At 34.8% G+C, this 70,416-nt stretch overlaps 6 protein-coding genes and 1 long non-coding RNA gene across 14 annotated transcripts; 2 read left to right on the top strand and 5 right to left on the bottom strand.

Moving 5' to 3' along the window:
- Positions 1–8: 8 nt before the first annotated feature.
- LOC111015936 (potassium transporter) lies at positions 9–1,919 on the bottom strand. The gene is made up of 3 exons (XM_022291134.2): positions 1,474–1,919; positions 790–853; positions 9–310 (listed from the first exon to the last, which is right to left on the bottom strand). Exons 1-3 carry the CDS (start codon positions 1,756–1,758, stop codon positions 135–137), a joined length of 525 nt encoding a protein of 174 aa, XP_022146826.1. The 5' UTR covers positions 1,759–1,919; the 3' UTR covers positions 9–134.
- A 558-nt stretch (positions 1,920–2,477) lies between these two features.
- On the bottom strand, positions 2,478–8,655 carry KT2 (potassium transporter 2). The gene is made up of 10 exons (XM_022291104.2): positions 8,492–8,655; positions 8,325–8,394; positions 7,983–8,217; positions 7,651–7,896; positions 7,196–7,249; positions 4,897–5,157; positions 4,558–4,610; positions 4,323–4,440; positions 3,920–4,174; positions 2,478–3,679 (listed from the first exon to the last, which is right to left on the bottom strand). The coding sequence occupies exons 2-10, from the start codon at positions 8,361–8,363 to the stop codon at positions 2,568–2,570; spliced, it is 2,373 nt and encodes a 790-aa protein (XP_022146796.1). The 5' UTR covers positions 8,364–8,394; positions 8,492–8,655; the 3' UTR covers positions 2,478–2,567.
- Positions 8,656–25,464: 16,809 nt separating this feature from the next.
- On the bottom strand, positions 25,465–26,196 carry LOC148209241 (uncharacterized). The gene is made up of 2 exons (XR_015787348.1): positions 25,793–26,196; positions 25,465–25,645 (listed from the first exon to the last, which is right to left on the bottom strand). It is a non-coding gene; the product is annotated as an uncharacterized LOC148209241 (long non-coding RNA).
- Positions 26,197–34,144: 7,948 nt separating this feature from the next.
- Positions 34,145–34,935, bottom strand: LOC148209240 (uncharacterized). Its single transcript, XM_088117468.1, has 2 exons — positions 34,536–34,935; positions 34,145–34,239 (listed from the first exon to the last, which is right to left on the bottom strand). The coding sequence occupies exons 1-2, from the start codon at positions 34,933–34,935 to the stop codon at positions 34,145–34,147; spliced, it is 495 nt and encodes a 164-aa protein (XP_087973594.1).
- Positions 34,936–41,817: 6,882 nt separating this feature from the next.
- On the top strand, positions 41,818–50,792 carry LOC111015913 (Melibiase family protein). Of its 4 annotated transcripts, none has more exons than XM_022291102.2 (15): positions 41,823–42,266; positions 42,523–42,581; positions 43,120–43,176; positions 43,261–43,295; positions 43,591–43,694; positions 43,800–43,872; positions 44,668–44,726; positions 44,811–44,876; positions 44,962–45,045; positions 45,599–45,663; positions 45,747–45,829; positions 48,039–48,129; positions 49,240–49,298; positions 49,497–49,637; positions 50,379–50,792. In XM_022291102.2, exons 1-15 carry the CDS (start codon positions 42,061–42,063, stop codon positions 50,487–50,489), a joined length of 1,293 nt encoding a protein of 430 aa, XP_022146794.1. In that variant the 5' UTR covers positions 41,823–42,060; the 3' UTR covers positions 50,490–50,792. The 4 variants fall into 4 exon arrangements, with proteins under 4 accessions (XP_087973632.1, XP_087973633.1, XP_022146794.1 ...); XM_022291103.2 differs by having other exon boundaries at positions 41,824–42,077; XM_088117506.1 differs by lacking the exon at positions 43,120–43,176 and having other exon boundaries at positions 41,818–42,266.
- Positions 50,793–52,151: 1,359 nt separating this feature from the next.
- LOC111015931 (N2,N2-dimethylguanosine tRNA methyltransferase) lies at positions 52,152–55,656 on the top strand. Of its 3 annotated transcripts, none has more exons than XM_022291126.2 (6): positions 52,152–52,799; positions 53,625–53,825; positions 53,917–54,016; positions 54,354–54,554; positions 54,659–54,721; positions 55,311–55,656. In XM_022291126.2, exons 1-6 carry the CDS (start codon positions 52,165–52,167, stop codon positions 55,428–55,430), a joined length of 1,320 nt encoding a protein of 439 aa, XP_022146818.1. In that variant the 5' UTR covers positions 52,152–52,164; the 3' UTR covers positions 55,431–55,656. The 3 variants fall into 3 exon arrangements, with proteins under 3 accessions (XP_022146818.1, XP_087973256.1, XP_087973257.1); XM_088117130.1 differs by having other exon boundaries at positions 55,294–55,656; XM_088117131.1 differs by having other exon boundaries at positions 52,662–52,799; positions 53,699–53,825; positions 55,294–55,656.
- Positions 55,657–56,094: 438 nt separating this feature from the next.
- Positions 56,095–69,629, bottom strand: LOC111015929 (alpha-galactosidase 3). 3 transcript variants are annotated; one of them, XM_022291122.2, is made up of 15 exons: positions 69,295–69,627; positions 69,145–69,203; positions 68,779–68,835; positions 68,653–68,684; positions 67,499–67,602; positions 67,339–67,411; positions 67,053–67,111; positions 66,874–66,939; positions 66,176–66,259; positions 64,851–64,915; positions 64,686–64,768; positions 63,901–63,991; positions 62,785–62,843; positions 61,718–61,873; positions 56,095–56,493 (listed from the first exon to the last, which is right to left on the bottom strand). In XM_022291122.2, the coding sequence occupies exons 1-15, from the start codon at positions 69,576–69,578 to the stop codon at positions 56,371–56,373; spliced, it is 1,395 nt and encodes a 464-aa protein (XP_022146814.1). In that variant the 5' UTR covers positions 69,579–69,627; the 3' UTR covers positions 56,095–56,370. The 3 variants fall into 3 exon arrangements, 2 of the variants coding, with proteins under 2 accessions (XP_022146814.1, XP_087973258.1); XM_088117132.1 differs by lacking the exon at positions 56,095–56,493 and adding an exon at positions 56,582–56,607 and having other exon boundaries at positions 61,692–61,873; positions 69,295–69,629; XR_015787108.1 differs by lacking the exon at positions 56,095–56,493 and adding an exon at positions 56,767–58,077 and having other exon boundaries at positions 58,188–61,873; positions 69,295–69,629.
- Positions 69,630–70,416: the final 787 nt, after the last annotated feature.

Below are 70,416 nucleotides of genomic sequence, written 5' to 3'. Positions count from 1 at the left end.
GGCAAAAAGAAGAAGGAAAATGATTGATATTTTATGCTATATACTAACTATTACAAATTATAAACTTATGAACTAGATATATGTTACACAAGCTCGAGTTTCTATAATGGGGTTGGGATGTAAATCAATTATTTTCATTTGGAGAAGAACTTGGAGAAGAAATTGCCAGAGGAAGAGTTGGAATTCTCCAAACAAGCAACATGGACATATGTTCCAAGTTTGTCAACTTGTCTTGCCTCTCCCCTTGTGTCCTTCTTGCAAACCTTGCATGTCTTGTCCACCCACCCTTCTTCAACATATTGCCCATCCACTGAGAGAAAGGGGGAAAAAAATTAATTCAAACAACCCAAAATTAGATCTTCTTATTTATTTTTATTTTTTTTTGTTTAAAAACTACGTTTGTCTCGTACTTTCGGTTTGATTCATTTTGGTCTTTATACTTGTTACTTTTGATCATTTCAGTACTATACACTTCCAAAATGTCTGTTTTGGTCTTGTACTTTTTAAAAGAGATCATTGGTCCTTTCATTTTCATTTTTATCTAACGCACAAAATTTCTTGAAATTTAGTCATTAATTATGAAAGGATTTTCATTATGTATGACGTTTATGTCAAAATTTTGAAAATAGAAACCAAAATAGTCACTTGTTAGAAGTACCCAGACTAAAACACAAAAGGTATAGGACTACAATGCAGTACAGGAATTAAAAATAATGAAAGTTTTAAAACTACGTATTAAAATGAACCTAAAAAATCAAAATATGTAAAATTATGGATTGGGAAACATACCTTCTATGTAAGATTTGAAAAAGTCTTTGTATGTTCCTCCTATCTTCCTTCTAAGAGCTCCATACTGCATTCAATTTCAGACCATACATAATGATAATGTAAGCCTCATTTAGAGTGAAACTAGTTTTAACAACATTACTTTTAATTATAATTAGTACTCAAGTAAAAAGCTTCAATCACAATTAATTTTGATGTACATTTAAGTTAATTACTTCTCATCTCTCCCCCAATTTAGACATGATCAATTACCATTGTTTTGTTAGTTTTTTTAAGTATTTACAAAATAATTTAATTTTTTTAATTTTTTATTGTGAAATAATATTTGTTAATTTCGTTCAGTATTTTTTTCTTTTTTATATATTACATCTGAAATAAAGGGGTGGGATTTAAATTTGAAAAATACATACCATAAATTAAGATAGAAGTAATAAAATAATTATAAATACAACTTTTAAAAAGTACTTTTTTTTTAGAAGCGACTTCTAATCGATTTTATATCTATTTATTTTCATGTGTTAACAGTATCTAAATATTAATAAACTATAGCTACATTTATTATTAATGAATTAAGATATTAAGATTTTTTTTTTTTACTATATTTTTGTAATATTTATTTCCAATTCCAAATATGCTAGATACTATCTAAACGGTTGATCCAGTCGGGTAAACGGGTCGACCCATTACCTGTTCCCGGGTCATTCTGCCGCCGGATCTGGTGGCCTGCCGGGCGTCTTCCAATAACTCGGCGTCGCGGCTCGATCGGACCTGAGAGAAATCCAGCGCCTCCGTCACGCTGCTGAACAGCGATTTCTTCCTCTCTTTTCCGCCGCCGTCTTCTCTCTCCTCGCCGCTCGCCGCCGCTTTCGCCGAAACTCTGTAATTGGACCTCCGGCCAAGCCTCGACGCGTTCCATCCCTGCGGCGGAAACCCACCGTGGGACGGCGAAATCGCCACCGCTCTGACGGCCATCGATGGAGGCTGATACTCGAATCAATCGACTGCGGCGGGCTGGATGATTCCGCCGTGAAGAAGCCGTCGCTCTGTTTTATAAGGCAGGGAGCAGCCATTCGTGGAGGTCAAGAATCGAGATTCTTGGCTGGAAGAGATTTAGGGCTGTGGTTGCTGAGGAACTACGTGGCCATGTTCAATACTCTCAAATTAATTGTCTGTGTTTTCTAGGGCCACTTGATTTTTCCTATGAAAACGCCACTCTTTTTTTTTGCCTGAGTATGAGTCTTGGGAATTCGTTTGGTAGTTAATTTATGGCTATTAATGAGATGATATGGGAGCTTTGATGTAACATCCACATGTTTGATTAGCAGCGAAAGTCGGTTTTGGTGATTCAGTGGTGTGAGACTATCCGGTGAAAAATAGTCTCTAATACACCCTATGAATATTTTATTCTCATCAATCCAAACATAGTTCAATAAGTCAAAACATCAAAGTTAAGAGTTGAAATCTCTAAACGTGGTTCGTTTTTCCTCTTTTTTAATTCGATTATAAATAGATATAGAATCGAACCATCAATCTTTAAGATGATATTAATCTCAAATGCCTTGTACACCTGAGGTCGAATCTCTTGTGGATGGGTTTTTTCAAGGGTTGATCTTAAATCATGGGTCAATCTTTAAAGCCTCAACCTTTATAGGTTTGAGTGAAGATAATTCTTCTTTTGGTTTGTAGGAAAGTTACAGTGTGGAATATTTTAGCTTCATTGAAGGCAGCAGCATTCTTTACATAATGAGCAGACACAAAGAAGGGAATTAATCAGTAGAGGCTCATACAACATAAACCATTCCAACTTCAAGAAGAGACACTGGTGGCACCTTAAGAGCAACGTCTGCGCCTCTGCAATTCCTTCTCAGGAAGTTGTACCCATAGTTAATGGCTAGCCTCTTCAACAAAGACGATCCTTGCTTTGCCCGGACGTGCGAGTGCCCGAGAATGAACGCCGTTCCAGATTGTTGGGCTGCTACTAGATCTTCCAGTTCTTCGTGCAGAAGGGCTTCTGTTTCAGCTTGTGAGTCGCCTTCAAAATCATCGTCTATGGCAAACCTGACTCGTCTTTCTTCTCCGAGTGGCTCCATTTCGATCACGTCACCAATGCTGTCGACGGTCTGGAAGCCAACTGATACGCTCGCTGGCTGCACAGTCTCCTCGTAAGCGGTTGCGCCTGCAAATACCACTGTTCCAATCACAGCCAACCTGCGCTCACTCGTTGATTCATTTGATCGCGATGCATCATCCTCACTGCAAGAGTTGCCTCGTTGCTTCCTGTACCAGTCATAGCGGATGAAATCTGCCAGTTTCTTAACTAATTCAGACTCGAATGAATCCACATCCTGGTGAACATCACGGTAGCCATATCGAACAATGCACCGGTACGACCGATGCGTGGCTGGGCCAACTCGTCCTACGAGATACCGCTCAGCCGGAGGTACAAAAGGAACCGGTACCGACTTTATACACACAAAGACGATGATGCGATGGAATGCTGGGAGGTTGGTGACGAAGCGGGAGAAGTTGGCAGGGATGCCAGAGGTGAGATCAGTAAAAACTAAACCAATGCCGGGGACACGGGCGATCCCAAGGCTCGGCCCCAATGCTAGCAACCACTCTAATGAAACCTTGTTGTGAAGATCAAATTCATACTTCTTAATGGTTGCATAGTGCCAAACAAACATGATGGTCATGAGGAAGAGAGCTAGGAGAATTGGGAGCCAAGCACCTTCCCTGAACTTGGTTAGTGAAGCTGAGAAGTAGAGCAATTCAACAGACCCAAAGAAGACCAAAAAGGAGAGCGCAAAAAGAGGAGATTTGTTCCAACAGAGGACAATCACCAAAGAAGTAAGGCAGGTTGTCACAAGCATCACAGTCATAACAGCTAGACCTGCAAAGTAAAATGAAGTGGGCAACTATTATCAGTACTTCTTTATAGGGCAGAGGACTCCGGGCAATAATTACTACGTCGGTATAAGAATGGAAATTTTGCAAATAAGATTGTCGAGAATGGGATGTTTGTTTTCGAGTTGCACAGAAAAGAGGTTTCAGAAGTCTGGAAATGGAGATGAATGACGTATTTTAAAAGCCAGACTTCTGTCTTGAACATTCAAGATTGCGACCAACTCACCTGATGCATTTCCAAGGTGTTTTATGTCTCTGAATCCAATGGTCACGGCAACGCAGAGAATCATTAGTACCCAATTGATCTCTGGGATGTAGATCTGGCCATGGATCTTATCAGAGGTGTGAACAACCTTCACTCTAGGAAAGCACCCAAGGGACTGGCTCTGATTAATAATGGAGAATGTTCCACTGATGATCGCTTGGCTTCCCACAACCGAAGCAAGTATAGCGATCGTAAGCACCGGCCATCTCACACTCTCTGTTACCAAAAACCACTGATATAAGATTAGAAATAGCTTGCAATGAATCAAAACAGTCGAAGAATGTCACACAAAACAGCATGCTGTGTTAGTGAATCGAAATCTATACATCTCGAGCAACCCAAGAATTTTATCTGTGATTGGTACCTGGAACAGAAACATAGAAGCCAATGTTGTTGGTGGTATTATGATGTTGTGATAAGTAAGCAGCTTGGCCCATGTATGCCAATATAAGCGCTGGATACACCAGAAAGGTGAAAGCAATCTGAAGGGAGGCAGGGGGGGATTATCAGTTCATTTGTACATGGCAAGGATCTTCTTCATGTTATTGAATAAACAGAAAGGGGAAGCTACAACTTAAAGGGACTGAAAGATGAATCACCTGTATTGCAGTGTATGAGAAGTGGCCAAGATCAGCAAACATTGCTTCTGAGCCTGAAATTCAGTCAAATAGTCAATAAGCCACACATTATAGTTTTCCTGAACAACTCCCCTAAAGAATGAAGAACAGAATCAACCTCAAGATTCAATTTTCATATATGACTACTTGAGAAGGTTTCGTTACGAAAAACCAACTTCTATGATGTTTCATAGCTATTGATTTGTAACAGACTCAAAATGGATTAGTTCCTAAATAAATTTCGGATATTGTAAATGAGAGAAGGAAAGGAAAAGAAGAAACCTACAAAAGATGCATAAGCATGCTATGTTTCAGTTTTACCTGTTATGCACAACAATATACCGCCCAACGACATCCAACCACTCTTCCTCGTCTTCTCCAGAAACTTGAACATGTAATACGGAGAAAGAGCCTGATAAACATGTGGATTCCAGCGTATAATATTGTATATGCCAAGAGTACTGATGCAGAGTAACCATGTCAATACAACAGGAGCAAAGACGAAGCCGACTCGATGTGTGCCGTAGTGTTGAAGTGCAAATAGACAAACCAGGATAAAGCAAGTGATCGGAACCACGGCATCTGCACAGAGAGTTTTCTGGGGTTAGCTATAGGAACACGATGTTAAAACGTGTAGATAAGAGGTCAGTAAAATTAGTTTACACTAAAAGCACTCAGAAAAAAGTGAAGAACCAAACTAGATTTGTCAAGTTTAGTTAATCAATATATATGCATAGTTTAAAATATAAATTCTTTTAGTTAGAAGATTTATATTCTGGAAGGACACCTTTGGAAAAGGAGAAGGAAAGAAAATAATGAGCTTGCAAAGATTAAACAATATAAGGTAGTGATAAGTCAAACCCATCATCAAAATTTTAAATCCAAATTATTTGTCAATTATGAAGTATAATATCAAGAAAGTAGAGTTTATGTAATCTGAAGTTGAATTATGCAAAAAAATGAATAATAATAACTTGGGTTTGCACAACCGATCTCAAAACGAGTTTCATAAGTCTGGATCTCTGTAACCCATTACTTGAAGACTTAACTACATGACTAAGTTTTTTTGTGTATAAAATTAGATCGCAAAGATCGTATGATACGATATTAGAGATAATGGACCCTTCAAATTTCTAAAATGATATAATATTTTCCTTTTTTAACATAAGCCTTTATGATTTTGTTTTTAGTTTCACCCAAATGCCTCATATCAATAGAAATGTTGTCTATCACTTATATATCTATAATTTTCCCCTTATCTAGCCAATGTGAGAAGCATTCCTAACGATCTTTCTTTCGGATAAAGTACCGCTGAGTCCCTCCATAAATAATCATTCTTCATCCGTCCAACTCCTATTCAGGTCAACTTTTATTCTCCAAAGCACATTGCACGTTCAATAGAACTACCATGGATTATACCATGACTACATCTACTGAGGCTTGTCACTTCTTTTTTGACACTCAAAGATTTTACCAACACAACTAATTCAAGGAAATGTCTCTAACACCAAGGACAACTGATCTCCCCACATTTCTTAAATGGTATGATATCTACTTTTGCATAAGCTCTCGCTGGTATCTTTGCTTTAAGTTTTTAACCAATTGGTGCGCAGTTTTTAACCAAAAGGCTTCGCACCAAAGAAGATGTCATCTTTCACCTATGTACCCATAGTCCTCCCCTTATCTAACCAATCTCTAGAACTTTTGTCACGTTACCAAAATACACTAACTTAATTCGTGAATCAAACAAACTCTGAAGTTACCGATTTATATTAATTTGAACAAATAAACAGGTTTCCCAGTACGCATTTAAGTAAACTTTAAAAAGAAATAGATAGAAAATAAAAATTTTAACTACAACATGATCATGAAAGGATGTGACCAATGAACACGGCAAGTTGACAGACTTGTGGGTCCCTCTCTTGCACTACAGGCCAAAAAACTACACTTCTCCAATCTTATCAAAATTACAAAGTGGAACACCATCTGTCTTATCATCGTCAGTTTGGAAAAAGAAAAGTTTTAATGGATACTCATTTACATAATTTAATTTGCATTGCTTCTCCTAAACTTGCTCTCCATTAATGCTCAGACAAAAATTTCAGAAAGAATCTCCCAAATTTGATGATACAAATATCAGACAATTTCAAATCTCAATTTCCCTTTTAGGCTCTGTTATTTAAACAACTTCTTTTTTCTCATTTATTTTCATTTTTGGAGAAAGGGTCTGTTAACTAAACAACTTGTCTTGACTACCCTCAGTAATATAAAACAATAATTAATTATATTTTTAATCCCTATGTTTTTGGTTAAATCTCAGTTTAGTAATTATACTTTTAAAATTTTTACTTTTGTTCCTATTTTTCTAATTAAAAGCTGATAATAAACTATTTGGGGTCGCAAATAATAGTCCTAGACCTATTCTAATTTAAAATTAGAATATTGTTTTAAAATTGAATCTAAATTCATATTTTTCAACTACTTTCCAAACTTCTATATCACTAAAATAAAATGTCCCATCCTAGAATTTATTTGTCAAATTATAGTTAATGAATATGGAGAAAAATTGTAGTTCAACCTAAAGAAACTTAATAGAAATGTATAGAAGTGAAGTGCTTACACTGATGGTGAGCTTTGGTCATGGATAACTCAAGGCCAGAAACTGCTGAGAAAACTGCACCCAAAAAACAGGATCAAATCAATAAGTTCCTGAAGAGGCAAAAGAAAAATTGGAGGGGAAAAAGGGTTAATTTACTAATTTGATCCTCATCCGGCAGATTTTCAACTTATTCCCTGAAATTTTAAAAATTTTAAAAATTTTAATTTGGTCTCTATGAATTAGCCAAGACTCTAGGAGAAGTGAGTGGATTTCCAAATACAATTTTAAGGACAATGGGTAAGATTTAATCAAATTATAGTAACCAATTGAAATTTTATGAATCATAGGAATCAAATTGAAACTTATAAACTCTGGACCAAATCGAGACTAAGCATAAATCATACTTAACCAAATTTGTAATTTAACAAAAAGAAAGAGATACCCAGATGGAAGAAGAAGAAGAAGAAGAAGTGTACCAGAAATGGCAGGAGTAAGCAGCCCATCTCCAATGACCATACAAGTCCCAAGAAGAACCAGAATCAACAAGGCAGTGTGCAGAGCCCTGTGCTTCTCGAGCAGCAATTTAACCCTCGATTGCTTCTTCTTCTCCGGCGGATGTTCCAGCAAGTAAGTGGACAGAGCTTCGTCTGCAACTTGCCTGTTCGGTAGAAGGCTTACTTTGGCATGTCTGCAAATTAACGAGTACAGAGCAAAAGTCCCACCTACAATGACAATTTCGAACGAATTTAGAAACTGGGTTTTGAAACTTTCTCGATTCTAAGCATATACTTCTTCTTCTTCTTCTTACCTTCACCATTGTCATCAGCTCTAAGGACCACGAAGACGTATTTGAAAAGGGGGACTATAGTGAGAGTCCAGAAGACGAAGGAAAGAACCCCATAGATTTCTTCGTTGGTTTCCGAATGCTGGATGTCTTCGGCGAAAGTGCTTCTGTAGACGTAGAGGGGGGAGATGCTCAAATCGCCATAGACGACGCCGAGGCTTTGATATGCCAAGATTAGAACCGTTTTCCAAGAATCCTTCTGAAGGAAACCCAAATTTCCGGCCGATTCAGTAACTGGGTGTTTTTTGAAAATGTAGAGAAAGAAAAACGGTAGAAGCTGAAGCTCGGAATTGAATGAACACAAACCTTGGAAGTATCCCAACACTTCCCGTGCTCAAGATCCATGGCTTCTCTGTCTCAATCTTCAAGCCAAATCCTGATTTGGGGATCAATTAGTTGTAGATCTAAATGAAACTCGGAGAAAAAAACAAAAAACAAAAAAAGAAGAAAGAAGAGAGGAAGAAGGAGCTTACAGAAAACCCCATTTGCATCAGCTCTGCTGCAAATGGAGGCGATAAGAGAAGTAAGTCATCAGTTATCACTCACTTCTCAGTAAACCCACATGAAATCTCCATAAAAAAAAAAAACGGGAAATAAGAGATTTGTTAGGCAGAAAATTCAGTTACAACAGACGAAGCGTCCACGAAGACGGCTGATTGATGGACAGTGGAGGAGTGGAGGTGGACCATTTTCTCTTTGCCTTTCTAACTCTCTCTCTCTCTTCCCTTCTCTATCCCCTCTCTTTTTTTTAGGTGAAAATTTTGGGAAAGATTTGAATCATGTCTTAAAATGTTATCTTGGTCCCTCTATTACTAATTTTGATACATTTTAACTATAGTCTCTGCATTTCGTAAGGATGAAAATGAATATTTTAAAAATATACAGATCATAATAAACTGAAGCTACATTAATCAAAATAGTTTTTTAATATTTTAATATTTTTTTATGTTGGGATTTGAATTCATGATCTATTGATCAGACACGTGTGTCAACCACTACTAAGCTAAACTTACGTTGTCAGTTTTAATAATTTTTTTTTCTTAATAAGTTATGCATATCCACTAAGTTACGTTTGAATTGATTTTTCTTCTCTCTTTATACGGACTCTAGAGAAGAAAATTAAGAGTCTCGTAGTTGAATTAAGTGTCAACCACTACTAAGCTAAACTTACGTTGTCAGTTTTAATAATTTTTTTTTCTTAATAAGTTATGCATATCCACTAAGTTACGTTTGAATTGATTTTTCTTCTCTCTTTATACGGACTCTAGAGAAGAAAATTAAGAGTCTCGTAGTTGAATTAAGTCATGATTGAACTCCGTTAGTTAATTAAAATAATTTTTATCGATTTATATGTTTTCTCATAATTATTTTTTGAAAAAATTAGTAATACTATAATACATACTCTCCTCATTTATATTTGACAAATCATCTAGAGACTTATTTTTTATTTCATTGACCTCGTACCAATCTTGGATACTATAAATTTTTGCGTACATAGAACACATATTACCATCCAACTAAAAGTCATGAATTATAACTCGAGTCTCATTTAATAAACAAAATAATTTACATCAATTATATGATATTTTTTTCTTGAGATTTAAAACTTGATTAAGATCACCTACCAATGTAAAGATGGTGCAAGATTTGGTTAATAAGCTAATCAAAACGGGTGAAACTTAAATTATACGTGTTGGTTGGGGTCACATGAAAGGGATTGAAAGGAAATTGGTGGTTAATCTAGGGAATTATGGTTGTTGATTTGATGATGAAGAAGAATTTTGATTATGATTTTTTTAGAAAACAAAAAAAAAAAAAGAAAAAAAAGAGAAAAAAAAAAAAAAAGGAAATGTTGTTTTTTTCATATTCTTTGGAATTGAGTAAAAGGCAAAAGCATGTGACTCATAATGGGACTGCCTTCCAAAACCCATGATGGCCCAACCTGCCCTTTATGATCTAAAAAGAGAAATTTAAAACAAAGATCAAAAAAGATGTATTATTTGTTATCAATGTATTTAATAAATATTTGTCATTTAAAAATTGAATCTCAATTTTAAAAACGGTATTTAGTAATATGTGTGTAAATTAAGGGTAGTTAATTACCGACTAAATATTTAGTTAATATTAAGTAATTTATTAACATTTTTGTTATTAATTTGGTAGGAATATTATTTACAATATTATCTAGTTTATAATATATTATATTTGACCTATTTTAATTTTAATGAATTTATAACATGACAAACATATTTATCAAAGTTGTTTTTTAATATAATTCTGCATTTTAAAATTTCAAATTTCAAATTTCAAATTTAAAAATTTTTAAAATATAAAAATGTTGTTTCCATAATTTCTACTATTTATATTAAACCAAACGATATCTAAATTACCAACCGGTTATCATTTTTGTATTACCCTTCTTTTTATCTTTACATTTCTATTCTTTTTTCGGTTTCATGTCCTCTCCCTAGACATATTTGATAATTAGTTCTCTAAAATTTAAATTAAAAAAATTAAATTTGTATATGAAATTAAATATTTAAATTTGGTATAATAATATTTTTTTTAATATTTATTATACATCTTACATGTCAAGCAAATTGTAAATAGAAACAGGAAAAAACAAAACAAAAACTTACCGCCTATTTGACAACATTCGTTTTTCATTCTAATTTCTAATTCTATTATAGAACAATTATTTGACAACTATTTAGATTTATTATTTCTAATCAATTTCAAAATTGTGGAGACATTTTAGAAACAACCTAAACAAATCTTGAGTTCACATTTTCAATTAAAAAAAAGTTTAACTAAAAATATTATTTTATCTTTCTTGAATCTATTTATAAGTTTCGGGACCATGTAATTTTATTCTTTAGAATATGAAACGAAAAACTGGAAACACATTACCAAAGGGTGGTACATTCAACCTAAATAATTACTAACGATCCATTTGATTACTGAACAAACTTTCTTTGATAATCAATTCAATTTTCTGTTTTTAGTGTCTATTTTAAAAAATATATATAATTTTCTAAAACTGATTTATTTTTTCAAAATCTAATTTTTTCGATCTAATACCCAACTTTCTTTCTTTCTCGTATTTATCTCTAATAAGTAACTTTTTTCTTCATAAACTTATCTCTACAAAATTTATTTTTCTCTCTCTAAATTTTCATATTTTAAATATTTATTATTATTTCTCCCTCTTTAAAATTTTTCATCTTTACATCTTTTTAATTTTTTTTCTAACGGATCACTCTCATTTCTATCTCTAAAAATTTAATATTTTCTCGAATTCTTTTTCTCTCTATAATTTCATTTTTTAAAACTTTTCTCTCTTTTTAATTTATTTTTCTCTTAAAATTATATCTTATTTTATCATTCAATTATCTTTTTTTATAACTTTTATTTATTTCTATAAAAAATTTAAATTTTTCGCACTATAATTTTTCTTTTTCTTTTTAATTTCTTTTTTTTCTTTAATGTATATTTTCCTTACACTTTACTTTTTTTTCTTCTAAAATTTGTCTATTTTTGTCTTTAATTTTTCTTTCACTAATTTTCTTTTTCTAATTCTTTCTCTCTCCAAAATTTCTGCTTCGCCCAACTCCTATGCTTACCACGAACATCAAATCATCACGTGGCTGCTAAAGCAAGCTAAGCTTCACACGGCTGCCAAAAGACCCTCTCACGGCCGAAGGATCCGCAACACGTTGGAGAGCTTTTAGATCCAGCCCTAAAACAGTTATAGCAGCACTGAGCAACATCCAACAGCTCCAGTCCTACAGGTTTCCACTAAAGTGCCTTAAGTAGCCCTCGAAGAGTCCGTTTATTCTCTCCATCTTCGCTTTCAAAGATATACCAACCGTTTGAGACAAAGATGGACTGTCAAGAACGTAGAGGAGGTAGGATGGACAGTTGGTCAGATCTAGTATGGATCGTACATGGACGGTAGTTGATAAAAAAATCTAAATTTATATTTTTGTGTCTCTACATTAGAGATGATAAAGAATAGGAAATGCATATCTCAACCCCGTCTGGATTTTCATTTTTTTTAATAGTTAGTATATATTTTATTAACATATTTACTAAATTGTGAATAAAAAACGAAAAATATTTTTTAAAAGTAATTATTTATAGTAAATAATAATTCTAAAAATAATTAATATATATTTATTACACTTTTTTTAATTTTAAAAATAATTAAAATTAATTACAAAACTATAAATTTTTCCCACTAATATTGATGTCCTCAAATAAACATTATTTAACCTGGTTCTCCATTCTCGAATCGAAAAACAAAGTGAAAATGATGGACTAAAAAATTTTAGGAGCACGAAAATGGGAGACCAAACCATGTTAAATTAAATAGAAAAACAGAAGATGGAAAAACCAAAATCCAAAACGTTATCAAATCGGCTTAAACGTTTATGTTTATTAAAAATGGACAAGAAATAAGAACCAACGTCAGAAAAGGGATTCCGCCATTTTTAAGTTCCTGCCGACCTTTTCTAACTTTTTCTGCTATGGTTTTTGTCGTTTTTCATGGCGCTGACCCACTGACCAAAAACCTCCATTTCTGAACTTCGGAAAGAGAGACGAAAAGGGGTTATTAAAAAAAAAAAAAACTTACTTGTGGGTTGTTCTTCAATGGCGGTGTCAAGATTTGAAGAGCATTGGGAATGGTGAATTGGCCCAGGCAAGAGAAGAGGTTTCGGAAAATGGAAATTGAGAAGATCCATGAGAGAACTGCCACAGAATTTTATTTTTTTATTGTTATTTTAATTTGACGCCGGAGGATAAAGAATTGTGTAAGAATTTTCTAATGGATATTCCTCAACTTTCATGTTTCGATTCGTTCTCTCGTCTTTAAATTACAATACTGTTCACGATGAATTTCGGGGAAGATATGTAAGGTGCTTGCTTACCGATGATCGAATGAAACTACAACCAGAAAAATAAACGACGGCGTCTGGCATAATGCACTTCAGTAATCAAGTCAGTAATCGGAGTAGAAATATATGAATAGGAATAGGCACCAAAGGTTTAGTAACAGGTTTTCACTTAAACGAGATTCTTCCCTATTATAGGTGCGGTGGGCCAACTATGTTGGTTAGAGGTATAAGGAGACGTCGAGCTGTACAAGGCCCTGACGAGGGAGGTGAGCGTCCCTAACAGTTAGTGGGTGACGTCTCTACCTACTGGTTTGTCCCCGTGCAGCTGCAGGTCGCAAGCTGGAGTTCTCAACGTCTCATCCGTACAGCTGTGGTGGCGACATGTCTGTATACATGTGCAACGTACAATGCTAACTGTCTGCGGTCTCGTGCCTCGCTGTTGCTCCCCTGCTCGACGCATGTCCGGCTCGAATTTCCCCCTCAACAAATACTAATCGATGTAGTTTTAATTTTGATTCATTTTAGTTTTTACTATAGTCCATATATGTTTTTCTAATCTTTGTACACTAAATTTTAATTTGTGTACTTTCAAAATATCTATTTTTAAAAATAGATCATTTTAGTTCATTTATTATTATTTTTTTATCTCGTTTTTTCAATTATAACTTTAGTATGATACTTCACTTTCTAAATTTTTTGAAATGTAGTAATAAGTTTGTATTAATGAGTTTTCATTGTATATAAATTTTTATGTTAAAATTTTGTAATTAGGGAACAAATTTGTCATTTTTCAAAGTCATAGGGATAAGACATAACTTTTGAGAGTACCGAAGTTAAAAATTTGAGCGTAAAGAACCAAAATGAATTAAAGTCAAAATTATATTACTAAAATAGTATTTAAACCTAAAAATTAAATTTATAAACACCACGTTCATCAATCTATACACTTCTTTGATTTGTTATCTACTTTTTAAAAACGCCTATCAAATATGACTTAAATAGTCACTGCATTTTCAACTTTATATCAAATAAGTTCTTGAATAAACTCAACTAGTTAATGTCCAAACCTCACCTTAAATTACATCGTGACATAGTCTTCAAAGCATTCAGCCTACCACGAAAATAAATGCAACATGTAGTCAAATGATCATTTGATCTAACATAGAAAATCTCCACCGACGTAAGGTGTCTAGATGTCCAAACACCCTCGTCTCAAGTCTACTTGGTGTTTCGATTTAGTCTTTGATTTATCCATTAAACATAAAGTGGAAGCTTTAGAAGCTAACCGTAGAGGTAAGCTAGTTTAGCAGGCCAAGGTCTCATCCGTAAACAAAATAAATCAGACAAATATCATGTACCACTACCCGAAGTATCGACCAGAGAAAAAGTTATCTATCAATCTAATGGAAATTTTTCCCTTTTTTGCCCTCAGCTACATAAATTTTAACAAGAATTAAATAAAATTTAAGGAGAATTAAATAAACAAGATGTATTAGAAATGTTTTTAGATATAATATTTAAATTTTTTAACCAGAAATTCAAAAGAAAAATAAAATAATAATAATAAAGGATGAGCTGGGAATGTTGATTGTGGATCATATTACGATGAAGATGAACCGAATTCGACAAGAACAAAACATTATACGAGCGGGAATATTGCTCTTTCAGCTCATTTCTGCTGCACTTTCTTTATTGGTTTCCATTTTATAATATAAATCTTTTGATTTCTCAATTAAAAATTCTCATAAATTGCAGCGCCCACCGGCTAAGCTCGTTGTTTCACAAAGGATATGTGTTCCATTATTTTATCTAAAATTACAAATTTAGTCTATTAAATAGATTTTTCATTTTAAGAACCGTATCTGAATTTTTAATTTTATGTTCAATTAGGTATCTAACTTATTAAGATGCATGATTTTATTTGACACAAAATTTAATCGTGCATCTGAATTTTTAAAAATATCGAAAAGATTGGAGACCTGTCAAACACAAAATTGAAATTTTAGAAACTTATTAGACACAATCGAAAGTTATTGGATCTATTAGACATTTTTTAAATTCAAAGACCTATTAGGCGCAAAATTATAAAGTTTAAAGAACCTATTATACATTTTTTATATATTGGGACACATTGTAAAACTCAACTTATCCATTCGTAAGATTTGACTCGTCACCATTATCAAAAAAGTTTATGTCTTCCAAGTACACTTGTCCACGTGTAAAAATATATTAAAACAATAATTTAATGATACATCGATTTACAATTAATAGAAAAGAAAGGTAAAGATGAAGGATCGAACATTTCAACTTTGACAAAAATAATTAGTGATTTATCCACTAAATTATGTTCAAATAGACTATATCTAATGCTATTAAATTAATTAAGACGTAGAATATATTAATATACTTAATTGTGAAGGTGCCCATCTTGATCTCCACCATGAAATGTGATAAATGGAACTTGATTCTGTCCCCCCTAATGGAATAATTTTTTTAAAACAAAGTTTTGTAGCATGATTATTTGATCCAATTGGTGGAAAATAATCCTCCCTTAAAATAAGCTAAAAAAATATATACGTATGCATCACTACACATGAGAAAAAAATAATCAACAACTAGAAATAATCAAATACTTCATAATGTGAAAATTGAAATGTTGTTTGACCAAAAAGTGGAATAATTTGAACTAACGTGTGGCTCAAGTACTCGTGATAGAGAGATACATGTATTTAATTTATGTATGTTAGGATAATTTATGTATGTTAACACAAAAAAAGTATATTATTAAATTATTATTTAATTTACGTATTCAGACATGTCGGACACATCGATTAAAAAAATAGATTTTATTGATGAACAGGTTAAATTTCGTGTGTTAAATGTGTCATGTCCATATGTTCAAATATGCTAATAAAATGATAATGCAAATCACGTTTGTTTACATTCCTGTTTCTTATTTATTGTTTCTAGTTTGTAATTTTTGAGAAGGGATAAGTATTTAGTACTTGTTCATGTTTACCATTTTTATTTATAAAAGACGTTTCAAAAATTGTGTAAAAATTTTAAAAACAACAAAATCAAAAACTTTTTAAAGAAAATTTAAAATCAAATTTCTCGTCTCTATTTTTAAGTTTTTCATAATATATAAAAATATTATTTTATCATTTTTTACATACAAAATGCACAATAATACTAAAGATTACATAAATTTTTTTTGAATATTTAATTACAAAATTAGTTTCCATATAATTTTTTTTATTTGAAATGTCAGAGAACATGAAATAAAAAATAGTTGTTAGACATATTTCTATTTTTTTTTCAATAGAAAAAAAGAAGCAAGAAACATTTACCAACACAATTTTATTTTTTTTATGGTAAAAGAGAAAACAAAAAGTAAAAAGATAAAAAAACGACAAGAACGTTGCAAATGAGCCTTCAATGATCTGCGGACTTTTTGTTAATGAATTTTTTTGTTGTGGAATTACTTAATTAATTTTTTTAAATACGTTAAGAATTGAGAATTTAAAAGATTAAGTATCCAATTAAAAACTACGTTAAAAAATAAAAGTCAGAGACTATTTGATATATTTTACTTTAAAATCGTTGAAAAAACATTATGTTTGTAATTATGAAATGATAGCGCAAGGCTTGTATTTGGGATCTATAAAAATATTTGGAATTATGATTTAATTATATAAATGAGAGTGTGAAAACATAGTTCAAAGGGCTAGAACAGCACAATTAACTAAATTTATAATTAAATCAAAGGGTAAATATGTGAATAATAATTCAAAGTTAAAAATTTATCTTTAATCACAAATATAAATTATTGGTTAAATTACAAGTTAAGTCCCTCCTCAAATGTGTCTGATAGTCATTTAAATCAATTTTACGTGTAATTGGTGCCTAAAATTTAAAAATGTCTAATAGAATTTTAAACTTTAAATTTTGTATTATTTTAATGTTAGACATTTTCTAGGATTCACGAATCTATTAGAGGTAAAATAAAAAATTGATAGTGATTTATTCTATATTTTTATAGTTCAGTAGATACCTATTCAGATATAATTCTAAAACTTCAAGAAATAAACTTGTAATTTAACCTAAATTATTAAATAATAATAATAATAAGTTGATTGGTATCTTTAAATTCTAATATTTGCAAATGCTAATCACATTTCACACCTAACAATACATAGGTTAGGTGGGCTTTAGGTTATATGTGTATGTATATAGCTTTTGAAATATGGGAAAAAGATCACACATTTCAAATGAGTGTTAATTATATTTCCCCACTGCTACTTAATTTATAAATTAAAATTGAAAAACTTCTTTAACTTAGAGATTTATTTAAACCATTTAATTTCGAAAGCGTGAATTTGCTAATGAAATGATAAATAAATTAAAGAGGCTAATGACTATTTTTAAGACGTTGGGATAGAGGAACTTGAACCCTCCTGATTTTTAAAATCAGGAAATGATCTTTTTACGTCCAAGATTTGTCGACCATGTCATCGACATAGACCTGCTTCTTCTATTTTTTTTATTATTTTTCTTGGCGTTGCAGAATAGGTTCATCCCTTAGTGTTGAGATAATTGCAAGTCTCTTCCTTCACCCCTTGAAGCATGAATTTAAGAGATTTGGACCGATTCATTCCTACCAACTTTTTGTCATTAAAATTTTACGTGCTATTTGATACTATTTTAATTTTTTTTTGGGTTTTTATTTTTATTTCTTAAAAATAGGATTGGTAGATAGTTTTGGATCCCGAAAACAAACCTCTATATTCTCTCTTTATTACTAGTAAAGTTAATTGCACTCCTTACAATCAATTAATATACAAGAACTAATTAATCAAATCTATGATTTCGTAGCATACCCCTAACAATCAAAATTTCATTTATTTCCTATGGTAAAAATATTTCAATTCAAGAAATGGAAAATCTATAAGGGAGTTATTAATACTTTAATTAGTTGAAGTATATTATTAAAAATGTATATACCTTAAATGAATGCATGAATTTAGGAGATTGGAATATTGGTAATGCATGCTTACCAAACTCCCAAAGTCAATAAATGGGTCCATAGAGTATAGAATCACATGGATAAGTTATTGCTAAATGCATTTCATATGCTTTTGACCAAATTTTTTAATTTTTTTTTTATTTTATTGGAACAGCTTTTGACCCAAAAATTGATTTCAAAAAATTTGGTTTTGTTATAATATCAAAATGCAAAGTTAAACTTCTCTCTCTTATACTGGCTTTTTTTCTTTTTTCAATTTTTGTTCATTTTAGTCTTTTGTACTTACACAATATCGTTTTGGTCGTTGTAGTTTTAAAAAGTGACCAATTTGATTCTTATTTGCAAAATTTTTAACACAAAATTGATAAACAACGAAAACTCTTTATTACAGATTTATGACTACATTTTAAAAAATTTAGTGAATGAAATATCATGCTAAAATTATGATCGAAAGAAATGAGAAAAAAATGAAAATGAAAATGAAAGACTAAAATGAACGTTTCGAAAGTATATGGACTAAAATCAATGCAAATTAAACATATATAACAAAAAAGACGTTTTTTAGTGTACAATGATCAAAATAAACAAAATTAGTTAAAATTACTCGAGGCAAAAATAATATTCAAAACTCTTTCTCTCTCTTTTAGTAGAGATATAGGAAAGCGAGGGAAACCTAACTTTCACAATAAGTGTAGATATGCATTGAACATCTATGCTAACATCTGATGATGTGAAAATAACAAAAGAGAATTGTTAGATGGTAAAGATGGAAAGAAAATTCACTAAATTTATAGTCTGAATTATGTAGGACTCATCTGGTAACTTTTTTGTTTCTGGTTCCTATTTCTCATTTTTTAAGAAATGTACATGTTTTGGTAATCAATCTCGTTAGTTTGAAAAACGTTTATTAAAAAAAAAAAAAAGTAGTTTCTCCCGTTTCAGTTTCTGATAAATATTAAGCATTACGTCAGAAGAAGCAAAATAGAGTGTATACTCTGTTGGTTGGGTGTGAAGTCCATTCATTCCCAGTTTAGTGGTTTAACTATCATGGAAAATCAAACTTTAATTGGACTTTTATAGTTTCTATTTTTGATGATAGTGCAAAAGAGTTTGAATAAATATGTTGTCATTAAATTTAAGGAAAATCGTATTGGATGGCATAATTTTTATACATATTTACAGAAATGTCCATTCTTTTTTATTTTGTAAATATGGCAAAATATTTGAATTTTTATTATTCCAATTTTACCCCTATGACATCTGATGTATATATGATATACTTTCGATGTATATTTGATGCATTACTAATATACATTAGATGTACATATTATACATCTAATAAGTAATATAGATTTGATGTAATGCTAAATATATTTGTAACTGATATATTAAATATAATGTGTATATCACATGTTTAATTTTCTAATTTAATATATTTGTAATTGATATACTAAATATATTTTATTAATATTTATTGTGTTAATAAAAATAGGAAAATTGCAACAGGTGTGTAAACTCTTTTTTATATTTAAACAAATGTGATCCACGTGGCAAAAAGTGAGATTTATTATTTTGAATTCCGAGATTACTCTTTTACTAGAATTGGGTGGAGACGAATGTGGCAAAGGAGAAGCCGGAAGAGAACCGGGAGAGGAAGGGATGAGGGTATTGAGGTTAAATAAACCGTCGAGAAGTGATGATGATGAGGGTGGCGGAGGAGGCAAGCCACACGGTCGTCTGACCAAATCGCAGGTGGAGCTCCATCATGATTCAAGTGAAGACGGCTCTGGAGACGGAGGCGATTTCCGACGTTGCCAATCTTCGTGTTGGTGAGGTTAAAGTTGTTATGGATCACCGGGAGGAGCGGCGCCGCCGCAAAACACAAGAGGCGTGGAACGCTCGCATGTGGGTGCAACGATGGAGAAGATATTCAACTTAGTGGATTTGTGCTCTGTATTTTCTCGACATATATTTTCTAGACATTAAAGTTATATTAGTAGATATCATAGTTAAATCAAGGATATATATGTTGTAAACTATATCAAGTATATATTAGACGTATAACAATGCTATATCAATGGTCAAGAGTAAATTAATCCATGATAAATCATATAATCCTATAAAAAATATCAATAGATATAATAGTTATATCAAAAGTAAATAAGTTGTATATTAATAATATATCAGTGATATATCAAGTATATATTAGTAGTAAATCAATAAATGATAAATCGTAATAATCATATAAGAATGAAGTTATATAAGTTGTATATAACAGTGGTACATCAGTAGTATATCAAGTATATACCAGACATATAACAATACTATATAAACGATAAATCAATAAATAGTAAATAATATAATCATATAAGAAGTTATATTAGTAGATATCATAGTTATATCAATGACATTTTATTAGAGGTATATCAAGTATATATCATACGTATATATGTCAATACTATTAATGTTTTAATTGTCATATTTGCAAAAATCATTTTTTTTTTCTCATTATTGCAAATGCCCCATAATTATACTTAGATGTAAGTAGTTTTTTATACACGGTAAATAGTATTGAATTAATAATACATGTGTATCTTCAAAAATATATTAACTACATATAAATATCTATATTCCTACTTTAAGTTGCTTAATTAGCAGTGAGTATCTATACAAAGTTACACCTTTTAATTTGCACCTTTAAAATCTAAGCAGTTTTATTTATATAGTGCAATGTAAATAATTTTATATACGAAGTAATTAGATGAGTGATTTTCCTGGTTTACAAGGGTAAAAAGGAGTTCGATTGTGTACCTTTCAACTTTGTTTTACTTAAAAATCTGGTCTAAAAGCTTAGTTTTGTGTCCAATTCATGAATACTACTACTTTATCATTAGTCTAACAAGAATATATTAAGTTTTGGTGGCAATTAGAACTGGAAACTTAAAAAAAGTTATATTATTGTGCTGAAAACTTAAACTAGGCGTTAAACGCATCCCTCTTATTTTGAAATTGTCCTTAATCGAATGCACGTTTTAGTTTGTTTTGACGAGTTTCCCTCTGCTCCACATGTTATCTACGTATTGGAAGATAGATTTTCAACATAATTAGATTTGTGGAAGGAGTTGAAATGCAATGTTTGGCTTCAATCTTCCCAACTTCCAACAACCTCCTTGTTGCCTATAAATTCCAACACACTCTCCACTCTCTTCGTCAATCCATTGATGAGCTTTTGGAGCATTTTGAAGCTTCTTTCTCAGCCTAGCTTAGTCTACCTTTAGTTTTAGATTTTTTTCTTCTTTAAACCCTACTTCTTTGAGTGTTATCTAGCCTTGCAGCAAATTTCCAAACTTACATTTATTTGGTTTGTAAACGACACTTTTTATAAAATTCCAGCATTATTCATTCTTTTCATCCCGTTTGCACGTTGTCAGCTTGAGAGAATCTTGTAATCACGCATCCTTGTGGGTAGTACGAGTTCTCACTTCTCTAAGCTCGAAAGAGACGATTGAAGTTCATTCGGATTACAAATTTCTTAATAGCTTGGTTATCATTTTATTCTTCTTTAGTTATGTGTTTGATTTACAAATTATGTTTTTCTTTCGCAAATATGAGCTAAATTATGTTTCCTAGCTTGATTATGGAGAATTAACTAATCTTTTAAAAAGGGGGACAACAATGGCAAAATGATTTCTATAATTACTTTATCATTTAAGTTGTTTTCAAAAGTTAATGAGTTAAATTGGCCAATTTATGAGTTTTCAAATTCAATACTGAAAATATTGAACTATTTCTTACAACTTAGTTGCTGTAACCGAGGAAATGAAGACTTTAGACATAAAAGTTTCATTCAAGTAGCCTAGACATAGGACCTTGACTCGAGGTTGTGATTGGTTTTTAATAAACTAAGTCTTCTTTTCTAACATGCACATTAGATTGGAACTTAGTACTTCGAGATCGCTTAGACATAAGTAAGTTAAGAAACAAAATCGTGCATTTTAAAGTGGGAGGTGTTTGGTGCCTAGCTGCGCTCATTTATCGTGTTTTTAGTTAATTCAAAGTAATACAGGTTGGACTTATTTATTTCAGTAAACCAAAACCAAACCTACATTATTCTACATCATTTTATCTCAACTCATTCAACCAACATATCACCTACACTTTACTTTTTTTAAGAAAATACTTAATTAGTTCCTGTGGAGACGAACTTTTGGAGAGTCAGGAATCAATTCACCACCAAACTATAAGCTTTACCTATTATGTTTTTATTTTAAAAGGTTTTAAATATTTTCCTAGATTTTATTTTGATTATATCTTCCTAGATTTTGTTTTGATTATATATTTTTTTCTCGAATTTAAAATTCTAGATATATCAAATTCAAATTTATTCTCGTTTATTTTTTAATAATTATGTTGTAATCTTGTTTCATTTTGAATTTGTAATCTTAATTGTTTGCTTGTATCTGTTGCTAGAAAAAATTCAAAAATCAAGCATGGATACAACTGTTTCATGTTAGGGATAAATTTGTAACAAATAAATTTCTAAATTCTATAAAAGAAAATAATTGGGTCATTTTTACAATATCTAATACTTCGAGTCATTTTTCAAAATCTTCTATTTGTTTAGACGATTTATGCCATTAGCCAAAAAGAAAAAATTAATAGACCATGGTCCAATGGGCCATGGATAAGGCCTCTCTAGAATTTTGTATTTGGACTCATGGGCCCATCCCATTGGTATCATTCCAAAGTGGAATCATATGATTTTGGATTATCACCCTCTTGCAAATAATTTTGTGTTTTTATAAAATTGGGAAGGTGGTAAATTTCAAGATAAAATAAGGTCACGTTTAATTATCCGCAATCGTAATGAAAATCAATCGTAATCAAATCAATCGAAATTATAATGTTATTTCGCTGATGTTGTTTACCATAATTTTTTTGGAATTGTAGTCAGAATTCATGTCTGGAATCGGAATTGGAATCAGATATATGACAATTACTAATATACCATTTTCTCGTTTTTAGCTAATTATAAATATATTATTGTGTTAATCTTTTTTAAATTACAATACTAATAAATTTTAATTTAATTTATTACTATATTATTTATTGATAGTAAATATTTTTTATTATAACAATTTATTTAATATTAATTCCTAATGAATAATTAAAATAAAATTACATCAAATAAAATATTTTTACAACCAAACTTTAATATAACATATTATTAAGTTTTACTATTCTAATATTTAAAAGTAATAATATCTATTTAAAAAATTTATTGATATTAATTAATATTAATTTATCATATTATATAATAAAATCGCATCAACTAATAAAAATTGAAGTATAAAGGGAGAAGAAATTATAAAAATATAAAATGAAAACTAATTAAAAATCATATGGATCTAATCCATAGACGATAAGAGAGAAAGGGTAAAAGTGGTACATTAATTATAATTATATGTGGGGCGTCGGAATAACGAATGAGAATGAGATTGATGAGGTTGTAGGAATGAAATGAGATTGCACCTTTTTATGTGACGACATCTTGAGGTGAGTCCCACCAATAGATTAAATTCCTATAATTTGGTAAAATCAAAGTTTTCATTAAGATTGTGGGTAACTAAACGATGCCTAAGGGAAAAAGGGAACTACCATTGAGAAAAAGTAGTGGAGGATATATAGGTGGGATTAAATTATTATATTGATGATTAAATAAATCATTGATTTACTTCGCATTTAAAGTCCTATTTAATAACCTTCGTTTTTTATTTTTTACTTTTAAAAATGATCTCTTCTTCTCTCTCTCATTTTTTTTTCCACCATTCTTAGTTAGATTTAAAAAACCAATAACAAGTATTTTATAAAAGAAATTTAGCTTATATTTGGAAAATAAATTTGAAAAGTAGATAGCCAAGCAAACAAACAATTAAGTGGGCAAGTAGTCTTTATAAATTAAAATTTAAAAAACATAAAATAAAAAATAAAATGGTTATCACATAAGTATAAAGTTTCAAATTTTATGATTTAAATTTTGAATTTTCATAACTAATTAGTCTAAATGCTCCTTAGTTGTCATAATTACATTAACCATGCCCATTAATTAAAAGTTGAATAGCAGATATTTTTTTTAAAATCGATTTTATAAGATTTAATACAATAATTGCTGTTGATATAATTTTAATTTAGTGTTAGAGACTAAGTATTACTTTTTCTCCCAACAAAGTCATAATCAATACAAAAATTTATAACAGACGACACCATGAGTTACTTTCTAACAGATTGTGACATAATGTGTCGAAGAATTACACTAGAGAAAAGTTACCGGCGAGGCTGGTATGTAATTGAGGTGAGGGTAGGGTCGAACTTTTAACTTTAAAGAAATAATTTATGTGTTTCATCTACTTAAGCTAGGTTGGTATTAGCTAATTAAAGACATCATAACTCTAATATGTTGTCAAAAGGAAAAAAAAAAACTCTAATCAAATATGTTACGAAAGATAATTAGTGACTTATCCATTGTTAAAGATGAATAAACCATCACTCAACCCAAAAGTTTAATCTGATGGGTTGGGTACTTTAATTCATTTACGAGGATCTCAACATACATTTTTAAGCTATGCTTACATGGCAAGAATGACTTCAAATTCCACTATAACCTATGTATCAATTATTAATTAATTACAAAAAATTACAACTTAAACATAGCTTAACTGGTTTGTTAATACACTTGCCTAAAAAAACCTGGTTAATACACTTATCTTCAATCAAAAGATCGTGAACTCGAATCCTAACCCCACATGTACTAAAATGAATAATAATTACAAAAACATTTTCAATATTTAATCATATTATATAATTGAAATTAAAGTATAATAAAATCAAATAGTTTATTTATTTTAACAAAACCCATCTTAATTCATGCTGGTTGGCCAAAATGAATTTTCTAATCTAAAAAGTTGGATAATCACACAATCCATGAAGAACATGAGAATAGCAACGTATGAGTACAAATGGATTTAGAAACCATTTTGAAAAAGAAAAGGAGGATTTAATAAGGTATCTTTTTTTCTGAAGAAAATGGAAAAGGAAAGTTTCAAATTTCTCTTCTAACGATAAATTATATATATAGTATTTAAAATTTGAGTGGATCAATTTCTATTGAATCACTCTAGATCTTAAAAAGTTTCATGGGTGATTTAATCAGCTATTAGCTCTTCACTATTAATAAAAAGTTTTTATTAGTTTATCTAACTATATCTAACATATTATCGTTCATTAATAATAATAATATTAAGTTCAAATAAAAACATATAATTATTAAGTAATTTAAACTCAAATAAATATTTAAAAGTCCATCCATTTAAAAAACATAATTATTTAATATCTAGAATCAAAACCAAAAAAAAAAAAACCTAAATAAAAGCAAGAACAGAGCATGCTCAATTTATTGATCATATAAAAAAAGTTATCAGTTCAACAACACAAAAAAGTACCTCAAAAAAAAAAAAAAAAAGGCTAGAAGCAATAATAAGGGCCACTGTATTCATTTAATAATTTACACTAAACATCGACCGTAAATAATAATCAACCAAAACCCAAAAGAAGAAAAAAAAAATGGGGAAGAAGAAGAAAGAAAATACGAAGTTTATTCCAAGCGTCTGCAAATCTCTCACCACCCGTGTGTGTATATAATACGTCTGTACATATATATAAATATTACGAAAAAAATACTTGTAGGTACAAATTCTTAAAATTTTTTATGTGACATATTTTTACTAGACCAGTAATAGAAATAGATTAATAATAATATGTCACATAAAAAGTCAATAAGAACTCTTATTTACCGATGTGGAGACTAATGTTGTCTCAGTGGCCAACACCCGGACTAGGGACATCTCCATACATTCTATAAGGATCATTATCTTTGGTTTGATCATCTAACCCATCGTCTTCCATTGTTTCGACAGAGTTTTGAGCTTTGGCAACCTCAGAGCCATGACATGTCGGATAGCAGCCAGAGCTACAATAAACTCCAGCGACGAGTATGAACATGATGAGAGTCAATAGAAGAAGGTCTCTGCTCTTGATCGATCTAATCTTAGCGCTCATATTGGAGGTTTTGGCTATGGAGGAGGAAGAGGAGGGAAAGAAGAGAAGAATGAAAAATGGAGTTTTTTGAGGGGAAAGAGAGATGATTATGAGGAGCCTGAAAATGGAGGATGGTAAAGTGGTTTTATAGAGGAGCATCATGATGAAGGATGGAGGCATATATTTACTAGTCTCTTTTGAAAGCTTGGCCCCTTGTGGGTCATTCCATGATCAATGTGTTGTTTTCATAAAAGTAGATTACATATATATGAAAAAGTTTCTCTTTCTCTCTTGTAAACTGAAAAAATTATGCTATGATACAAATTGTTTGAAAATTAGAAGGTCTCGACGAGGATTCTAAGCCACCAAAGAGAAATGTGCAACTTATATGTAACATCCCTAGGATGTTGGCACAATGGCAAAAGGTGTTGACATTGAGGATTCAATTTTGGACCCTCCTATGTGTCGGTTACCATGTTGCTTAGCCAAGAAAACAAACCCTGATTATAAAGATCAACAGGCATAAACCATAACAATATCGATTCTGTAAAATAATAATAAAAAATACTTGTTAAATATATGTAGTAATTATACTTCTCATTCTCATGCGAGTGTTTTTGCCCTGACATTACAAGTATAATTTTCAAGAATGTCTCACTTTTGAAGCCAAAATCTTTTATAAGCTTTTCACAATTAAATATATATATAATCTAGGCTTAATGGATATAGAATCAAGAACACCTTTCTCATCCCTACCAAGTTCATGTTGCATTAATAACCTCTTTTTCTATTTCCTATACATATGAACCATGCTTGATTTCTCATAATTTTTCTGGCATGTTTTTCATATTCCTTAAAAACTATAGGAATTCTTAGCCATATTTCTAAAACAACAATAAAATTAGAAAAAAAGAACTACTTCTTTTAAACTTTCAAAATTTTTACCTAAACAAAGGAGTAGAAGAAGTATTTCTATGCTTTTAATTCTTAAAAACAAAACATTGAAATTGAAATGGTTATCGAAACGAGACTTTAGTTATGGATTTCTTCGTAGATTTGAACCGAGCTTATTTGATGATTAATTGGGATTGGTAACCCAACGTCTGTTTTATTTCATCTTCTCATTCTCTCCCTCCTCTTTCTCACTCATGGGCTTCAGAAACAAATATGCACACTAATGCTGGGGGTAATGATAAAGTTTGACCACATTTTGCATCCTCTTTGTCTGTATTACTTTATTGGGTTTGATTAAGCATTTCGTTAGGAATAATTAAGTAGGTGTGGGAAGAGACTCGAAAAAAATCTAACTCTTCAGTGGATAAGAGAAGCTTACATGGAAAGCTAATTCGAAAAGGAAAAAAAAAAAAAAAAAAAAAGATTGATGAGAGATTTACTGTAACAGGGCGCGTTTGGTTACGTTTTCTATTTCTTGTTTCTTGAATTATGTTTGGTATATCTGTTTCTTGTTCCCTGTTCTTTCTATTTTTATTTGATAATTATTTCTTGTTCTTATAATTCTGACTTAAATTTATCTTTAGAGCTTCCATAAAAAAAAAAATTCTTCGAGATTGTATAGTCAAGAATAAAATACTAGTTTTAGTGGAAGAAATTGAATAACCTTGAGAAAGATGGAAGACTCCCATGTAACTCTTTAGGAGAATGTATGAGTTAGTGACAATGGTAGATATGAAGAGTTCAACGATTTCTTCAAGCAAGATGCTTGAGAGGACGAGTGTGTCTCTGCACATGGGAATTTTTGGACATTGCTTGGACTGCTCGTTTTTTAAAATTTTAAATAAAAAAAAGTTTATATCACTTTCATTTTTTAATTAAATATTCAAAATTTTATGTTATATTTATCTTTTAATATTCATTATGAACGCGACTCTTGATATTTTAAATAAGAATCAAGAAACTTGATTTTAGTGTTTTCAAAATTTCCACACAATTTCGAGAACATTTTTTATAATAAGGAAAAAAATATGAACAATTACCAAATACCTGTCATTTTAAAAAATTAAAAATGAGAAACGAAAACGTGTACGAAGACCTTAATAATTATCCACTTCTCTAATTCTATCAAACTTAAACCACCTATCTTCCTTACTTTTTTTTTCCTTCCCACTTTTTGCTTCTCTTTCTTCCTTTCTCCAAAAGTCTTCTCTCTCTTTTTGGTGGGGAGGGATGAACAAGGTTATGAATCATTCTATTGTTTGTAAGAAAGATTTTCTTTTTTCTTTTTCTTTTTCTTTTTTTTGCATGTCTCTTCTTTCGGTGACGCAAAAAGTTGTGTGACCCATCACCAATTGGGTACGATTTAATGCGGTGGGGAATTTGGATGGATGAAATGCCTTTTTTTCACCTTAGGCCCTCCTAAAAATATCTAATAACAATCCAAATCCAACTCTATAGTATGGTTCAGTTTGTTTGGGTAAAAATCGTACTGTCACGTGGAGGACAGGGAGAGGTCCAATTTAAAAGGTCTTCCCTGATGGTCGACCTAAAGGTCTTCCCTGAAAACCGACCTGAAGATCTTCCCTTAGGACCGACCTTATCAAGGTCTTTCCTGAAGACCGATCTGAAGGTCTTCCCTACTAGCCGTCCTCCTAAAGATCGACCTCAAGGTTTTTCTTGGTGGCCGCCTAAAGGTTTTTGTTGAAGATCATTCAAGGGAGGAAAGACCTTCCATACTTAGCCAAATTTAAGATGACAAACGTATGAACTGTAATAGCTACTCCCGACAAGCCGACCTTGGTCCTGACATGCTCACTCGCTGGTCGGATTCCTTGTCGGGTACCCGAACCTATAAATAGGGCACTTCACTCTTCAGTCAGGTATAGCTAGATCTCCATACTAAGGTCGGACGCAAAACTGATTTGAGTGTCTGTTTGTTTGTTCCCTTGTACAGGTTTTCCTGACCAAGTGGTCTTTCAGTTCATTCTAGTCAGCCTACCTTAACCTATTGAGCTGGTTATTCCTTCACAAAGACATTCAAGCTCACCGCATAAACACAGTCGATTAGGATTAGACTATAAACTTATTTGAGTTGAGTTAGACTCGAATCAATTTACTTTTTCGTGGGTTTAAATTGGTTTTAGGTTGAATAAATCAATCCGAATTTATTATTAATTAAAAAAATATCTCTTATGCTTATGATAAATTTACTTAGGATATGAATTATTTAGTTCATGTAATAACTTGGAGTACTCCCGATGGTAAAAAATAATTTTCTAAAATATTTATAAACTAGGTACTGATTTTAATTCAATATTTTAAAATAATTATATATGTTTAGAGATTTATATTTTTCGTTCTTTTTAATTAAGCTTTAAGGAAAAAAGAGATTAAAACCAAGCTAACCAACTCAATTCAAAATTTCACCATTAGATTAAGAGTTTGGGTTTGTCATTCCCTCTAATCTTTAATCTTTTAGTTTGGATAAATTTATATATAACCCCCCACTATTACGTCGGGTTAAAAAGAGACTTTATTAACTTAATTCAATCCAACTCAAGAACACCCTTATTTTTTAATTGACTTTTAGATTCTTTTCAAAAAAAAAAAAGAAAAAGAAAAAAAAAATTGGCTTTTAGATTAAAAGTAAAGTTATGAATCAAATTATGACATATGGATGACGTGATCATGCATGCACCAAGGGTAGGGACATTGTGGAGTTTTTTAATGTTGTTTTTGGTTTGGGAAGATTGAACATGATTGGTGCATGTTAATCAGTCACTACAACACTTAATTATTATTTGTGGTACAATTGTTTCAAAAGTTCCAAAAAAAAAAAAATTCTTATTATATTTGTGCCAAACAAATCATTTCAATCCACCTGGATTACAAAAACTAGAGGTCTAATATTGAAAAATTAATAATTAGAAAAAAGAATTTTTTTTTTCACTATTTACCTTTTTCTTAAAATTTTACTTTATTGAAGTTTATCCTAACTATTGATGCGTGGATTTCGGTCCTCCGGTTCTCCTCCTCGCACCCACCAAACTTGTTGATTCGGGATGAGTACCTGCAAAACCAAATCGAGCTAATAACTTAAAGATTAGTTAGCAAGAGAATAACGTAAATGTAATCAACTTTTTTAGATCCCCTACCTCTAAGGTTGGATCGCTACTTATAGCATGAAGTTGTTCCAGAACTTTCCGTAGCTAACCATAATTCACCGTTGCAGGTCCTGGGTGAAATCGTCGATCGAAGATGGGAAATTGGTGGCTGGGCCGTGGGCCGAGCCTGGGTCGGGACCGAGCCTCTCGCGGCCCAGTGGGCTTCCCTCCGATCGTAACCCGTAGCTCGACTATCAATTCCCGTTGCATAACAGTTGCCCTTACTCCCAATGCGATGCTTTCGATCTCGTTGAGAGTATAGCTTTTGTAGTGACTTATCTTGTCATGTAAGCCCGAGCCGATTGAGTTGTCGAATCATCGTGGGGCTCGTGATACCCTAGTCGCAGTGAGCTGTCTTATCTTCACGAGACACAAGAAAGTGCATGTCGATTTTCCCTTTCCTTTCAAGACCCCAGGCAATCTGCCATGCAATTGTCACATCTACAGTAGACCCGTGACTTTGAGATCACGAGGTGCTGGGTACCGAGCCGAGAAGTCACAAGAGTGCTGGGTACCGAGCCGAGTACTCACAAGAGTGTCGGTTCGTTGGGTAAAGACCTTGGATCGAGAACCGTGTTATGAGCTAAGGGCTATTTAAACCCCTTCATCCTCCCAATTTCTTGTCAATCTCCCTACAAGGTATTCATCTCTTTGCTCCGCTTTTTATCGTGTTTTCTTTTTATATGGCTAGCCTGCATTTCGAATGGACCTCCTCGGATGATGGGTAATCGTCGCATCCTTCGTCAGAATCTCAGTCCTATCGTCCGTTTTGGATAGATAACTCCACTTTTACGGCGAGGGACCTGCGTCGCTTGCATTCGAAATACCGTATCCCGGATTCGGTTAGCCTTCATCTTCCGAATCCGGGAGAGAGTATTGATGGCTCTTATCCCGATGAAGTAGTATTTTATGTCGGGATGTTCCAATTTGGAGTTCGCCTACCATTGCCTCTTTTCCTTCAAAACTTTTTAGCTTTTAATCAAGTAGCTCCTTCCCAAATCATCCCGAATGGGTGGTCTACTTTGATCAGTTGCTTTATTTTGTGGTCGTACCTCGGGGGCGAGCAGCCTCTAACCACCGCGGACTTTATGTCGCTTTATTATCTTAAACATAGTCCCGATGATAACTTTCATTTTTATGTTAGCTCCCGGAACCAAGTTTTTGTTATGGGTCCCTCCTCAGTGAAGCATTGGAAGAACGAATGGTTCTTTGTTGGCGGTAACTGGCTAGCCCGTGACGAGAGAGGGTTATATTTTCCCGACCGAGTGTAGGGAGTTGGGTAAGTAGCTTCCGAGCTCCACCGGGACTTTCGTAAATGTCGATTCTGATATTCCTTTTCTTGTTGGCAGTTTCTCGCAATTGTGAGCTTACCGCCAAGGCATCCACTTTTTATCATACCGTTATCCAGTTATCGGATATCGAGCGTTGGAGCCCAGATTTGGTTACAGAGCAAAACTTAGTAGATTTTGGCTTGGCTCTCCCACGTAACCTTCCAGGTCTTTGTCGAAATCCTCTCTTCACTTTGCATGAACATCGCTTTTTACCTTTATCTTTATTTGTAGAAATGTTGAGATAGAGTGCTTCCTTGTATGAAAGAGAGCGTTGTCGAAATGCCCAGGGTTTGGGGGCCGGCTCTAGTCGGGCTTCGGATATCGAAGTGACTGATTTGACCGAGGAGGGGCTCCCTTCACAACATGCTCGATCTTCCATGCCTCTGACGGCTCCGAGGCGTTCCGCCCGACTTCATGGGACATCTATCTCGTCCTCCCCTCAAGGTCATCTAGGGAGCTCCTCTCAAGCCTCAATCTTCCCTTTCTCTGGCCCATATAATGCTGATGCTGAAGGGACAACTTACCTGGAAAGAGCATTTAGTCTTTGGCAGGGCCTCGGCGACTCATCAAGCGGGTCGGATTTTGGCCTGTCAAATCCTCAGCACAGTATCAGCACATGTCTTAGTGATCTCCACCAGGTGGGTGCTTTGTAACTTTAAGTATTTGTCATAGCATCCTCCCCTAATGTCGAATTCTATCCTTGGCAGATTTTCAACCGTCTGGTGGTATTCTCAGGTCGGGTTGCTGATGAAATTAACTACCTCCGCTGTCATTATGCCCCTCGGGAGGAGCTGGAACAGGCCATTTCTTCCTTCAACCAGGCCAACAGCCTTCTAGAGGGTACCCAACGTGAGTTGGAAACGGAGAAGAGAAAATCTCGAGATAAGCTGGCTAACCTGCAAATGAGACTTGACGAGGCCAATGCTTGACTCTCTAATTCTGAATTCTTGACCGGAGAATTCAAGAAAACTCAGGAGTACGTCGACTTGCAAAATTCTGCCATGGAGTGCGGTGTTTCCTGGTCTCTTCGCCAAGTTTCTGCTCAACACCCTGACATTGACTTTTCCTTCCTCCTGGAGCGTTTTGGGGCCGAGCGTGACGCTCCTGACGACATGGATGACGACGACGACGAGTAATAGGATAGCTTGAGCGAGTTGTTTTACTGTGTTTAGTGTCCGGTTGACTTTTATGTGCTTTGTCACTACGTTGCTTGTATTTCCATTTGGAATTATCAATTAACCCTCTTACCAATCAGTTATTGGCTTACGGCTCTAACTCTGATGAAGTTTTGTTGCTTTCATTTCCGTAGGTTTCTAACCTGTTGGCCATAGCCAATGGTTTTACACCCACTATCGTTTTTGGCTTTTTACTCCATCTCATGTTTTAACCGTGCTAGGTTAATCGACCCGCTTCTGGTTTGGCCGTGTTGAGATTGTTTAATTGTTCTTTCCAAATGTGTCGGTTAAAGTAGATTCGTGCTCCGTCGCACGTGGTCGGCGTCGAGTGGTGGTCGGACCCGAGCCCTGCTCAGTCGAAAATAAGACCTATTGACAAAAATAGGCTACCAAATGGTTATCTCATAGTTCAAAACTGCCGATTAATGTAGATTTGTGCCCGTTCACACTTGGTCGACGTCGAGCAGTGGTCGGACCCGAGTAGTGGTCGGCCTTGAGCCCTGCTCGGCCTGCTCGGCTAGAATTGGTTTTATCGTCGTCGTGTAGAGTTGGATTTACCAAGCTCACGTCGCCGAGTAGTCGGTACCTATTGCCCCCTACTCTCAAGGTAGTGTTTTGTCGATATCTTTTGAGAGTACGCTTGTAGACGAGACAATGTGTTTTATCAAAGTCGTTCGACATCTCGTTTTGGATTTAGGAGACATAGTTGATAGAGAACCAAACAAATAGATACTTTATTGAATAAAAGAAATAATAATCAGAAATCTTGCTGAAAGTAGAGAAACAAAAACAACCACACTTGAAGGAAAAAAGGAAAGATGTCAGCCCTCCTTAGTAGAAGTCCTGTCATTGCCCTTTATTGAGGTATAGTAGCATTCCCGTGACACTCGTTGTTCTCCTTTAATCTCTCATACTTCACCCGGTGTTGGGAACTTCATGGATTGGTGGTATGTGGATGGTATCGCTTTGAGCATATGCATTGTCGGTCTTCCCAATATTGCGTTGTAGGAGGATGTGTAGTTAACGACCAAAAATTCCACCATCTTGGTGACACTCTTTGGCCCATTTCCGAACGTTACGGGCAACTCTATCCTTTCTTCGGGAATGACCTGTTCCCCTCCAAATCCTACCAACGGTGCTGGGCTGCTCTTAAGCACTTTTTCTCCTAGATCCATAGCTTTATAGGCTGTCTAGGAGATGATATCCGCCGAGCTGCCCCCATCCACCAAAATTCGATGTACTTTCACATTTGCTATCTTCAAAGCGATAACCAGTGCATCGTTATGAGGGTGGAGGAGGTGAGTCGCCTCGTCCTTTGAAAACTCGATCGTCACCGGCCGGTCTGTAATATACGCGTGGTAGACCTCATTTTGTTCGCGGTTTGCCTTAGCTTCTCGCACATCTGTCTTTCTTTTTCTTCCAGATTCTCTTTCTATGGGGCCTCCCATTATAGTTCGAATCTCTCGAGCAGGGGACTTGTCGCTTTAGCCGTTTTGTGTCGCTTTAGAGTCCTCTACATACTCTTTGAGGTAGCCCTTTCGGATTAGCCCTTCCACTTCTTCCTTGAGATCAAAAAATCCTGAGTTTCATGGCCATGATCCCGGTGGAAAAGGCAATATCGGCCTTTACTTCGTTTAGTTGACGTGGCCTTCATCCTCTCCGGCCACTTAAGCAACCTTTGGTCTTTGATCTCCATCAGCACTTGCTCGAGTGGAACGGTGGTCGGGGTATACTTTTCAAATTTTCGGGGTGGATCTTTCTGGCTACTCCGATCCATCTTCTCCCATCTCGACCCCTGCGGCTTATCTCCCGACCTCTCCCTCTTTTGGTCGGTTCACTTTCCGTCTGGCTCCCTTTTTGAGTAAAAGAACTCACCAGCGCTCATGTACCTTTGAGCTCGGCTCAGCGCCTCCGAGAAAGTACTCGATGTTTTCTTTCTGAATGAAAATGACAAATGCTCATCCCTGACGCCGGACATGAAGGCCAGCAGAGATACAGCGTCTGTAGGGCCTTCTACCTGCAGCTTTTCCTCGTTGAACCGAGCTACATAGTCATGTAGGCTCTCTACCGTCCTCTGTTTAATAGTTAAAAGATAAGCCACGTCTCGGCTCCGACATCGTCCTCCTACAAACTGGGTCACGAATGCTTTGTCCAGGCTCTTGAAACTCGAGATTGACCCTTGTTTTAATTGTCGGAACCATATTCTGGCTGACCCATTTAATGTAGTCGAGAATACCCGACACCTGACCGCCTCCGACACTGCGTAGATATCCATTCATTCCCGATAAGCATCTAGATGGTCCACTAGGTCGGTCGTCCCGTCGAATTCTTTCACCGTGGGTAGCTTGAATTTTGGAGGGACCTTCTCTTTCATGATCTCCTCCGTGAATGGAGAGTCGGCTTGATCCAGTAGTTCTTCGAGGTCGAATCTCTTCTCTTTTTGGTTATGTCGCTTCTCTGAAGACTCTGGCTGATCTATCAGTTTGCCTTTGTCAAGGCTTATCGGCTTAGAGTTTCTGTTATCCTGGTTGCTCTTGCCCCCGTTTGGTGCCAGGGATTTATGTTGCTTTTTTATCTTTTGGGAGTCGAAAATCCGGGTTCGTCGCCTGGTATTTCCACCTATCTGCAACTTGCTCCCTGCACTGTTTGTTGATTCCTCGGTCTCGCTTTGCGCTGGGCCCCTCCCCTTTCTCAGGTCTCTGACAAGGGGTACCTCGTCGAACTCTTGTCGCTTGAATTGTCGAAGGACTTGGGTCATGCGTTGCAGCATGCCCTCTACCTTGTCTTCCAAGACCGCGAACTGCTTTTGGAGTGGCTCAAGGGTCGTTAGTGCATGCGCCTCGAGCAACCCCTCCTGACGTTCCGGGTTTGACTGGCTGGTCCCATCCTCGGGTCCTCCAACCTGGGGGTCGTCCAAGTTCAGCCTCCTCTTGGCAGAGCAGTTATCATCAGAGCGTCGTAGACTCCTTTCTCGTGTCATGTTGCTCAACTGGATGCTTTAAATCGTCCCTACATACGGCGCCAATTGTTGATGCATGGATTTCGGTCCTCCGGTTCTCCTCCTTGCACCCACCAAACTTGTTGATTCGGGACTAGTACCTGCAAAACCAAATCGAGCTAAACTGGTATGACTCTAGTCACACGGACACCGATGCTTAAGTTAGCAAGAGAATAACGTAAATGTAATCAACTTTTTTAGATCCCCTACCTCTAAGGTTGGATTGCTACTTATAGCGTGAAGTTGTTCCAGAACTTTCCGTAGCTAACCCTAATTCACCGTTGCAGGGCCTGGGCGAAATCGTCGATCGAAGATGGGGAATTGTTGGCTGGGCCGTGGGCTGAGCCCGGGTCGGGACCGAGCCCCTCGCGGCCCAGTGGGCTTCCCTCCGATCGTAACCCGTAGCTCGACTATCGATTCCCGTTGCATAACACTAACAACCTTAAATAAGCTGTGAATTAAATTAATACTCTTTCAATTAGTTTTTTCTTTTTCTAAATCTTTTTGAAGATTTACGGCTATGGTCAAATATATATATATATATATATATTTTGGTTGAAGCTATTTTTGTAGATATTGATTGTTTTAGTTGATTGTTTTAGGCTGAACTTGGACGACCCCTGCACTGTTTGTTGATTCCTCGGTCTCGCTTTGCGCTGGGCCCCTCCCCTTTCTCAGGTCTCTGACAAGGGGTACCTCGTCGAACTCTTGTCGCTTGAATTGTCGAAGGACTTGGGTCATGCGTTGCAGCATGCCCTCTACCTTGTCTTCCAAGACCGCGAACTGCTTTTGGAGTGGCTCAAGGGTCGTTAGTGCATGCGCCTCGAGCAACCCCTCCTGACGTTCCGGGTTTGACTGGCTGGTCCCATCCTCGGGTCCTCCAACCTGGGGGTCGTCCAAGTTCAGCCTCCTCTTGGCAGAGCAGTTATCATCAGAGCGTCGTAGACTCCTTTCTCGTGTCATGTTGCTCAACTGGATGCTTTAAATCGTCCCTACATACGGCGCCAATTGTTGATGCATGGATTTCGGTCCTCCGGTTCTCCTCCTTGCACCCACCAAACTTGTTGATTCGGGACTAGTACCTGCAAAACCAAATCGAGCTAAACTGGTATGACTCTAGTCACACGGACACCGATGCTTAAGTTAGCAAGAGAATAACGTAAATGTAATCAACTTTTTTAGATCCCCTACCTCTAAGGTTGGATTGCTACTTATAGCGTGAAGTTGTTCCAGAACTTTCCGTAGCTAACCCTAATTCACCGTTGCAGGGCCTGGGCGAAATCGTCGATCGAAGATGGGGAATTGTTGGCTGGGCCGTGGGCCGAGCCCGGGTCGGGACCGAGCCCCTCGCGGCCCAGTGGGCTTTCCTCCGATCGTAACCCGTAGCTCGACTATCGATTCCCGTTGCATAACACTAACAACCTTAAATAAGCTGTGAATTAAATTAATACTCTTTCAATTAGTTTTTTCTTTTTCTAAATCTTTTTGAAGATTTACGGCTATGGTCAAATATATATATATATATATATATATATATATATATACTTTGGTTGAAGCTATTTTTGTAGATATTGATTGTTTTAGTTGCGTCGAATACTTTTTAGTCGTTGAATTATTTTAGCATTTTGTTGTTGAGATCGAGTATTTTGTTGTGGTATGATCTATGGTGCCTGCGGTTCATGAATAATTTTCTAATTTACTATTTGAGGATGTATTAATCTTGTGAAGTTTAATGTAATCACTATATTTTGAGTACAACGAGTGGAGTGAGAGAATTTGAACTTATAACTTTTTGGTCAGACATGTGTTAATTATCGATGAACGAAGCTCTTGGTCTAAATTGATCAAATTGAGTCAATATGATAATTAGACCAAAATCAAATCAACCCAAAACTTATGGTAATTTGGCCCCAAACCCAAACTAGGCTAAGAATCGTAAATTAAATAACTAACTTATTATCAAATTTGAATAAGAGCGTGTTTGGGAGTGATTTTAACATGATTAAAATCACTTTTGCTATTGTCAAAATCACTCCCCTTTTCATGATCATGTTTGGCAAATTAGAAATAAGTTGATTTTAGGAAATTTTTAAGTTATAACTTGGATGATGATTTTGGAAAATCAATTCTACTAAAATCTATCCTTTTAAAATCACTAATTCTACCATCACTCCCAAACACACCTTAAAAGTAAATCTATTAAGGAATAAATACACAACTAGCTTAGAATATAGACTTAATAAAAATTTACACTATTGTGTAAAGATCAACTAGAGTAGATTAGAAAATTATCCATGAATATAGATTTAATAAAAATCTAAAAATAGGAAAAAAAAATTAAATATTAGGTGGTTTCATTCAAATACCTAAAATCCACCCCCTATTTTCCTCTAAAATCTTGCCTCCTTATTTTGGATCGAAATCCTCAAACCATCCTCTCCCTTCGACAGACGACGACAACTTAGAGTAGAGTTCGTTCTTGGCGTTTTCTAGCGGCAATTAGTGTATTTCTCGTTAGTAGTTCCTAAACACCACTCAACTGGAACAACTACCACCAGGCACCTAGAAAATCTAATGCCCTCTCACCGTCAGAAATCTCTGGGTTGACCCAAGGTAGTCACTCCGATATAGAGAGACGTTGTCACCACTGCTGTTCGAATCTTGGAACGCACCGTCGGTTGCTCCATAACAACGACATCACGGGTTTGCCATAGTCGCGAAAGGAGGGGCCTGGGGTGTGACTACTTTTGAAAGGGAGAAGAAAGGAATAGAAAATCTATGTTTTTTTTTCAAAGGAGAAAAATAGTATATACCAGTATATATTAGATACATATGGGTATATTATTATCCTACTCTAAATTAGATAATATATATAATAAATTTGGAAAATATAGATAATTGGAAAATTCAAAATCATGATTACGAGGATAAACAATTTTAGAGAATGTCATTGATGGGAGAAAGATCTCGAGGGAAAAATGGAATCGGGTCCACCTGAGAATGAACTGGGCGTAGGATTTTATTTTAATTCCGATTTATATGGTGAACCCATACTAATTTCAACACAAATCCTTAATTCACCCCTTCAAAACTCATTCAAAAATATTTTTAAAGTCTCAATAAACATATATCCGCATATTCAGAAATATATTCAAAATTATAGTATATATCTGCATATATACATTCAAAATCACTAGAGTATATATCTGTATATCCGCATATATAGTTATAAGATATATTCACTTCTATATCTGCATATATACATTCAAAATCACTGTAGTATATATCCGCATATCCGCATATATACAAGTTGAGTTATAAGATATATCATAATCAAATCACTATACTATATATCCTCACATATACAATATTTCACACGAAATCAGAAATTGAAAACATCCGTTGGAATGCAAACCTTCAATCTGGAGATGAAGAAAAACGGAGGTGACCAGAGATGAAGGCAGGTAGACATCGGCCGGAGACGAAGGCTTTCAGAAACGACCAGAGAATAAGAACCGAGGAAATCTCCTTTCGAAGGTGGCCAGAGATGACATGCTCTTGCGACAAAGAAAAGCAGAGCTGGCCGGAGAGGAAGGCAGACAGCGACGGATGGTCGGAGAAGAGGAACAGAGGGTCGGAGGAAGAAAAGAAAAAATGGATGGTTTTTTGGGTTTTGAGATTTTTTAATTTTTGAAACTATCATTAGCACATTTTAAATGATTTGACCTTCCAATTTATCAATTCTATATTTTAATAATTATTTAATATTGAGATGGATACTATGGATATATTAGTAATTTGTGTTGTGGGTACAATGAAATCAAATTGTGGGACCCACTTCAAATTTGGCAATCCCATTCCTCTCCTACACCCTACAACTCAGTGTCATGGCCATCATGGGTTTGAACCATTCCCTCCTAATTAACCTAGTCCCTTTGGACGAACGAGTCACCCGTGAATATATGATTTTAAAATGTTAAATATATGTTTTTTTTCTTGAGTATAATATGTGAGAGTGGAGATTCGAATTCACGAATTTTTGGTAGAAAATAAATACCATAACCAATCGAACTATTTTCAGGTTGACAGCGTTGGATATAGTTTACACACTAATAAAGATGCGTTTTGAAGTTTTAAGATAAATGAAACACATTCATGGCAGATGAGATGTCAAATTCCATGAAAAATATCATTTGTATGTTTTGTGGAAGCTTTTGCCACTATCCTTTTTGCAAGATTTTGCATTATGACCTATAGATTTGCATTGTTTCACTATTCCTTGAGAAATTTGAGAAAGTGAAGAAGTCCTGACTTTATTAGTCTAGCATTTTCATGATCTATCATGCCTATGACAATTTTCCATGAGCAATTTTTTGCATACATGGTTAGAACAATAATAATAAAAAGGGTGGTTTCAAATGGAGCTGCGTTTCACCGATGTGTTGACTATTTTAATCGATGCATCGATATTTACATCAACATTTTCATATGTCCATGAGTCTGATATCGTTATATGGGTGAATTGATAGTTTTCCTATATCGTAAAATAATTGACGAAGTATTAGAATTATTAACAAAATACTGTTAATAACAAGAATGTTAATTTATTTAAAAACGTAAAAGACTTATTTGTTAATTCAAATAACTTTATATTGACATTGACATATAAGACCTTTTCATCGTTAGCGAAGTGAATAAAAAATATCCCTTTTGATTTTGTTTTAGATTGAAAAATTAAACATAAAAAAACTAACGTTTATAGGTACTCTAATCTCCTGCCCTCCTAAATTCCTAAATTTTCAAAATTAAAAGACTTTATATAAGAAAGGTTAAGAAGGCATGACCTTGTAATTCCCTAAAATATTTTCTAGCTCCACCTCTAATTAAAATAACATCCCATATGACATTGTTATGGTACAAATCATGTGTTAACATCTTTCATAATTGATATTAACCATGCATTAGAAGTTAATTGTGTTGTAGTATAAATTCTTTAGCATATAGAAAGCTAAATACTATATTAGTTCAAATCTAATTCACGTTGTTAAGAGATTTCATATACATTTTTTGAGTTCGTCAACATGGATGAGGTGAATATTTGAACCTCTGACTTTGAAGAAAGTTGATTTATGCCTTTATCAATCGAGTGATATTTAGATTGGCAAGAAAATTCATATATTTGAAAGGTAGGTTGCTTACACACCATGAAATATAAAGTGAAAAATTCGAAATCCTAATAGTTGCGTGTACAAATTAAAATTAAGGTGTTCTAACGTTGCAGGTGCAAAGTGTCCTATATTTTCTTTTCTAAGTTCAATAATTGCAAGTATGGAGATTGAACCATTGACATTTTGTATGGTAAATATGTGTCTTATCTACTTTTGAAATATTTACACGAAAAACGAAAAAGATTCAAATGTAGGAATGATGAGATATAAGGGAATGGATGGTTAGTTAAGTTATTAGTAATTATATAACTACCTACCATATATTGAGAAATTTCTCCATTAGTTTAACATAAATCAAACAAAGTGAATCAATCTGAACGTAACTCAATTAGTTAAAATACATATAATTAATCATAAAGTTGTTCGAATTTTTTCGAAGATAAAAAAAAGACATAAGCTTGATAAAGATACTCCAAGTCTTACCGTGCATTCAGATCGAATGGACATACAAGGAACGAGGTCTAATTCTGCTTTCAAGATATAACTATATCAATGGAAAGTATAAATAAATATTCATAAGTTATTAATTTTATTATTAGTATTTATATTTACATTAATCCTAGATTTTTATTCCTCTTCGTATTAAACTTAAGCAATCCGAATATAGTTTGACTAAAATATAGATCATCGGCCAAAAGATTGAAAAAAATTCGAATGGTGTAGGAAAAAGATTCCCTTTTCACTTTCTCACAAATAGACCGGAAGAACAATGAATTGCAACTAGAAGAAATTCCTAGAGGAAAAAAAAAGGAGAGGAACGCGCTTTGCTTTCTTTAACAAGAAAAACTTGAAACAATATCATATTATCTCGTTAATGACCAGAAAATTTCACTTCTAATCCTACTTTCTTTATGGGAATTTTTATTAGATCAGACTCGTAATTCAATTTCAAACAGTTTCAACTTAAAAATTACAGATTTGAAAGGAAAATTATGGAGAAAAAGAATTTGATGCCATTTTCTCTTGTGGGGGTCAAAGAGAATCTTCTAGTTACTTGCAGGAGCAGAGCAACCCAGCAAGAAACTGACCCATTTTTTCTTTAATCAAAGGGATAAAGTTGATTAACAGATAATGTAATCTCGACCCTTTACTCTAAGTAGCGTCGTTCCAAAAAGTCTTGTCCCAGTTCCTCCTTTTTTTGGGTCTCTCTCTGGAAGAAATCGGAGCTCCATTAATGGCGAAGAGGATAAGGTTCGGATCATTGTTTTTACTGATTTTGTCACTCTCGGCGGCGTCTGTGGCGATTGGGGAGAGAGGAGTGTCGCTATTGAATGGTTATGATAAATCGATTTTCAAGTCGTCATTTCATCGCGTTTTTGATACCTCCAAGTACGGCATTCTGCAGCTTGAAAATGGCTTGGCTCGAACGCCTCAGATGGGGTCTCTCTCTCTCTCTCTCTCTCTCTCGCATAGTTGTCTTTAAACTCCCAATCAAAATTGAATGCAATAAAAACTGAAATAGAAATCTCAAGGGGGAGGGGAACTTGTAGAAAACTTTCAGTTTCTGGACGATCGGGAAAATTGAAGTTTATTTTCTGGGCTTTCCCAAACATGTGATGGGCTTTTTTTTTGTTATGATCGGTGACTTTTCAGGTTTATTTTCTAAAGCTTAACAATGTCTTATGTATCCTTTCAGATGGAATAGCTGGAACTTTTTTGCCTGTGAAATAGATGAAAGACTCATCAAGGAAACTGGTATCCTTCTTTTTTTGTTTTTTTTCTTCTTCCATTTGTGTTCCCCATTTCTGAATCTCTCTCTCTAATGTTTATCACCCATGTTGGGAAAAGCCAAAATCTGACACATTCTGGGTACTGAGTGATTGGGAAAAGTTGCACTGGAAGCTTATTATGCTTAGTACATCTAATTTGAAAAGCAATAGTTTTTGTTTGAAATGAAAGAATAATAGAAACTGAAGTATTCTAGGAGGCTGGGAATAGTTCTTTGGGTTAATTTGCACAAATTTTCGTTCTTAAACTTGTTCTTTTGAAATTCCTGTTACAATTATTTTACTTGTGAAGTTCATAACTATCCATAAACTTCTGGATTTATTGAACCTAATTGAAGTCATTGTGTTCCTGGAAAATTTGTATTTTCTGTTGGGAGTTGTTGGGAGTCATATTTGAAGATCATCACTTTGCAATATTCGAGTACTGAGTTGGTTCTTCCATAATAATAATGGCCTTTTCATTTCTTGCTTCAATTTCAACCTAAGTTCGAACTTGGTTTTGACAGCGGATGCACTCATTTCTTCGGGTCTGGCTGAGTTAGGTTATGTGTATGTCAATATAGGTACCTTTCCAGCATGTTTCATGTGCAAAGTTTTCTTTATGTCTTGTTTTATTTTAGTACTTACCATATTTCAAATAAGTGCAGATGATTGCTGGTCCGCTCGGAAGCGAGATTCGAGGGTAACTTAATTTTGATTTTGTGCAAGAAACTGAATTTGACTGTCAAATCACAAATGTCTGAACTTGTTCTGTGATGGGGACAATATTTATATTATATCACAAAGCATTCCATTTCTGCTGAATTTAGTTCTTATCAAGTCCAAAAAGTTTTGAAGATTGTTTTAACGAAAGACATTTGATGGAGTTGTAATTCTCAATTTTAATGTTGATCCTTCTCTACCTGTGGACTTTATTGAGTCCCAGTGATGTGCCATAAGTACGAAGTTGCTTGTTAAGTCTCCTACCTTGTGTGCAGGGTCAACTGGTTCCTGATCCCAAGTCTTTTCCATCAGGAATTAAAGCTCTTGCTGATTATGTACATAGCAAAGGCTTGAAGCTTGGAATCTATTCTGATGCTGGGTAGGAAGAAATGTCAACTCAACTTCTAAAGCTTAAAAGTTAAATGGCATCTCTCTCTCTCTCTCGATCCTCACATATTATTATTCTCTCAACTGCATCTAACAGTACTTACACCTGCCAAGTTCGACCTGGGTCACTTTACCATGAAAAGGATGATGCTCAGTTGTTTGCTTCTTGGGTGAGTAATTGTAATCGAACTTTTGATATTAGAATGATATATTCAATACTTTTGTTACTAAGCGGCATCTATAGTCTATCTCCATGGGTGGACTTAGTGGTCAATGAGCAAGTAACAAATAAAGGGACTTTGGGAGAGTGAGTTTAGACCCATGGTAGATACCTAAGATATTAAAACTGTACGAGTTTCCTAACAAGTAATAACTAAATATTGTAGAGATAAATGGTTGGCCAGTGAGATTAATGAAGGTGTACTCGACACTCATGAATATCGAAAGAAAAAAATGAGTAATCTACATATACGTGTTTTGAGTTTCATTTTCTTCGCCTCCATTGGTCTTCAATCGGTCAATAGTTTAGGCAATGATTTGTGATCTTTTAACTTAAATTTAAGAAGCTTTCTTGTAATCCTAGTCCTACCTATTCTAGGGATGGACATCTTTTCTCCCTTCAATATGGAATTTGATAGCCCTATTTGGACTTTGTTTCTTGATAGCTCATCGGCCTACTAGAATTCAAAAAAGGGGGAAAATGTTTTTTTTTTTATAAGAAACCATTCTCAATGAAAGAATGGTTTCTTATAAACAAACCTTTTTTTCCCCTTTTTTGAATGACTTATTGGAATGTAATTGACTCCAAGTAGATCATAGATTGACGTTCAAGCACATTTTTTAATGAATAAACAGTCATTTCTTTTGGAATTCTAAGTTGTCCATAGAATTATACTATCACTTCAGTTTTTAAGTTCATTTATATTCCCTCTGATTTTGTATTTTCTCCACTTTTGCTTTACTAGGGGGTCGATTATTTGAAGTATGACAACTGTTTCAACGAGGGAATTAAACCAATAGAACGGTTTGCACCTCATTATACTCAATAGCTTCTTTGATTGTAAATTGGAAGCTTCTTACTGATTTGAAGTTAATTTGTGACTTCCAGATACCCACCTATGCGTGATGCACTAAATGAAACTGGGCGTAGTATTTTTTATTCACTTTGTGAATGGTACTCCTGTTCTTATAAACATTCTTGCTGATTCCCTTTTCTTTTTATCATCAAACTTATTGGGATGTAACTTTGCTGCGGCCAGGGGTGTTGATGATCCAGCATTATGGGCTGGCAAGGTTGGAAACAGTTGGCGTACAACAGATGACATTAACGATACATGGGCAAGGTTAGATTCTGGGCCTCTGCGTATTATTGCATTACTTTTTCATGGTAAATGTGAGAAAGTTGAATCTTCCTTGTTTACTGATTTGAAATCTTCTGTATTTTTCCTTAGCCAATCTTCAGAAGTTATCTACTCATTTGCATGGTAAAAAATATTTAATCACCATCCTCTGATTGATAATGGAAAAAGTTGTTTAATAACCATTTTGCCCAAAATTAGATAAAACTTAAAAGTTGACGTTTTTTTTCTCTTCTTTTTTCTAAAGTTATTTCAAAGCCTATATTAGCAATTTTTGATTCATTTCATAGGACATGACAGTCTAACACCACTCCTGGTTAGTTTTTCTGTCTTGATTTTGAATGCTTAAAAAATTATATGTTGGTTGTGTTGTGCTGCATAATCTTTATGTCATGCTTTGAAAGCTCTTGAAGTCACTTGGTACATGTTCTTTGCTAATCATATCTTTTATTGCTTTCGTGTGATTTTAGGGGTGCTAATGTTTATTTGTTATGATGCTGATTGGTTTCTTTTGTTTTTGTTTCTGTTTTTGTTCAAGCATGACTACTCTTGCAGATATCAATGACAAGTGGGCAGCCTATGCAGGACCTGGTGGCTGGAATGGTAAGAATGTGATTTTGTCTAAAGATGTTGATTTCTCTGTTTGTTTATGAGGTTTACAATTTGCATTAACGTTCCGTGGACAGATCCGGATATGTTGGAAGTTGGTAATGGAGGCATGACTTATCAGGAATACCGTGCTCATTTTAGCATATGGGCTCTGATGAAGGTTTTTCCCTCCCTTTCTCCATCTTTATCACAACTATATGTTAGACTACTACTAAACTAAAAGCTTTGACCAGTGAGTTAGGATAAATTTAATATTTTATCATTAATTTAGCACGCTCCTTCACTTGTGGGGAAATTTGCACAAAGCCCATCAAGTGCTTAGCTATATTAAGTGGGAAGGAAATGATATTAAAGAAGTTTGCAAACAGGATCTCTTTTTTCTAATACCATGTTAAACTACCCTTGAACCCAAAAGGTTAAGTTGATGGATTACGATATTTTTAATTTTTTATCACTAATTTAACACTATCTGATGAATCCCAATACAACTAAATACTCATATAGAATGTCAATCCATTGGCCATCATACAATTTATATTTCTATGTTGTTCTTCTTGTTAATAGGCTCCTACCGACTATTCTAGTAGTTGTCATAGATGCTTTAGGATGCTGTCTGTGGAAAGAATTGTATTCCACAATGTTCTGGAGGCATATATGTAATGGAGTTGTATAGGATTTGTCGGTAGAGGAGTATTGTACTCTTCTATGTATTATTATTCAGAAGATGTACATACCACCCAGCATTGAGGAAGTATGGTCACTATGACTTCATATCTAGCTTGATTAAACTAGAAGATGGGTAAATGACTACCTAACTTGTTCATTCTCATATCTAGGCTAGACCATTTACCATGAAAAAATTTACCTCTTGTCATTTCCTCCTTGATTAAGCTAGAAGACCCAGATTCTTTTGCTTGATTATCTGTTACTTTGTTTCCTCATCTCGTTCTGTTTCTTACCCTGCTCATTTCTCTTATCTCATCAACTCGCTATCAAAAAGGATGTGATAGGCCTACTAACCATTTAGTGTACTTAGGGTTGGTTTCGTAACGTTCTTGTTTCTTGTTATTTGTTTCTCGTTATCGTTCTTTTAAAAACAGAAGTATTTGGTAACCATTCCTATTTCTCACTTCTAATAAAGTTTTCATAATTGCGTAAAAATTTTGAAAGCAACGAAATCAAGTTTTTTTGTTTCTGTTTCCAAATTTTCATAAATGTAACTAAAATCATCGTTTTATCATTCTTGACTTATAAAGTACCTAATAAAAAATAAAAAATAAATATAACATACAAAATTTTGAATATTAATTTTAAAAATTAATTTTCATATAAAACTTTTAACTTTTTAAAATTTAAAATTTTAGAGAATAAGAAATTCGAAATGATTATCAAACATGTTTCTATTTCTTTTTCCAATAAAAAAGAAAGAACAAGAAACAAGAAATAGTTACCAAATGCATTTCTATTTATCTTTATTAGAAAATAAGAAACGAGAAGCAAGATAAATAGAAAACGAGAAACGAGAAACAAAAACAAGAATATTACCAAATAAATCTTTAACTTTCCTTTCTTTTTGTTTTTTTATCTCTTTGATGAATTTCACTTTTCCTTCCTCATCAACAGCCAACCAGCAGTTACCGAACGAAACTTTCTCGCCTTCAGCCTAGCCACCTTGTTTTATCTCACCCTTCTAGACTTCCTTTTTCCTTACTCTAGAGCTTGCTTTCTTTGCTTTGATGCAGGGTCTAGCATCAACTCTTCTAGTTCTCAAAATATCACGTCAGTGGCCTGAGAACGGGGAGAGATTAGATAAAAGGAAGCACATGTAGTGGGAAGGATAGATGGATAAAAATGCAGATGAGGAATTAATTATCTATCTATCATCACTTTCGCCAAATTCTCTGGAAAATTTAGTGGAGGGCTTTCAGTCTCAATTTTGTGGCTCCTAAACACATGAAAGCCTTTTAGTTTCCCAATGTGGAGGACAAAACACTTCGGATTTATGCCACTTTTGTTATTTTATGAAGAGATTTGGAGGGTTCGGAGAAGAAAAAAATTGAGATTTTTGGAAACTTAGGTGATGTTTGGAAGAGAGTCCAACATCGTGTTCTTTTTTGGGCTATGAGTGCTAAAATCTTTGGTCGTTCAATGTTCTGTTGTTTGTGTTTCGTGATCCACAAACTCAAATGGGTTGGACTCGTGTCACCCCTTGTACACGTTTACTAATCGATATATAGTTCTTCTTTTCCTCCTAGGAAATAGTTTGCTACCAGTAAGAAAACTGTAAATAAGGCCCACCACATTCAAACAAGACATTCATTTGATTTCTGGTCCTTTAATATCTCAAATTGTTAACCTTAAATGTGCAGGCCCCTCTTTTGATTGGTTGTGATGTACGAAATATGACTGAAGAAACTTTAGAAATTCTTAGCAATGAGGAGGTCATTGCAGTAAACCAAGGTGAACTGCAATTTATTTCACATGCTTAGATATGTTTTCCACGTTATATGTTCATATGAATATGAATATCCATAAATATGATTCATGTGATATATGAATATATCCATAAATTTGAATTATGGATATTGATAACAAAAACTATATGTTTTATCCTAAAAATGTTTGACATATCGGCAACATCGAAATTATCCACAGCATATATATATCCATGAAAATCAACTGCCACATCATATTTTTTCATGGATATGTATAGATAATTCCTTCAACATTTTTTGATATGTCCGTTGATAATTGTGCAAAAGAAGACATCCTACTTTAAAAGTATTCCTTATAAGTTATTTTCTTGCATTGTCAGTTTCTCGTTACTAAACTTTCTTATTTATATTTATATTATCGATTTCTTTCTTCGTATTTGTTATTTTATCTCTCATAAATTTTCACATTATTTTGTAAAAATCAACATTTAGGATTGTGTGAATCAAATAAAAGACATACAAGTCAGTTACAAAAAGATGTATAAAATTATTAAGAAAAAGTATCTTTATTATACAAATATCAAAGTTTTATCTGTTGGCTCAAACAAATATTACAACTTCTCATGGGTGAAAACAAATATTTGAAACAAGTTTCTGAAAACATTTTTTTTCTCTAAATTTGGCCATATTTTGAAAATGTTTGTAAAAACTATATAATAAAACAGATGTAAAAGTAATGTTTCCAAGTAACAAAAATTGAAATGGTTATCAAGCTGGCCATAGTTGTTAACTTTTTGTTTTTCTTTTCCTCCCCACTTTCTATTTTGAACTTTCCTTTTTCTTGCTTGTCCTTGTATTTTATATACGTTCATTTCTTCTCAAATGAAAGTTAGTTTTTTCATTTAAAAGAACCATAAAAATTCAAAATATTCAACAATTTACGATCAATATATTTCCGTTAATTCAAGTGAGTAATGTCAACATCAATACCAATATTCTCTTTCTTACGTTCATTGATTTTTATTTACATGCAACTTAAAACCTATTACATGAGTGAGATAATCTATGATGTGCTTAACTTATTTATTTACTCATCAAAAGGTCAAAATCATATATTAGTACTAGTTTTATGCAGATCCTTTTGGGGTCCAGGGAAGAAAGGTCAAAGTTCTTGGAAAAGATGGTTGCCTTGAGGTATTTCAGTTTTTGCATTACCTTGAAGTATCTTTACCATGCAAACTTGCTGTAAATGTTCAAGTGAAAACTTGAGATGGGAGTCATTATCTAACTATTTGAGTTTGTTTACACCTTAGTACTGTTATGGTTTGTACCTAATTAACTGATAAGTTAACTATGAAGGTTTCAGAATAGTGAGGGTTGTCTGTCTTACAGGTTTGGGCAGGTCCTCTATCTGGAAGCCGCTTGGCCGTCGTTCTTTGGAATCGATGTTCAGTTGCATCAACGATCACCACGGATTGGAACGCACTTGGGCTTAAACCCGACACCAGTGTCTCAGTAAGAGACTTGTGGCAGGTGAGAAATTTGGCTTGTGTAAATTGTTGGCCGACATAAAGATAGAACTGGTAATCAATGTAATACAAGTTAAGGAGAACTTGAGAGCTCTAATCTCTATAAATCCAGACTAGCCAAAATATGCCCAAAACATGCTTCCCCAAAACATGCTTCCCCAGTAAACTTCTAAGTATATATTATGCAAACGCACATATTTTCGACCAAAAAGATCAGAGGTTAGAATTTCTATCCCCACATGTTGAACCAAAAAAAAGGAAAAAAAAAGACTCACATCTACCCATGCTTACATTATAACCAACTACATGGGTCGTAATGGTACATCTCAAAATAGATACATTCTTACTCACATGCTCATACCTACCCCTTTTACTTCTTCAGACGATAAACATTAATAATCTGAGGGCCTATCACATCACACCTGGACCTAATCACAACCACGACCATGACCCTTGAAATTCTTAACATAGAGATAATATGCACGAATAAGTTGGTAGATTTTCGAGTAGGAATAGCAGAAGCTTGCACAATCGACACGTGATAGAGGTATTGTCCCCCTTGTAACATTTTATAGCTGACCATATTCTTCAGTAGCTTCTTTCCATTAGGCAGGAGGTTCAATGGTTGGGTTATTCTAGGTCTCCCTCTCCCTTTGAGTTGCAACAAGCTTTCTGAGTTTCCAAAAAATAAATGCCCACCCCCCTCAAATTTGTTTTCGCTGACTTGGGAAACTGACTTCTGCAGCACAAAGAAGTTACAGGAGCTGCTGTGGCATCATTTGGAGCCAAAGTTGACCCTCACGACTGCAAGATGTTCGTCTTCACGCCTGCAGCCGTGCTCCGTGCTGAAATGTAGATTATATTCAACCCCGACAAAGACGGGGAGGATAGCAAACACATAAGTTGTCCTCCCACCATTCAGGTGTTAATGGTGAAAGTTGATCCATCAGGAATGAGCAAGTAAATAAACTAATAACTGGCTTAGCCTCATACTATTTCTGGTGCATTGAAGCTATTTTATGCAATTTGTATGGTTTCTGGTGGTTCAGCTCTGTAAAAGTAGTACTAAACTATGTTAAAATTTGGAACTAAAATGAAATACAATTATACAAAAGGGATACCTAGTTGTTTCAATGATAATGGATGATGTGTTTCTGTATGTGTTTGTGGTTTGAATGACAAAAGCTAGCCTCTAGCATTTCAAATATGTATTCCATAATTTATTCCTACTATCATGCCTGTTTTTATGTGCGCTTGACGAGATATGTAGTACTACAGGAATACGAATACTATTATTTATTGTCTATCACATCGACACTATTTAAAAAATGATGTGAAGTTCAACAACATTAATCAATTATCTATATAATATAATTACAATGTGAACAGATGGAGTAGATGTTTACGTAATACTATAAATTTTCTATATACTGATTTTTAAAAGACCGAGTTAGTTACATTTATTAATGTGTATCTAATAGTAAATTGATCTAAAGTTAAAAAAATTGTAAATTTTGAACTTAAAATTATAATATAATTATACGTTCTAAAACTAATTTTCACTTGAATCCATATTTGGTTAGTCATACTATTACTATAGTAAGTATATCTCACGTGGTTATTTTTATGAGGTTAGAGACTGTCTTTAAATCACCAAAATAAAATAAATTTAAAAGTTTTACAACGAGATAAAAAAATGTATATATATTGAGTTAAATAATACATGATCTGTCTATATTCGGGGTTTCCATGAAGTTGGTAAGGCGAGATTACTCTACCTTGAGCTATCAACATCATACTGCTATACCCGATCTTAGTTGGCCTTTCACTCAGTTGAATGATAAAATTCGGCTTATTTTAAAATCGACGAATTAAATTATGTCTCTTTTATGGTCGGATGAAATCAACTAATTGGATCAAAATCCATGAAGAGACTGGACCCAAATCCATGACCCATTAAACCTATGGTCCATATAAGATCCACCAAAAGCTCTATAAAATAGAGGGGTCATCCCATTTAAGACATTTGGAGAGAGGTAGAAGAATTGGAGATTCAAAACCATCAACGTCTACAGAGACTACGAACTTTACATCTGAGAGAATTAATCAAAGGATCATACATTAGATATTGTAATTCGTATATTCAATACAAATCAAGTTCATCAATTCAAGTCATTTATTATTAAATTTCTCGTCGAACACACTCCTAACCATAAGTTATCTCCATATTTTATCAAATAAATGGGTTCCATCCTACCAAATCTATTGAGATTCTCTTCAACCTGCTCATGGCTAAATCGATCAGTATTGAGTTACGTAGGAAAAACTCGAAGATTCTACCTCTGAAAAACAATCGGGATTCAAACCTTCGACATTTTGACCAATAATACATACTTAACCGGTTATGGTAAAATGAAATTTAAACTCTATATACAAATTTTTGGTATTTTTTTTTAATAAAACATAAAATTTCCTCTAAAAGAAAAAACTATATAAATCCATCGGAATACATGATTCAACGATTTCCCGCCATGTTAACCGCTGCTACGTCAAAAACCCTATCTTCTTCCTCATTTCTTCACAACCCACAAACCAATTCCCATTCCCTCGCCTCCACAACCATTCATCTCTTCAAATTTCCTCAATCTCAGAAAAAATCCCATACCAATTGCCTCTCAAACAATCACACTGAAAGGGGTATTGAATTCGACATCGGAGACACCTTCTTCCGCCATGAAAGCGCCACCGGACGCGACTTGGGTGTGCTCGCGGCGTCGCTCTACCGGAGATCCAAACACAACCTACGGGTTCTCGACGCATTGTGCGGTTGCGGGATTCGGTCGCTCCGGTACTTGGTCGAGGCCGAGGCTGATTTTGTGTGGGCGAATGACGCTAATGACGAAAATCGAAGGGTTATTTTGAACAATCTGTCGCAGGTAACGAAAGAATTTGGGGATAATCGGCGGTGGTTGGCTACGAATTTTGATGCGAACAGGGTCATGACGGAGATCTATTTACAGAAGGATTTCTTTGATTTTATTGATGTTGATTCATTTGGTAGTGATTCGACCTTCTTGAGGTCTGCGATCAACGCGTTGAAAGTGGATGGATTGCTCTATGTTACGTCCACGGATGGTTACTCTTCCGGCGGTCATCGACCTTCTCAGTGAGTGCAGAATCTCTCATGTGTTACAATTGGTGCTCTATTGAAGTTGTTTGCTTTAGCTACTTTTTTGAAAATCTTGCCATGAAATGTCTGATAATTGTATCTGTTAAAAGTATATTATAAGAAGGATTAAATATACGATAACTAATGCAAACTTTTGAGTGTAGTAATAATTGAGGTTAATGAGGGAAGTGTGAGGAGGAGAGTGAAATAGAACATCAAATTATAAGCCTCCAAGCAATGGCAGGGGACTGGGACTCTAACCATCTCTTTAGTCTCTAAGAATATTGGTTTTAAGAATATTGGTTTTAAGAATGAGTGATTGCCCTTTTCCAATCTTTACTATGCTGATGTAGGCAATTCGGTTTAGATTGGTTTTCGGCCAAAACCAATACAATGCAGTTTACGAAAATTAAAAATTGAATGGATTCAAACCTCATGATGACCACTTGGCCACCTATCTAAGGAATTAATTCCTATATATTTACGGACACCAAATGTTGTAGGGTCAGACAGTTACCCTGTGAGATTAGTTGAAGTGCGTGCAAACTGACTTGGACACTCACGAATATAAAAAAAAAAAAAATGACAAAACCAAATTTGTTTAGAACTTAATTAAATTGACAAAACCGACCAAAATTGATCATGGCCAACTGACCAAAATCAACAAGATTATATTTTTCGTTTTCTTCTTGCACCCTACTTGTGCTGGATATTAGCGGGTAACTATCTGAAGACTGCATGTTGTACTTTGGCTGGTGAAGTAATTAAATATTATTTATTTTCCTTTTTCTTTTCTTCTTCTTTTTTTCTCTCTCTCTCTAGATCTTTAGCTGCATATGGAGCATATGTGCGTCCCATGCCATTTTCGAATGAAATTGGTTTGCGAATGCTTATAGGTGGGGTTGTACGTGAAGCTTCTGTACTGGGTTACTATGCAACACCACTCTTTTCGTATTATTCATACCATGGACCTGTTTTTAGAGTTCTGCTTCGTATCAATCGAGGGAAGATTATGGATCACAGGTGATCTTTGATGAATGGTGAGCTTACCATGTCTGCTGGATGTATGATCATTGATGGTGCTTGATATTAAAGCTTTCACTATTTGTATCAGGCATTATGGCTTCATCAGCTATTGCAAAAAATGTGGAAATTCTCAAGTTTTCTCGTGGACTGAACTTGGACTGATGAGTTGTCCTTGCAACGATTCAAGAGTAAGTGTATGACCATAACTGTCATCCTGCTACTCTTTTTGGTTTAAGCATTCACTGGTTGTTTCAGCCTCCATAGTTTAATTGGATACCAAAAGTTCCTCATCTAACTTGCATAGTCCAGTTAACCATTGGCTTCGAGCTGAATATGCTTGAATTTATTGTTTGCTTCTGTATTAGGTTCTTTCTTTCTAATGTAAATACTTGAAATATTTTATCTTGTAAGATAGAGAGAGTAAAATTGTTTACTCGTTACGAGCCTTATGAGCTTGAATTAGATTTGGTCCAGCGACTGTACAATTGTGTCCTTGATTTGAAAGTAAAAATTTTTACTTGTTAGGTTTCTGAATCGCTCGTGGTTTCTGGACCTCTTTGGACCGGACCTCTACACAGTGCAGACTACATTGAAGACATGTTAACCTTGGCTAAGCAATGGGGATGGATTGGCAATGGCCAGGGGATGGATCTTGAGAAACTTCTGCAACAGATGGTAGATGAGAGTGACTCCAAACTACCAGTTGGGTTCATCAAATTAGACGAGGTAGCTGAATTTTATTTATTCTTCATATGGTTCAATATTTCATTTCTTTTTCCGGATCAACAGTGTAAGAAGTGATCTTTCTCCCCCTCTCGCTGTGTGTTTAGGTTGCAAGCCGTGCTAAAGTAAACTCACCTCCCCTCAAAGTCATGATGAACGAGATGATCAAGGTGAGAATATTGGTATTTAAGATGTGATTGTCTGATTGCACTTGTCCACTTTGGCTGAACTGCTTGTTGATATTAGATTTCTACTAAATGTTGAAAATCAGAGAAGCATAGACAGAGATACAAGACATGAACATGACACTGTTTATTGTCATTAAATTCTACGAAGTGTTGAAAATCAAAGATGTACAGACAAAAACATGTGACATGAACACGACACAACACATTTTCTTCAAGTATAGAACATTGAGACAGCAAAGACCCGTTTACTGAAATATATACCATTTTTATGTAAGAAAGAAATTCATTAGAATTTTTCTGCTTTTATTATTTTTGGCTAAATTGGAATCAGACTCATTAATTTGATCAACTAGGATAGCGTCTGATGTATGTCTATTATGCTAACAAGTATGTGACACATGCCCAACAAGTATCGGACTCTGATACGTGTTGGACATGGATTCATTATCTAAACTAGAGTGTCTATGTTTCATAGTTGAAAAGTGAACAGATTTTTACTTGGAATGGAGAAGGTTGAAAAGAAACAGTTTTCTTCTCATTTTTCCTTTTTTAAGGAGTGTGGTTGCTGCAGGCTGGATATGCTGCTAGTAGGTCTCATATTGCCTCAAACGCAATCAAGACAAACTGTCCAATGGCTGAGTGCATCAGAATTGCTCTCGAACTGCAGCATAGTTGTCTCGGTGTGCATTGAATGTTGTAGCGACAGTTTGTGGCTGTGGAAACTACAATCCTTCATTGCTTGTTGCAGACAAGCAAAGGTGAACAAGACCGAACAAACGTAAGCATCTTTCTCTAGTTGTCTCACTTTGAAAATTGATGATGATAATAGTGGGTCAAATGAACTAACAGTGGGAATGTGCCCAAAGACATGTGAATGATTTAGAAAGGAAATGTAAAAATTAGCCTTTTGTACTTCATATATGCATTCTGTACTCAAGCTTTGATGACATTTTAAATTACTGCCAGTCTGATGCATCTTTCTGCATTACTATTCGTTTACAATTGCTTGAATGACCATGGATAGATGTTATAATTTTTACCTTAGGGCTTTCGGATAAAGATTTCTTCTAAGGTTGGATTTTTGTTGAAATTGGTGTGTTTTTGGAAGATTTACTTGATAATTACCTTTGTAAATTTTCTTTCTAATATTAGTGAGTAAATGTAATGGAAACTTAATAGTAGGTAAAAATTGCCATATCAAAGTTTTCTGTCTAATTTGATGCAATTGTAAATTTAGAGTATAAGTTGACCATCATTGTTATATTCAAGGACAGTCAAACAATAACTATCATCGTCTCTCCTGATGAAGAGACTGGTTGATTTTAGGGTCTCACTTTAGGTTCTAGATAGAAACATCATTTATAATTATAGTCATACTTTATAAGGATAAAGAGGAACCTATTCTTATCCTTCACTGTCATTCAAACTATAAGTATTTCTTTCCCAAGTCTCTTTTCAAAGGAGAAAGGCCTTTGCATTCCTAATCCGGTGGGGGCCGAACGGCTCGTTGTCTCTCCTAATAAAGAAACCAGCTAGTTTAAGGTATAGGTTCAAATCTTTCGACCTCTAATTAGTAGTCTTTTTTTTCTTTCTTTTATTTTTTATCGAAGTAATGATATAATCTAGTTCTTTTACGCCTTCATATTGCTTTCTTGGCCTCCAAACAAGGGGATATATGTGATAATGTACATCTTGCAGTCATGAGAGTCAACTTCAGCCCCAAACGAATCACGTCCAATTAGAACAAATTTGTGCTGCAATTATTGGCGACGAGACAATCAAGTTAGATCGAGCAACATGTCGGTGACATGGTCAAGGTAGAAGCACGGATACAGGCACGAATAAATAACGAAGTGTTTGATGGATATGTAAGGACTCTTGCTCACAAAATGATATTCAAAACACAAAGGTTGTGCCCGAAGGCTTACACAGTACCAACCGTTCGAGAGGGTTGGAGCTGTCCTCTGACATACAATACTTTTCCCAAAAGACAAGACATAAACATTCTAACATAACACAAAAGCATAAGTACCCCCCTACACCCAAAGTTCTCCCTTGTCCTCTAGTTGGGGATATTTACCCCTTTACCCCTCCTAGCATAAGTATTTACCACAGTAGGCCTCACATTACCCTCGGGGGAGAAAGACACCTTGTCCCCAAGGTGGAAATCCGGAAATTGTTGCTGAATTGTAGATAGGCTTTCCCACGTTGCTTCGTGCTTCGACAACCCTTTCCATTGGATCAACAGCTCCCATTCCTCAGTCGTCGGGTTACGTTGGACAGCAAGCACATCCAAGGGCTCCGTGACCCACTCCAACTGCTCTGTTAGGTTTGGTGGGTGATCCTGAAGTGTGTTATTTGCCCCCAGAGCTTTCTTTAATTGTGAAACATGGAAGACCGGGTGGATGGATGCTTCGGTTGGGAGGTCCAACTTATAGGCAACTATTCCTACGCGCGACAGAATGGTATAGGGGCCGAAGTATTTGGGGGTGAGCTTCTCACAACGGCGCTTCGCTAGTGAGGTTTGACGGTACGGGCGGATCTTCAAATAGACTAGGTCTCCTTCAGCAAATTCCACCTCGCGGCGGTGGCGGTCAGCGAATTTCTTTTGGTGGTTTTGTGCTTCTGCTAGCCTTTCCTTGAGAACCGCAAGCGCTTGGTCCCACTCTGCCAACTGAAGGTCTAGGTCTGCATTAGGGGTTCGTTGATCACCATACATCACCGGGGGGGGGGGGGGGGTGCTCGGCCATATACCACTTGAAAAGGAGTAGTGTTGATGGATCCATGGTAGGTGGTATTATACCAATATTCCGCCCACGCAAGCCATTTGCTCCATTGCTTCGGCTTTTCGCTGCAGAAACAGCGGAGATAGGTCTCCACACAACCATTGACTCTCTCCGTTTGCCCGTCGGATTGTGGGTGGTATGCAGTGCTACAATGAAGATGGGTGTTGTGCAGGCGAAATAACTCATTCCAGAAGTGGCTCAAAAAGATTTTGTCGCGATCAGACACAATAGAACAGGGAAACCCGTGTAAACGGACCACTTCTTGTATAAACATAGCAGCAAGAGATTTGGCGGAGAAGGGGTGGCTTACCGGAATGAAGTTCGCGTACTTGCTTAGGCGGTCCACCACCACCAATATAGTGTCGTACGACATCGACTTTGGCAATGCTTCAATAAAGTCCATGGAGATATCCTCCTAGATTCGATCCGGATGTGGCAGGGGCAGGAGTAAGCCGACGAGGGAAGCGGCGATTGATTTGTTACGTTGACAAATGGGGCACGCTTCCACATATTTCTTCACATCTTGCTTCATGCCCGGCCAATACAATTCCCCTGTCAAGCGCTTGTATGTTCTTAGAAAGTTCGAATGCCCTTCAAAGACTGAATCATGGTATGTGTGTAGGATAGTAGGGATCAATGAAGAAGTTTGAGAAAGTACCAACCTGCCCTTGTACATCAATTTCCCTTGTTGCAGAGAGAATCTGGGTACACTGTCCGAGTTAGAATGAAGTTGGGCCAATGTTTCCGTGAAATGTGGGTCTTGCGCTACCTCAGCTTGGACCACAGTTACGTCCAAAGGTGCAGGGGTCGTGAGGGTTGCCAGAGGGACGGTCGGGGGCATCCGAGAAAGAGCATCAACGACTTTATTTTCAAGTCCCGGGCGGTATTGAATCTCGAAGTCGTATCCGAGCAATTTTGAGACCCATTTCTGATACTCCGGCGGGGTAATCCGTTGTTCGAAGAGGTATTTCAGAGCTTGTTGGTCAGTGCGTACCAAAAATTTCTGCCCAAGGAGGTATGGGCGCCATCGTTGAACCGCGAGGACAATAGCCATGAGTTCCCTCTCGTAGACTGATTTCGATTGTGCCTGTGAAGACGAGGTTTGACTGAAATACGCTATGGGTCGATTCTGTTGAGATAGGACTGCCCCAAGCCCGAATCCGGACGCATCTGTTTCCACCACAAACGGCAAGCTGAAATCGGGTAAGGCAAGAACCGGCATTGTTACCATTGCCCGTTTGAGGCGGTTGAAGGCTTCTGTAGCTTGTTTTGTCCACTCGTAAGCGTTTTTTTTGAGGAGTTAGGTTAACGGGGCGGCCAGGGCACCATAGTTGGATACGAATCTGCGGTAGTACCCGGTTAACCCGAGGAACCCTCGCAACTCCTTCAAATTTGAGGGTGTGGGCCACTATAACATTGCGTGCACCTTCTCTGGATCGACTTCGACTCCCCTGGCCGAGACCCAATGTCCTAAATATTCAATGCGATCTTGTGCAAACTGACATTTTTTAAGGTTGGCGTAAAGGGAGTTGTCCCTCAGAATGCCGAACACCACTGCCAGATGCTGAAGATGGGACTGCAAATCAGAACTATAGATTAGAATATCATCAAAAAAGACAAGGAGGAACCTGCGGAGAAACGACCGGAATATCCGGTTCATCCGGGATTGGAATGTCGCCGGTGCGTTTGTGAGGCCAAAGGGCATCACTAAGAACTCATAGTGTCCTTCGTGAGTGCGAAATGCCGTCTTCTCAACATCCCTTTCATCCACCCAAATCTAATGATACCCCGATTTCAGATCGATCTTCGAGCATATCTGCGACCCATGGAGTTCGTCAAGTAATTCCTCTACGACCGGTATCAGAAACTTATCCAGAATGGTAACACTATTCAGGGCTCGATAGTCCACACAGAATCGCCAACTTCCGTCTTTCTTCTTCACTAGCAGAATCGGGCTCGAATACGGGCTCACGCTAGGAGGGACTATGCCTGCCGTCAACATTTCTTGTATGAGTCGTTCGATCTCTGTCTTCTGAGCATACGGGTAACGGTACGGTCGCACATTGATTGGCGCGTGTCCCTTAGTTAACTGAGTTCGGTGTTCTATTTTCCGGTGTGGAGGAAGGTCAGTGGGGGACTGGAAGACGTTCTGATATTCGGATAACAATCGTTCCACCGCTGTAGGTCTTGCTGGGGGAGGGGTGGCCATGGGTTCCTCTGTTGTTTCCATGAGTCCCGTCAGGGCTCGTAACTCTACCAGGAAGCCCTGGTCCTGATCGTCCCAATTGCGAGCTAAGAGTTTCAACGTGACCTCTGCTTTGGTCAAAGACGGATCCCCTTTAAGGACAATCTGAGCTCCGTACCGGGTGAACGTCATCGTCGGAGCACTCTAATCCACTTCCATAGATCCCAAGGTGCAGAGCCACTGCATTCCTAACACGACGTCGATTCCCCCAAGCTCCAATGGTAGGAAATTTTCTAACACGGTCAGTCTGGGCAACTTGAGCACCACCCCTTTGCAGATCCCCTTTCCCTTGACCGCTACTCTGGTTCCCATGACGACCCCGTAATTTGAGGTTTCTACAGTCTGGATGCCTAGGGCATCAATGATCTTTTGAGATAGGGAGTTGTGGGTTGCTCCACAATCAATGAGCACCACCACCGCCATCTGATTTATCTCCCCTTTAAGTTTCATCGTTCCCGGGGTTGAAAAACCAACGATTGTGTTCAAGGATAGTTCAGCTCGCTCACCCATGACTTCCGACGTCGCCTCACGCTCATCGCACTCCATCGCAAACTCAGCGTTTTCGTCGTCGTGAGCCATTAGCACCATCAATTCCTGGTTTTTGCACCGGTGACCTATGAAGTACTTCTCATCGCATCGAAAACACAAACCTTTCTCTTTGCGTGCAAGGTACTCTGTCTCTGAAAGTTTTTTGAAATTCCCATCTTTCCTTGTTGCGGGCGTAGTCGTGGGAAACGTGGTAGGTCTGCTGGCTAGGGTTACCGTACGCGTGGCAGGCGTAACAACAGCTGGTTTGGGGTTACTTTTGAGGTTGTATTGGGCCGGCCCATGGGTATTTCCTTTTTGGGGCTCACTGTACTACTGCACCACTGCATTACGGTCTTCGATGAACTAGGCCGTTCTCATGACTCTGCGCAAACCTGTAACTTCTCTACTTAATATTTCGGCCCTAATGAGTGGGTGGAGACCGTTGACAAACATACCTTTCATAACCTCGTCTGATAGACCCTTCACTGGTGCTGACAATTCTTCGAACAATCGGCAGTATTCCATAATTGTCCCTTCTTGTCGTATAGCCAGAAATCGAGCGCATAGACTCCCCTCTTGCGACGGCCTGAACCGTACAAATAACCGGATTTTGAGGTCGTACCAGTTAGCGAAGTCCTCTTCTCTGGTTTCCCAACGGTACCATGATAGGGCATCCCCTTCGAAGCTGATAACTGCGACGGTCATCTTCTCCGTGTCCGTGAGTCGGTGTATGTGGAAGTATCGTTCCGCTCTGAACAACCACCCATCTGGGTCATCTCCGGAGAATATTGGCATCTCTACTTTTTTGAACTTACTCCGATCATAATGCTCTTCCTCCCACTTTCCCGGTGGTTCTCCCCTTCATTCGTCTTTGCCCATTTCTTCTGCAAATTTGCTTTTCTGACCTGATGTTTCTCCCTCCGATGTTGAACCTTCTCTTGATTTAGATGCCGAAAACTCCGAAACAAGCATGGTTACCACTTCCCGTGTTCTTCTATATGATTCGATATCGACCTTAAGCTGTCCTTAATCTCTTCCAGCTCTTTTTCGTTGTTTTCGCAACGTTCCTCTAGTTTCTTTTGCGTCATCTTGACCTATTTCCCAGGACAACGTGCTCTGATACCAAGTTGCAAGGACTCTTGCCTACAAAATGAAATTCAAAACACAAAGGTTGTGCCCGAAGGCTTACACAGTACCAACCGTTCGAGAGGGTTGGAGCTCTCCTCTGACATACAATACTTTTCCCAAAAGACAAGACATAAACATTCTAACATAACACAAAAGCACAAGTACCCCATTACCCCCAAAGTTCTCCCTTGTACTCTAATTGGGGATATTTACCCCTTTACCCCTCCTAGCATAAGTATTTACCACAGTAGGCGTCACAGGATATTATGTAAAGTAATTGAGAATGCTGACCTCCCACAAGTCTCTCACTGAGAAAATGTAGTCTAATATAAAGCCAAGTTCAAGCCAAGTTATGGAGATCATTGAAGCATATGAACATCGATTCCAAAGAACAACAGCCAACCTCATCTCAGATCCATATTGACCAGATAGAGGACCTGCCCAAACCTGTAATCAATACAACTCTTTATTTATTCATTCATTTTTGTTTGTTTTTCAATTGTACACCAAAATGAAATATCAATCTACAGAAATGCAGACTCAAATATGACAAATTACTGAATTTAGTTGCAACAATGGCTGCTCCCAAATAATATTAATATATATACTAAGATATATACCAGGGTATTAAATTTTCATCAATATTTCTATATGTTCATGAATTTAACACAACATGAGAAGTGAATCGACATTTTATAGTATCATGAAAAAAAAATTGACAAAAAATTATATATATATATATATATATATATATATATCAATAAAATACCAGACACAATAATATTAATAGTAATAAATTTTTTGGTTAAAATACTATTTTTTATTACTGTACTTTCAGCTTTGGTTCATTTTGGTATATGTACTTTCAAAGTTTTTTTTTTGTTTTTTTATTTTATTTTATGTGTTTTCAACTTAGTTCATTTTAGTTTATATGATTTTAAAATGTTCATTTTAGTCTTTGTAGTTTTAAAATGTAACCATTTTGGTCCATTTTTTGGCACATTTTGATCAACACAAGTTATATACGTAATGAAAACTAATTAATATAAAGTCATGATTACATTTCAAGAAATATATTGAGTGCAGTGTTACGTTGATACTGTGATAGAAAAAATAAGATTAAAAATAAAATTAAGTGGCCAAAATTGTTACTTTTAAAAAGTACCAGAACTAAATGAAGCCAATATACTAAAGTGAATATTTTGACGAAAATGAACCAAACTAAAATGGAGAAAAAAAAAAGATCATAACCTAAATTTTAACTCATTTAAAAAAGTGAACATGTATTTGTTAAGAATTTTTATTATTTTTATTTTTATAATTTTACAATCCATAAAGTGATGCAGAAATTGGAATACCTGAAGGCAACCATCTTTTCCTGAAACTTTAATCTTTCTTCCCTGGATCCCAAGACGATCTGCATTAAATAATCAATAATAAATTAAGCAAATAATCCATATTCTTGTAATTGTAACTACGAGTATTTTATTAATATGTTCAATGTGAACAATCATTATTATCTATTTTTAAAATATATATATGAATATTCTTTATACTTGAAATGATAAACATGATACAAATAAGAAAGTCAAGGGTGAGTTTGGTTGGCAGAAATTTGAAAACAAGGGATTTAATGAAAATCAAAGTTGTATTATTTCAGTGTTTTCAGATATGTGTTCGGTAGTAGATTTTGTAATTGAATCTCAATTTTAAAAATTGTTCAAGGTCTGTTTAGTAATATATTTGTAAACTAGAGGTAGTTACAGGCTAAATATTTAGTTTAATCTAAATTTATATTAATTAATTTATTAATATTTTTTATGAATTTTGTATGATTACTATTTTACAAGATTATATAATTTAGAATACATTATATTTTACATGTTTTAATTTTAACAAACATAAAATGAGTTTATAATATGAAGTAATGTATGTATCAAAGTTTTAGAATTTTTTAATGTAATTCTGCATCTTAAAGATTTCAAATTCTGAATCTGAAAACATTGAAAACATAAAAAAGTCATTTTCAGAATTTCTACGGTCAGTTTTAAAAAATGAATCTAAAAAATCTTGGCAAAGGCTTATTCAATCTGAAAACAAAAATAGAATCCGAGTTTTCAACCAAACAGACCCTAAGTTAGCAAGTAATTTGAAGCAAAATATGCTACTATAAAAAAAAGTGTTTCTAAGGTCCCAAAAATATCCCAACTCGAACCAATCCAATCCGTGAATAACCCTTCTAAGGTTTGTATATATATGTATAAGGTTTGTATATATATGTATATGTATATCTAAAAAAATTAATGACGTGACAACTAATTCTGATGAATATTTAATGTAGATGAATGTCGTGGATATTTGATTATTGGAGATATGTCAAAGATTTGAGTGCAAAGAAAAAAAAAGGCCCATTTCATGCCATGAATAACCTTGGAAACAATATAATATAAGATGGAAGACACATTAATGTTAACCTTGGTTTACTTCAATGACTTGCTTATTGCTTAGGATTTCCAAAGTTTGGGGAGACATGTTTCTCACATCACAACCAATCAAAAGAGGGGCCTGCAAATTTGTGCTCAAAATTTGAGATTTTAGAGGATAGAAAAGTTGCAATTGGAATCAAGTTCATGTTTGAATAATGTGGTTAAGCACACGTTCCCTTTAACTTTGTCATTTACCTTATTTGCAACCCTAAAACACAATATGCATTAGTATTGATATATACTTCAACTGATCATAGTAGATAGAATAGTATAATATTCTCGACCAATTAATAGATCAGTATTATGAACAAAGTTAAACTAGTTAAGACATTAGTAAAGAAGTTCAACTGGTCAAGACATTAATCACCTTTATTATAGACTTGTACGTGGTGGCTGTAGGATGATTAATAGATTGATATTTGTCCATATGAATTGGCATATATAGGACTCATGGTGAGTATTGGTAACAGATGAGTACATGTACATTTATTGGATATATTTTTCTTTTTTAATGAAAAACTAGCTTTTATTTTTTTTCTCTCCTCAACCCAATCTTATCGAACAACTACTTAACCCTACAATATTTAATAATTATCAGAAAACCCGCAAGATTTTTAATATCATATGTAATTAATTAACTACCGAAAATTCTTTTAGCGTATGTTTACTGTTTTCACGTGCGTAGATGTCAATAGGTCAACCTATGGTGGTTAGTAGATATAGAAATTCATCGTATAATCGTGATAAAAAAGTGGACGAAAGAGATATAAAACCTTCATCAAAGCCCATATGCTAAAATGAGAACGGTATTCGTTATAAGTCATGCCTCCATTGCCAACTTCCAACATATCTGGATCTGTCCATAGAAGGTGTAAATTGGGAACAAATTATGGAGAAATCTCAATACTTCGAAAGACAAAATCACATTATTTTCATACCATTCCAACCACCAGGTCCTGCATAGGCTGCCCACTTATCATTGATATCTGCAATACTAGTCATGCTTCAACCAAAAAAAAAAGAAAAAAGAAAAAAAAAACAATCAGCTTCAAATAGATGAAGATTAATAGGCACCCTTAAAACCAAATGGAAGCAATTATGAAAGAGATAATGATAGTGACTTTTTTCAAGAACTTGAAAGCATGCATGACATGAAGGATTATAGGCAAACAAGTTTTGAAGAGTTTTTAGATAGCACGAGAGAGAAATTGAAATACCCGTATCGAAAATGTGAACATAGTCTCACATCGAAAGAAAGAAAAGTCGTTAAAAAGTGTTACGAATTGATTTTGTGACCGTCTTTAAAACCAAATAAAAAATAAAAAATTTCACTTCGAACTCTCAACTGTTAAATGTCAAAAAAATGGATAGGTGTTCGCAGAATCATCCATCAAGAAAAGAGAAAACAAGACAGGTAATGAAAAAATTATCACTAATTAATACCTTAATATGTTAAAAGATATAGTTAGAAAATGTCACAATTTGATCTTCGATAACAATTAAAAAATGTCAAAAAACACATTTCATGATAGTTTGATAATGGTCAATAAAATAATAACAAAAATTGCACTTCAATCAAGAAAAATTTAACCACGACGATTTATAAACCTAAAAAGAACCTAATCACGACGGTTTATAACCATCACCAATTTCTTTTGTAATTAATGACAGTTTAAAATTTGATAATGACATTTTATAATCGTCACGAATCTATCAACTATAATGTTCTTTGTATCATTTTGCTAAAAGCTAAAAATCACTTTGAGTTTTATTTAGAGTTGGTTTGGGAGTGATGGCATGATATAAGAGATTTTGAAAAAAGAGATTTAAGTATAATTGATTTTTCAAAATCACCCTCTAATTATACCGGGTGAAAATCAGTTTAAAGTGATTTTAAACTTTTCTAAAATCAATTTTTTAATTTGCGAACATAATGAATAGAAAAGAGAATGATTTTGACAATGACAAAATTAATTTTAACCATACCAAAATCACTCCTAAACACATCTTTAAAAGGGTTAAATAATGCATTTTTCCATTATCAATTTAGGGGAAGTGACTAAAATTTGTAACCACTTAGATGAGTTTAATACAAACTTTGAAGTTTGGGTTAATATTGTGAACAACATTTTTTGACACTATAGTATTTGGTCGTTAAAGAAACTTAGTAAAATTTTAATATCTTTGATGGGTAATTTCGTCTCAAATCAATTTTACTTAATCCCTTATTAATTTGCCCTAATTAATGACAGTAGAACCTGACCTGTCCCATGAATCACTAATGTCAATTGTTGTACGCCAACTGTTTCCGATCTTTGGAGCCCATAATGCAGGATCATCAACCCCCCTGCAATTAAAAACAAACTTACAATCACCGTATTAACCAACGCGACATGTTACATGGTGATACGTCACTTTCTAAAAATTTAGGACATAAAAACAACGTGATGAATCATTCAAGTTATGCAAATACATTTGATATATTTTAATCTCAAAATATGTATTTTTTTTATTTGTTACTTATTTATGTCCACTTATTATGTTGGTAATTATATATATTCAATACAAGTCTAACAAGTTATGGACTCATATTCAATTTTTAGAAGCTAGAATCGACATTATAATTATGCTAATAAATGTCTGACACGTGTCCAATAAGTGTTAGAAATATCCAACACGGACACGTTACTCAAACTAAAGTATCGTTTATACTTTTCTTAGATATTTATTAAGTAACAATTTAGGCCTTCAATTTTAGTAGGTAACAATTTAGTTCCAAAAATCTAAAATTTATAACAATTTTGTCTCTACTATGAAAAATCTTGTCAAAGACGTAAAATATTGTAATCCCTAATGAGATTTCTCATGGTAAAACTAAACCGTCACTAGCGAGTTTTTTCATGGTAAAAACTAAACCATCACAAATTTAAAATATCTGATGGTGAATAAAGGGGTACCTACCATTCACAAATTGAATAGAAAATGCTTCGGCCAGTTGAATTTAGGGCATCTCGCATAGGTGGGTATCTGGAAAATCACATGATTAACTTCAAAAAATCAGAGAGGATTAGGCCCCAATCCCCAATTTACCAATATATAATCAAAGGAGGAAGATTTAGAGAAAGAAGTGTGAAGCGAACCGTTTTTGTGGTTCGATTCCCATATCGTAACAGTTGTCATACTTCAAATAATCGACCCCCTAACAAAATTAAGCCCGTATGATTTTGCTTTTAGTCTTACTCAAAATATGTAGTACAAATAAAAAATATTATCTTTTTCTTATGTACCCTAGATGGTCTTCGTCGAGGGTTAACTGATGTAAGATTATATTTGCATCTTCAATAATGTGTTAGCTACCAGTTAGTAACAAAAAGAATTTGGATTCACCATGTCGATATCAAAGGTCGTTGGCTTACAATTACTCACCCAATCAGCAAACATCATTGCGTCGCGAAATTCTTGGCCATATGACCCTGGTCGACGTTGGCAAGTTAATTCCCTGCAGGGGTTCGACACCGGTAGGTTAATGAAATGAGCAAGAACAACGACAGAGAAAAGAAAAACATGATGATTTTATTTCTCCTACCCAGCATCTGAATATATTCCAAGCTTCAAGCCTTTCCCATGAACATAATCAGCAAGAGCTTTAATTCCTTGAGGAAAAGAATTGGCATCAGGAATCATTAGCCCCTGCACAAGTTAATGGGAGCCCCTTAGCAAGGACTTTAGTTTCTATGAAACTTATTGAAAATCACTATATTTTTATATGGCTTTATATGTTGATCTCTTTTAATTTTGCCACTTTGCACTTTCTCATAAAATATATAGGATCTTTTGATACAAATTAAATGCTAAGTTTTGGTTCGGAAATTTTCAAGTTAGTGTCTATTTAGTTTATATATGTACTGCAAAAAGTTTTTAATAGGTTCTCTAAACTTTTAAGGTTGTGTTTATTTGTTGAAAATAATTATCATTTCATTAAAAAGGCACGTTAATGATCATAAACATGCAAATTGTAATGACCATAAACATATAAAAGAAAGAGGTTAAGTTATTTCAATTAAAAAAAAATGCTAGTTCTAATTAAGCAAAACGGTAAATATGTCATCATTATAAAAAGGAAGGGATTTAGAAGACCAAGTGAGGCAGAGATTTTAATATCTTCCCAAAAATGAGCGCTCGATCTAGAACTATATGAGAAAGATCAATTATTTCTTTTCCACAAAATATTTCAGAGAATAGCACGAACGTACTGTGTTATACCAAAGAATAGACCTACTAATGTTTGAATGGAAGGATAGATTCTCCTTAAGAAAATTCTCAAGATTATGTTAATTTGGTCTTTTTATGTGTTAGGAAGATTCTTTGGTAGCACCTCTGGATTATCATTTTTGTGTCTAATAGATTACTACATATCGATTATGAACTTTGTTTTTAATACTTATACCATCAAATGTCTAAACCTAACTACCTGAAATTGGTTCATCGTGGAATCCTAATTAAATAATATATAGTCAGCATGTCATATAAGTGTTAAGCTAATGGAGTTAACAACACGGATCTATTTTATTAAAAAAAAATTAAGATATAGTGAACTTGAAAATTTAGAGATCTATCCATTGAAACCAAATAAAACAAAATAATTGACCAAAACTTGTAAATAAATAAAAAATTCACATATAATTTCATAGGCAAAAATTATAATTGTTTTATTATTGAACAAAATGGAAAGGAGATAACCAGAACTCTCTCCTTATAGGCCCAGCAATCATCTGCAATAATTTGAAACAATAGTAATTAAGTTAGTTTCAAAACAGAACAAAAGATGAAGAAAATGTTTGTGGTTAAAAATGGTGGAAATTTTACCTATATTCACATACACATAGCCTAATTCAGCCAGTCCACTGGAAACAAGTGCATCAGCTGTCAAAACCAACTTTTTACCACTCACATATATTGGTTGGGATTGAAGTAAAAATCAGAGTGGAATTGACTAACACTGATTTTTGAAATTTAACTAGGGACTAAATTGAGACTTTGAAAATCTTGATTGGAACTTTTAAAATTATAGTAATCATAGTAAATTTTTAAAATTATAGAGTCCAAATTGAAACTAAATCAAAATTATTGAAACTAAATTAAAAGGTCAAAATGACGAGGACTAAATTGAAATTATGCCTAATAAATTAAGAATAATAGTACCAAAAAAGGAGAAAAATAAAAGGAAAATACCAGTTTCCTTGATGACAGTTGCATCAACATAGCAGCCAAAATGGTTCCAACTATTCCATCTGATGAGCAAAAGAAAGATTACAAAAAAACACTCTCTAAAAAATGGGACGAGAGAGAGAGAATTAGAGACTTATAGAGAAAGAGAGAGACCCCATGGGAGGTGTCTTGCCCAAGCCATTGTCAAATTGCAGAATGCCATACTTGGAGTTGTTAAAAATTTGATGGAACTTTGACGTGGAAATCGAACTATCGAAACCGTGCAATGGTAGCTCAACTGTCATCTCGGACGCCCCCGAGAGCGATAAAATCAGTAAGAACACCGATATGATCCTTGCCCTCATTGCCATTAATCGATGCTGAGATGAATTTCCAAAGAGAGCTAGGCAATGTTCAAACAATGCCACAACTAAGCTAATAAAAGAAAAAATTTTCATGGTGAAACAAAGTCAACTTTTTCTAGTTAGCAACAAGATAATACTTGGCTTGTACCTTAGTTTATTTTTCTTCTTCTTATTAAATTCTAGGCCTCATAAATTGTGGGGTTGCATCTCAATTTTGAGGCCAAAAAGTTGCATCTCCCAACTAATTCTGCTGCAGAAATTAATTTAATGCTATTGAGCTAAAGAGTTGGAGAGGGGAGAGGTTGGATTTATAACACATACTTTGAAGTTGAGACGTGTCCCAAATGACCACCCGCGGGTGGTGGCATAGTGAGCTCGTGGCTGGATGGAGATATACTTCACTTTCTGGTATTGCAGTTTTCCTTCCCCTCCATTTGGGGATGAGTCTTGTAACATCCATTACAGTGTTGGATGGCCGTCAACACTCTTAGTTATAGAGACTCAAGTGACAACGCGACATGGATTGTGTTATAAAAAAAAAAAAATTTGAGAGATGTGTCTCAAATGGTATTTACTTTGATGTCGTTTGATAATCATCTCATTTTTTACTTTCTAATCTTAAAAACGAAATGGTTATCTAAATGAGACATTTGTTTTTATGGGGTATATTATATGAATTCTAAAAATTTTGGAAAAAAATAGAACAGCATGGATGGTAGTAATCATAATATCAAATTGCAATTATCCTTTCAAGAGCAAAATCATTGTAATAAAACCTTATTGTTATATATAAATATAGGTTAGTAGTTGTGTTTTGAAGTCCTTTTTTTTTTATTCCTTTTTGAGTATGACATGTGGAGAATCAAACTCACAACTTCTTAATCGAAGATGTGTGCCAATTATTATTGAGCTATGTTCGTCGAAGTCTTTA

This window comes from Momordica charantia (assembly GCF_013281855.1).
Source record: "Momordica charantia cultivar OHB3-1 chromosome 9 unlocalized genomic scaffold, Mcharantia_2.0 BLBB01000009.1, whole genome shotgun sequence".
In the NCBI taxonomy this organism is placed as follows: domain Eukaryota; kingdom Viridiplantae; phylum Streptophyta; class Magnoliopsida; order Cucurbitales; family Cucurbitaceae; genus Momordica; species Momordica charantia.
Note: the sequence above shows the minus strand (reverse complement) of the source record. Positions and strands in the feature narration are given on the sequence as shown.

Excerpts from the sequence above, each read along its gene's own strand:
- KT2 (XM_022291104.2), bottom strand. The coding sequence starts at position 8,363 with ATGGATCTTGAGCACGGGAAGTGTTGGGATACTTCCAAG. Across the intron at positions 7,250-7,650 it reads GCTTACTCCTGCCATTTCTG|TTTTCTCAGCAGTTTCTGGC; the intron begins GTACACTTCTTC and ends TTTTGGGTGCAG. Across the intron at positions 4,175-4,322 it reads CTTCTATGTTTCTGTTCCAG|AGAGTGTGAGATGGCCGGTG; the intron begins GTACCAATCACA and ends TTTTGGTAACAG.
- LOC111015936 (XM_022291134.2), bottom strand. The coding sequence starts at position 1,758 with ATGGCCGTCAGAGCGGTGGCGATTTCGCCGTCCCACGGTGGGTTTCCG. Across the intron at positions 854-1,473 it reads GCAGAATGACCCGGGAACAG|TATGGAGCTCTTAGAAGGAA; the intron begins GTAATGGGTCGA and ends AATTGAATGCAG. Across the intron at positions 311-789 it reads TTTCAAATCTTACATAGAAG|TGGATGGGCAATATGTTGAA; the intron begins GTATGTTTCCCA and ends CCTTTCTCTCAG.
- LOC111015931 (XM_088117130.1), top strand. The coding sequence starts at position 52,165 with ATGTTAACCGCTGCTACGTCAAAAACCCTATCTTCTTCCTCATTTCTT. Across the intron at positions 52,800-53,624 it reads GGCGGTCATCGACCTTCTCA|ATCTTTAGCTGCATATGGAG; the intron begins GTGAGTGCAGAA and ends CTCTCTCTCTAG. Across the intron at positions 54,017-54,353 it reads GTCCTTGCAACGATTCAAGA|GTTTCTGAATCGCTCGTGGT; the intron begins GTAAGTGTATGA and ends TTTACTTGTTAG.
- LOC148209240 (XM_088117468.1), bottom strand. The coding sequence starts at position 34,935 with ATGGATATCTACGCAGTGTCGGAGGCGGTCAGGTGTCGGGTATTCTCG. Across the intron at positions 34,240-34,535 it reads TCAAAGGTACATGAGCGCTG|GATTTTTTGATCTCAAGGAA; the intron begins GTGAGTTCTTTT and ends CATGAAACTCAG.
- LOC111015929 (XM_022291122.2), bottom strand. The coding sequence starts at position 69,578 with ATGAAAATTTTTTCTTTTATTAGCTTAGTTGTGGCATTGTTTGAACAT. Across the intron at positions 62,844-63,900 it reads AGTCATTGAAGTAAACCAAG|ATCGTCTTGGGATCCAGGGA; the intron begins GTTAACATTAAT and ends TATTTAATGCAG. Across the intron at positions 56,494-61,717 it reads CAGTGAGAGACTTGTGGGAG|CACAAATTTGTTCTAATTGG; the intron begins GTCAGCATTCTC and ends CAATAATTGCAG.
- LOC111015913 (XM_022291102.2), top strand. The coding sequence starts at position 42,061 with ATGGCGAAGAGGATAAGGTTCGGATCATTGTTTTTACTGATTTTGTCA. Across the intron at positions 42,267-42,522 it reads GCTCGAACGCCTCAGATGGG|ATGGAATAGCTGGAACTTTT; the intron begins GTCTCTCTCTCT and ends GTATCCTTTCAG. Across the intron at positions 44,877-44,961 it reads TTTTATTCACTTTGTGAATG|GGGTGTTGATGATCCAGCAT; the intron begins GTACTCCTGTTC and ends TGCTGCGGCCAG.